At 37.9% G+C, this 72,089-nt stretch overlaps 1 protein-coding gene across 1 annotated transcript; it reads right to left on the reverse strand.

The window, feature by feature from the left end:
* Positions 1-3: 3 nt before the first annotated feature.
* MUC6 (mucin 6, oligomeric mucus/gel-forming) lies at positions 4-36,148 on the reverse strand (the record flags this gene model as incomplete). Its single annotated transcript, XM_026084272.1, has 30 exons — positions 36,097-36,148; positions 30,646-30,708; positions 27,097-27,337; positions 25,357-25,483; positions 24,108-24,195; positions 22,854-22,963; positions 21,811-22,018; positions 19,462-19,584; positions 18,382-18,502; positions 17,381-17,519; positions 17,125-17,229; positions 16,689-16,761; positions 16,286-16,423; positions 15,227-15,388; positions 14,150-14,244; positions 13,477-13,609; positions 12,214-12,463; positions 11,661-11,713; positions 11,449-11,558; positions 10,553-10,704; positions 9,659-9,800; positions 8,898-9,008; positions 7,427-7,612; positions 6,719-6,958; positions 5,599-5,755; positions 4,619-4,762; positions 4,039-4,101; positions 2,999-3,046; positions 1,379-2,251; positions 4-128 (listed from the first exon to the last, which is right to left on the reverse strand). Coding segments are annotated over exons 1-30 (4,632 nt in total), but the record flags the coding sequence as incomplete, so codon positions are not given.
* Positions 36,149-72,089: the final 35,941 nt, after the last annotated feature.

Raw genomic sequence — 72,089 nt, forward strand, 5'->3', positions numbered from 1 at the left:
CACTTTGGGGCTGGTGGTGGGGCTGGTCGCTCTGGACACGGAGGTCTTGGAGGTGGTGCTGGGGGACGTGGCCGGGGTGGTTCTCCGGGTGGTCACAGGCGGCACGGTTGGCTCTTTGGGGGTGACGGCTGCCAGGAGGAAAGTGCAGCATGACTGAYGGTGGTAGGGCAAGAGGCGGAAGGAGAGTGAGGTGGGTAGTTCCCAGGTAGAGGCACCGGGTGGGGGGCAGTCACAGGAAGGGCGGCATTGGGCCCCACTAAGTCTTTAGAGAAGAAAAAGAGGGGCTGGGGCCCTCAGTATCTCCCATCCCATTGCTTTTTTTGCCGAAAAATCCATTTGGTCTGAATTGTGCACCCCCAATAATTGAATTCCATCTTCATCTTTCTCGAGGCCCCAAGTGCAGCATACAAGCTTTCAATGTTGTGTGTGCCCAAGGGACATCAGATAATGCATTATCAGCCTGCTCCAGACTGTGCTGGAAAGGATCGATTGGAGAGTCGAGGCTATTGGACAGACAGGCATAGGCCTTGAAGGACTCTTAGCTCTCTCTGAACCAGAGCACTCACCTGTTACTACTTTACTAGTTGGAGTCTTAGCTCTGGTTGGCTCCCTTGCTACAAAGAAAGGGATGAGAGAAAAGAATGGTTGAGTCCTGGGAAAATGCCTAGGGAAAGCATGTTGTGGCACCTCCTCAAAGGAGGGTGTTCTTGTTGGCATCAAGAAGACCTGGATGTGGGGAGCCCGACTGGTCCGAGTGTGAGAGGTGTAGCTGGAGTGTGAATGTACATCTGCCTGCCCACCCTCCACTGCTGATTTTTCCATAGCCTTGGTCAGCATATGGCATCCTTAGCCAGGTGGCAGAGAGTTGGCTTTTTTTGGCCAGTGATTGTCAAGGGTGTGTCAGGACCTGGGCATCCCTTGGTCAAGAGCATGTCTTGGCCTCTTGTATTTCCCCAAACTGTCCTGAACTTCCCAGAACTGTGTTGAACTGGAAACAGGAGATGACTTTCCCCTCTCATTGCCTTCTCTTTGCTATTTTGAGTGTTCTAAGGACAGCACTGCAAGGGGAGGGGGTGGGTATTAGCTAGCATCTGGCTGCTGGGTGCAAGGGCAGGAGCTGACAGGGGTCTCTATCCCAAAGAAGGCCTGTGTCCCAGGGCAAACCCCTGAAGGGTCAAGGGCAGAGGACGCAGTCAGGGGCAACGTGCGGGCCAGATCCAGGACCCTTCCAAGTCCAAGGAGTCCCAGTGCCAAAGGCAAGGGGGAATGGAGCACAGCTACACTAACCAGAAGCCCCCACGGAACGTGCTGCTGGGGAGAGGAGGGCGCACGCTGGAAAGAGCAGGCAGAGCAGCAGGRGGGCAGGAGCAAGACTTACCGGGATGCGATGGGCTCGGCGGTGTTGAGGACACAGTTGAGGAGGGGGAAGAAGCAGACGACGGGAGGGGGCTCGTTTTGGCCGTGGAGGGTGYRGAGGACTCAGCTGGGAGAGTCTCTGTTGAAACACTGGTCGTTGCGGGAGAGGCTCTGGACGTTAGCGTTGTAGGCGTGGGCTTTGGCCTAGTCGTTGTGGGAGACTTGGTCGAGACTGTGGACGGGGYGGCAAATGGCACGTGGGTGCTGAGCGGCGTGCTGGAGGCCGAGGTGGTGGGAGGAGAGCYGGGGATCCGCGTCGTCCTTGTCAGCGGCACTTTGGGGCTGGTGGTGGGGCTGGTCGCTCTGGACACGGAGGTCTTGGAGGTGGTGCTGGGGGACGTGGCCGGGGTGGTTCTCCGGGTGGTCAGATGTGGCAGAACATGTGGCACAGTTGGCTTTTTGTGGGTGACGGCTGCCAGGAGGAAAGTGCAGCATGACTGACGGTGGTAGGGCAAGAGGCGGAAGGCAAGCGAGGCGAGCAGCTGACCYGGCACCAAGCTCCGCGTGGGGGGCAGTGACAAGAAAGGCAGGACTGGGCCCCTCCGAGTCTTGGGAGGCACAGACGGAGGAGTGGGGCAATGCCTGGGGCCGTGTCCCTCCCCATCCTCCTCCTCTCTTGGAACGCRGGGCAGGGACTGGGCCTGAGGGATGCCCACCAACAAGTGAGCTCCTCCTGCCTCTTCCTGGAGCTCCTGAGCAAGGAAGAAGAGCCTCCATGCACATGTGTGACTCCCTCCAAGCAGCTGGTAGAGAGTACGGTGTGCCTGCTCCAGGCTGGGTGAGGAATTACCATGAGATTGGCTAAGGTAGGCACTGACATAAGCCATGGGCAAGTCTTATCACCCACCCAACTGGAGCGCTAACCTATTTGGGGCTCATTGGTGTAGAGCGCGTCTTGGGCTCTTTGCAAAGAAGGCAAGGATGGGTAAGAATGGTTGAGACTTGGGAAGGTGCTTTGTCATAGTAGAAAGTGACACTTCCTCAAAGGATGCTGTCATTATTGGCACAAGAATACTTGTGTGCGGGCACCCCAACAGGACCGGGTGGGAGAGATGTGGACTGGGGGAGAGTGCGCACCTTCCCTCCCCTTGTAGCTGACTTCCCTGCATTGTGTACCAGCCTCTGGCATCACTTGCTAGCCCAAGCAAAACAGGTTGTGATACTGCTGCCACAGAGCTGTCCTTGCTGGCATATGGAGAACTTGACACTCTAAGGCGTAATTTCCTTTTTTTTTGGTACGAACTGTGCTGAAATTTTTGTGGGATTTTGTATGCCAGAGATAAAAGAAGTCCTTATCCATTAACAGAGATATTTGATTACTGATATCTGGAAGTGCCTAAATATACTCAAGAAACATTGTTCTCTCAATATTTTTCTTTGGCAATTTAGGATGTCTATCATATTTCTGGGAAAATTTTTGTGATAATTGTGATACTGAGTTATTTTTCATTATTGCACCTTATGCATATGAAACTGGTGAAGTCATTTTATCAAGCCAGAAAGGGTATTGCTTACCTCAGAAGCACGTATTAGGACATATATCAGTGCTTAAGTACTAGTTTAGTCACTGACTTAAACTAACCTGTTGAAGGCGAAGATGTCTCAGGTGTAGTAGTAGTGCTTTCCTCTCCTGCTGTGTAAAGGTAGAAGAGATTAAATGTGTGAATTAAAACATATTAAGAATATTCCAAATATAGCAAATTTCAGATCAGAAGATAAATAAACTGCATTCAAAGTATTGTGTTAATTAGTGAGATATTCCTGAAAATGCTTACTATAATATTTCAGTGTTAAACTTCACATCAAAAGAATTAAACAATGATAAGAAATCAATGCACTTCATAATAATCATGAACATGAGCATGTTTTTGATGCCTTTGTTATGATTTTCATGCTTAAGGGCAGCCTCATTTTTCAGGGATAATGGAAACATGTTTTCTGTATGTAAGTGAGGTCACTAACTGTCCTGGGACACAGGTTAGAATTGTGTAACATGAAAAAAAATTGGTCTTAAGTTTTTTTACGTCTGCATGAAACTCCAAACTGTGCAGCTGGAGTCTAGCCATAACATTATCTAATCAGCCAGGTTTTCATAGCAGTACACTGTATGATAATAAATCATGAGATAAAATAATAAAAAATATATCTTAAAAAGGGAATTGCTAAGTAGAGTTCATTAGCTAGATCCTCTTCCAGATGCTCCCTTTGTTTAAGAAAGATGTTGAATGCATCTGGGATATACATCTCTGCTGGGGTGGCCCCTCATGCAGATCAGAACACCAGCATACTTTCAGGAACACCCAAACTTTGAAAAGTACTGACATTTACACTGAAGGCAATTTTTAATCTTGCTAAATAAATCAGTCATGATGATCCAACTTCTGTATTTTAGCACTCCCTAGCCTAATCCCTTTTTTAAAATAAGTTATTTTCTGTCCATTGTTTATCAACCAAAGTTTTACATAATAGAAGTACAGCAATAAGGTTCTTTCAAAGGAGAATTATGCCTGGATTAATCAAGAGATATTAGGAAAAATATCTTCCTTGAGAATACACAGTGGTTTTAGTATTATTTTCTAGTTACTGTAGAGAAAAAGGGTGAATATATAGGTTTCTCCTCACCACATGGCATGCATTGTCCCTTCTCATGGTCAAAGTATTCATCATGAGAACAGTTGTAACAGCCTGAAGAAAGAGGAAGATAATTTTGTTTTACATTTCTCAGAGAACAGCATTTCATTTGTACCATTTATAATCTAACTTCTTACACTTCTGTTATCAAAAAATTGTATCAATCGTAACACCATATACTTAGGTAAGCACTTCCAACGTCATCCTCTGAAGAAGGGTCTGCATACATAATAACTTTTTTGTTTTCTTCAACTATATCCATTGTCTAATAAAAATACTATCTCTCCTTCCACATATTTTCTTACCTAAGAACAGCATATACTCTTGACTGGTACAAATTAGAGGATTCCTCTTCAAGATAGGCTGAGCTCAATACAAAGCTAGATGTAATACAGGTACTATATCAATTATGTATTAACATTGTAGTTGTAATGTAAAGATTAGTAAAAACTGCCTCAAAGATAACATTAATTAGAACATTACTATCTAACCGTGGCATGACTGATTAAAACAACAGCAGTGAAAATAATTATCTTATTGTTTCCTGGTTTACAACAGTATAGATTATTACCTTCAATGTTGACATATTTGTAGTTTTGATTTGGACAGTTACACGGTCTATAGTGCCAGGTGCAGTTGTCACTGCTGTAGTCATAAGAATAAGCATTCTCACTTCCTGATTTTTTATGAGAATTGTAATAGTCACAATAGACAGCTTAAAAAAAAAGGGGAGGCAAAACAGGAGAAAAGTTTAAATTTTTCAGTTATTGACATATGCTTTCTCAAAGGCTTAGGAACAGGGAGGACAAAATTCATCAATAGTGTTTGAGCTAAAAATTTTGTCATTGAAGTAATCGCTTATGATGCAAATTGAAATTTATGCTCTAGTGATGTGAGTCTATCCTTTTTGCAAGTGTACTGTCCACGCATTTCTATATATTTTTTTATGCATAATAAAGTGACATGTTGAAAAGAAAACATCAAAGATGACAACTCCCAGTACTGATTTACAACACTAATCCTTTTCTTTTCCCCATGTATAGTGTTCTGGAACACACTGCGATTTTTTCCTGTTTTAGAGTGTTCTGGCCAACACAGCTGTCTTTATTTCCTTGAAATACACAGAGAAAGTGATTTCATCATAGCTAAAACAAATACACACATATTTTTCACAGTTTCATATTCCCCCGATGACAAATTGACTTGTTCACTATACAACAGCAGCAGGAGAAATATATTGCCTTCTGTAACTGCATATTTTCTCTTATTGCTCCACGATAAAAAAGAACATCATAATTTGATTAATTTATTACTAATGAAAAGTGCAAAGTTCAAAACCCAGGTGACAAAAGTCAACTATTTGTCCATAGAGAAAATGCAACTTCGGAGGTACTTACACAAGCAATTCCGTATGTTGCTGTATTAATATACTCATAGTAATAATAGTCTCTTACACCTCCTTATGTTTCGACCAAGCAAAAACCATACTAAAAGCAAAAAGCTATCAATATACATCACATGAACCTGTTTAAAGACAGCTTAAAAACTTACGACAGAATTCAGGGGTCCTCCAGTCAATGCAGAGACCTTTATCTAAGCATGCCATGGCATACACTGCAATGGCATCACACATGCACTCACAATCCCCTCCAATGTCACAACCACAAGAGTCTCGGACACAGGCCTCATAATAGGGCATACGGTTCACCTGTGTTGGAAAATTAAGTAGTGAAAATTCTAGGATTCTTTTGTTCCTGTCTATTTGTTAAGAAAGTGTTTTTCCAGGGCTAAACAATACCTCTTAATCCTGGGGAAAGTGAAGTGCATCTGTTCCATTAAGTGAGAGTAGATAGTATTTCCTCTAAACACTAAAACAGTCAAAACAATAACACAGTCCCACTTCAGACAACCATTTTTAGTAAGAATGTAGGTCCCTGAAAACTAACAATAGAAGCTGATGATATTTTGCCAGATATGAACTTCTAAATCCATACTGATCTTGAACACATTATGTATAGTCATCTAAACAAACCCGCATTCACTCAGGCATGAATGTGCAAGTTCATCAGCAGTACACCCTCCATAGATATGTATAACCACTGCAGCTTTACTCATATTTCTCTCTTGTGTTCACTTCTGGAAAATGGAGATTTTCCTTCAGGAGGCCTGGTTCTGATGAATCTTGTGGTATTTTCATCGACAAAGTGGGTAACTTAAAACAAATAGAAGGGTTCATGATACTTGCTCTYGGACTGATCTCCTGCATCTTCTAAATAATGCTGTTGATTTACTAATGAGAACAAGGTTGGGGGGGGGGTGTTTTTTTTTCTAACAAAGCCTAAATGTTTTCAGAAAGAGTAAACTCTATTAATCAGTGTCAGGTATCATCAATGGACTCACTAATTTCTGATACTGAAGTCTTCTTTTTTTTTTTTCACTCTAATATTTTAATTATTCAGTTAATACCATACTTAGCTTCTGTACTAACAAAAGGGCAGGTGAAGTACAAATAAGGAAGGATTAAGATTAATGAGAGCCAGAATATATTTCATATATGTATCATTAAAACATTTCAGGGAAGAGAAAATCAAGTGCTGGAGTGTGAGCAAATACTGTTTGGCAGACTGTAGATTATGCCTATAAATAAAGAGAAAGCCAAAGCAATTCTTACCTTATTGTGACAGGCAGAAAAAACTTGGCTGTTGATGACGGAACATGTCTTTTCTGCCCAGGCTTTACGGTAAGGGTTCTTGCTACAGGGGTCCACTACAAAGTACACATCCCCACAGAGAGGATTCTCTTTCCAAGAATTGACAAACTCCAATTCATTTGATGCCACATACTTGCTTCGGGTTTCAAAATCATCTTTCATATTGCCATTGTAGTTCCCACACAAACCGCAGATAGTTTCCTAAATGGAACCAAGGCATTAATGTCAGTTGAGTGAGTTACAATAGCTTGCCTTCCCCTTTTATTATTGTCATTGTTTCCTGTATCTTAGTAGCAAATGTGATCTATAAATACTCTCATATGTTGGTAAAGTTTGTGCACGAAGTCTGGTTTATCAGTGGATGTATGTGTTTTTCCTCTCAAGCGTAATCTGCCGTAATTTAGAGATAAAATTCAACCAAAATATGCTGCTGTTGTATACAGCACAAGCTCTTAGCCCAAAGATTCCTCTTATGTAGTAGGGCAATTGTTTAGTAATCAGTCTCTACTGAAAATCTCTGCTGTTTTGGAGATAATGGTGAGTAGAAAATGAATCACTAGTGGCTTCTCTGAAAAACTTCGCCATCACAGAGAGTCGAGACAACTGTAATCAAATGTGCAGTTCAATCTGAATTGAAGGACAGTTTACTGAGGAAGTTATTTTCAGTACCTGTGTTTCTCTGGAGATCCTGATGAAGAAGTTCATGTGCTTGTTCCAGATAAGGGTCATGTTGTATTTTCCTGGGATAACAATATCGAACATCAGGTGAAGGGCATTTTTTTTCACTTTATATCGCACTAGAGGATTTTCCCCAGATACAGAGAAGGTTTCATCTCGCAGTATGAATGTCAAGTTCTGAAAGAAAATTTTTGCGGATATTGTAACTTATCAAGCTCTAGTATTTTCCATACTCTCCCTGTGATGTTACTAAAGATGTTGTACCACTACAGATTGTCTTGTCATTCACACTTATCTTATGGTAGCCAGATGCTGCAGAATAATGTATTGTCAGTGGTGACGCAGATCCTACAGGATAAGTGAGTTTCTTCAGGTTGCTATCCTATCTCAAAATATTTGGATTTTTTTCTTTGAAAATTTTTTTTAATGCATATGCAAGTTTTGATGAGAAACACACAAAAAATCTGTCATTGTAATACTCTCATTGTTAGATGCAGTAGCTTTCTGACTGCATTTGGTGGAAATAATATTGACATCTACATGTAACCAGAAGAGAAAAAGAGGTCTGTTTCCATGTGTTCTTAGGAATAAATGAAAAGTTACAGAGAGAAATTAGCTCTCTCACTTGAGTATTTTCATCATTTCCCAATCTCATTTGTACTTTTACATCTTTTCTCCTGTCATATTGCAGTGTTTCATCTGTCTAGATGGCCAAAAAGAAAGATTTGTCTGGATCATGCACTTACAAAACTGTATGCAAAAAACAACAAACTTTTCCAGCACAGCACTGACCAACTGACACTGCTGGTGCTACTCAGAAAAGTGGCAAATGTACATTACCTGCAGTGATCATTCCTTGGGATAAAAATCTCATCTGTCCATATTCTTCTTTCTGTCTGATAAAGAAGGACTCCGAGATGATCGGATACTGAGGGGCATAACTATCCCATAGAGCTGAGAAACTGATCTGATTTTGGAAGTTTTCAGACAACAGTGGAAATGAGGATAACTGCTCATTGCTGTAGTTTCACAAATGTATCTTGGGTAAGTTAATTGAGATCTGGAGATATTTTGAAAAAGCAGATATTATCTGGGCTTAGAGAAATTTGGAGAGGTTTTGCCCATCATCCATGATGAGAATGCCTTCGTTTTATATCATTGTTTTCCTGACTGAGTTTGGGGGAAAAAATCAGTATCTTTTGACTGAGCAATTCATCATTAAGTGGGTAAATTTAAAATTTTATGGCTTCTAGGTAGACCAGAAATCCAAGGACTGAAATACTGAGATGAGAATTAAAAAAAAAAAAGATGGTAGTTCGTACTAACACTGAAGCTCTAAGTTAAGCACATTAACTTCGCTTACAAGGCATCGCTTACAAGACACAGCTAAAGTTCCCAAAAGTGAAGCAAACTTGGGCTTAAATGGCTATTCAGCTGGATAACAGTAGAATGAGGATCTTACCCCAAGGTAAATGCTGATGGATCTGGAGCAGGTAACCCCCGATTTCCCACAGATGACATTCTCAGTAACAATTTTAAAGGAGGAAAGAGGTCTATTAACACTGCAGCCATCCTAAAAAAAAGAAACAGACTCTGTGCCAGAAGCATTTCAAGTTAAAACAGAGGAAAAGAAAGCTTAAGCATGCCATAACTGTGATTCTGCCTTTCAGCATAGTAGGCAATCTTTACTTTATATTCTCATGTGAGAGATGGCCTATCTGTGGCTGTCTCAAAATCCACTGCTGGTTGTTAATGCAGAGGTTCTAGGATATCTTACGGCTTTGGCAGCTGAAGAATTTTATTTATTTCAGAACTGTGTCTTTGTATGGAGAAAGGAAAGAGTCAATGGAGTATTATGCTTTAGTGGTATCATTTTTTTTGGAGATAACAGTGATGACCTCTGATTTGGTAGTCAAACTGACATCACTTTGCTGAAAGATATACTTGGCTGGTACATAATGGGTAGTCATCAGTGACTATTCAAACATGTTAGTAAATTTAAAATGTTTGCAATTTCATGAAAAACATACATCTTGAAAAGTATAGGCTTTCAATCTTAAGTTCTGAAATAAACAGAAAATATTAAAACATATAAGTGTATATAAAGACTCTGAGTGCTCTGTTGAATATAGATGCTTCCTAGGATATTTTCATCAGCCATTTAAATACAGCTATTTCTTGATGCTGAGATACTGCCAAAAGAAATAGTAAGATGGACGTTACCATAGCTAGTATGTATTCACAGTTGCCGTCAAACACAAAGCGCTGTCCATCGAAAGTGGTAATGTGACCTTCTCCATAGAGATTACATGTTGAGGAACACCTGGATTTCTGAACACATTTCCATTTGCCTCTTGTGCAAGTGCTGGGAGCAAGAAGAAAAAACATGCTCAGATTTCAAAGGCATGCCTCCTTAACACTTCCTTTTATATGCATGCATTTTTATAGGTAAGAAAGACATTCATTTAATTGACTTGTGTACACTCTAGCCAAGTTATAATTAATAAAGGAACCATTCTGAAAAGCTAGGGACTGCTGAGAAAACTAATGCATGATAAAGAAGAAATATTAAGTCACTTTTTGCTTTCTTTTTTCATTAAAGAAAGAACATGAAGCTCATTTCTTTCTGTTGTTGCTAAGAATAGATGTCACTGTCCTGTGTAGTTTGGGTGGTGGTATTTTTTTATACTAGATTAGAAACTGCAAAGGGAAGAGAGTTGTTGAGAATATTACTAAAAAACAGAAACAATATTTTTGGGAGGTGTTTTTTATCTAGAGAAGAGGAAGAAGATTGTGTCCTCATCTTTACTTAGGTGTAGTTTTTAATACTTGATCTTATATAGTTTACAGTTAAAGGCTCTCCTTGATGCCATCTTATTCCTGGATATGCAGATGGCAAAGATTATCCTTGAAGCCAGTACAGCTGACTAGTAGACCATGACCATTTCATCTATGCACATACATTGTCAAGTGTTATGTTTGTCTTTATCACTTCTATGCTTTGTTGCTATAGTTCAGCTGTTGCCATTTCCTATTCTCCTGTCAATTAAATGGTTTTATTGTCCATTTGTGCAGTTTAGTGAAACAGGACCAGCAAGGGAAAACTATGACTCTTACCACATCTCACATTCAGTTTGGATCTGCTCATCTCTTCCATAAGCAAGACCACCGTATTCACAGGGACACTCCTCAGCTGGTACACACCTGCCATCAAGATTCTCATATAGCCCATTAGTACAGACACAGCCTGATTCGCACCTAGTAGGTACCTGGTAAAGATCAACAAATTGAAAAATGAAAAGAAATATAAGGAGATCTGTTACGTCTTACATTGTATGCGACTAGTGTCAACAGTCAACATGTGCTAAGTTTTGATTTGAATTTTATGATTTTATTGGTGCTAATATACTAATTAATTGTACTAGTTTCACTAAAGTTGTAAAATATACCTGTTGTGTGAGATAGTAAACATACTCGAAGACTCTTTGAAAAAATTTATCTTTCAATGTTACCAACTTCTTGGATAAATATAGTGTAAGCTTCTTTATATGAAGGAAGTCTATTAGGTTATAATTCTCCCAGTCAGTCTGTTTCCTTAAAAGCGTAAGAAAAGCCATAACAGGACAGACCAAAAGTTCCTCTAGCCTGTATCTCCTGCATCCTGTAACTGTCACTAGCAGGTATTTGGGGAAGAACAGAACAGGAAGCATATACTTAATGTTCTATCAATTTCCAGTGACATGCAGCTTATGGAGTACCTGAACCAGAGGTGATAGTCATGGATTTTTATTCTATGAATTCATTTAATCCCTTTCCTTTCTGAAGGTGTATATACATTTTTAGTGTCTACAGTCTGTGCAAAGAAGTCTGGTGTTTAACTATGTCATGTTAGAAGAAATATCTCCTTTCATTTTACTAGAAGGAGCTGAATCCTGGACTTCTTGAGTTCCAGGTAACAACCAGAACATTCTTCCCCTCTCAGAGGATCTATATCACAGAGCTGTGAAACTCACACATTCAATTCCAGTGGCTAACATCTGACAGGTAGGGGCACATGTAGCTCCATACTTGTTTTCTAAACTGTCAGAACATGATACATATTTCTTAGGAGCTTTGCAGCTTTCTAGAAAAAAGGAAGAAAAAGAAACAGGAGATTGTGAAGTTGCGATTTTATAATATAGAGGAAAAGAATATGGTTCAAAGTAAGCTGTAGCCAGACCCATACCTGCAGGATTTTGAGGTTTGCCAGTGCAACTTAGCCTCCCATTAACACAGTAGCTAGGGGGGAAAAAAAAGCAAGGGGGAATTTCAGTGCAATTCTCTCCTAAGAAAGAAATTTTTAAGTTTTTGCACGATGACTTCAGGTTTTTCACCACTGGAAGTGTTTCATCTATATTACTAGCTCCCCCACATCCTCCAAAATGAAACGTGAATTTGTTTCTCTTTACTTTTTGCAGTATACAGCATCAGTTTTGAAAGCGAACAGTGGGCCATCATCTGGTTTGTAGGTAGTTGTACAGACATTGTTGGCAAAATCTCGTACTAGGATCTACCAGGAATAATCAGATTTTATCTAATATTCTCTAATTTTTTCCTTAGCATTTCCAAGCTTAAAGTCATGTTTTTTTCAAATCATTCCTTTAATAATGTTTGTATTTTAGGAAGGAGCAGAAAAGATGTCTCAAAAAATAATCTTTTTCTATTAAAAGCAAAGCAGACACATGAAAACACCTCTTCCCCATTTTCAGTTTGCTCATCTTTGAACTTGACAAACTTACCAGGTAATCCCACCAGTTATTGTTGACTGGTCAGGCAAAATGTATTTTCTATCTTCTAAATAGCAGGGACAATGAGATTTACGAACACATTCATTTTTGTGGTTCAAGTACGTTCCTTTAGGACAATGGCAGCCTTCAATAGGGATGTCAGTTGGATGACATTCCAGGGCTCGGTTGGAGAGTGACAAGCATGTCCTGTCACATGCCTGAGTGTTGTAGCTGAATGTTTGATTGCCAGTACAAGTAATGGCTGCAAAACAAGACGAAAGTGTCTGTTAAATTTCATTTCTTTCTCCTCTTCCCTGTGAAAGATGCTAGGTTCAGAGCAATGTGCTGCACACATTCTATCAATAGCTTCAATGCTTACTCTGTCGAGAGCTTCAATGCTCTTACTCCTCTCTCTGAGGATGTGGAGCTGTAGTGAAAGATATTGCAGAGAAGGGCTTAACGCCCACCCTGTAGCTGTTTGTAAGTTTTATAAAGGTTAAATAATATCATCTTATTGCTTCTTTGTGTATCTTGGAATGCAATCATGCAAAAAGAAGCTTTGTAGAAATACCAATATGTTTTATATGTTTTTTATATGTTTTTATATAACTTTGAAAACGGTGCTGCTGTCTAAATTGCATAATAGCAAAATCACATCTGCAGCCAGAGCCCTTCCTTGTTCTTTCTTATCCTGCGGCACATTATAGCTTCATTTATTTGTCAATTCCATTATTTAAATATCAAGTCCTGGAAGCATCCACATATTCTCCTTAAAGTCTATGAGCAGTCTTTTTGATATAATCTTAAATGATGATCCTTTTTTGAGCAGCCAAAATAGAGCATCAAAACATGATTTTTTCCAGTTTCAGGCACTGCAGTCTTGATCTCTAGAGAGTGTTTATGAATTGGATATCTGCTATTCCATTTCTGTTTTCCTCTTCTTTCTGCTGTCTATTTTTTCATTACTCTTAATGTGATTTGGACATTGTTTAGGATACTGCTTTACTGTTTAAGGTGTTCTGTTGAGTTTTGACACATCTGTGAGGCCAGCAGCTCTTGGGAACATGGCTTTTATGCCTGTTAGTTGGCCTATTGGAGCAGTAAGTAGTTATCTTCTAATGACTAATATGTAGTTTTAAAATACAGATTCTCGTTCAACTTTTTGTCAAAAGTGAATCAAGCATGGGAATTTTCTGAATGGAAATACATGTAGATAGACCTATATGCATGCATTCATATGACGGCATACTTTCAGGACTTGGTTCAATTACTTACTGCAATTGTCCATACTGTTTCTCCAGTTTTCAAGGATTAAACCCATTGAACTACATGCTCGTGCATATGATCCCAGAGCAGAACAAATATAGGGAAAGGTCTCTTCATAATTACAGGCTTGGTAGACGCATCTCTGAAACCCAACACATGGAGAATATTCTGTTACTGGGGAGCAGACATCTGAAAGTGTTAAAAATGCTGAACAGCAGAGGTAAGCCAGGCAAAACACACTTTTTTGCCTAACTAGAACACCGATCAAAATGATCAGATTAATTGCTTGGTTGACAGGAATAAAATATGCTAAGTAGCTAAAACAATGCCCTTGTTTATTCACTGCTTTTCATTTTTAATTTTCAAAATGTTTCATAGAGATGGGCAAATGTAATGAGCTCAATTATGCATATGGGAAAATCAATACTTTGCATGGTTAAAGTTGTTGACAAGGAAAACTGCAGTGTGAGCAAAAATATCTTCCGATTCCTAGGGTTCAGATTGGCAGCCTATGGTTAAGCCAGGCTTTTAGTGCAGTGGAAGCATAATTTTCAGAAACACCCTTGTTCCTTGTTCCTGACCTATTGCACATTGCTGATTAACATAAGTGGCGTACTGTACATGAGTACATTCTGGTCCATACTTAGACTCCCTCTGTGCACCATCTATCTTAAGTTCCTACCTTGTAGAAAGGAATAGGGTTCACCACAGCATGGCATTTCTCGAACACTGTACCCTTCTTAGTAAGAACGGAGCAATGAGTCTCAGCAGATATTTCTAAGTGAAAGAAAGTCGTGGACATTAAACACTAGAGAAAGTTAGGAAAAAGGGATGAAGAAGAGAGAGAGACTTGGAAAGGATCTCAAAAGCCTATCTAGTGTACTTTGGCCAAAAAAAGACCAGAAATGCTTGTGTTATTACTGACTAAAATTTGACTAACCTACTGTTAAAGACCTCCAGTAATACAGATTCCATAACATGCCAGGCAATCTGTTCAAATGCTTCATTGTGCTCATCATCAGAAAATTAATCTACTAGAAAAACTGAGTATGTTGCAGATTATTTCTTATCCTTCCTAGCAGTGATATGGAGGGCAATATATTATTTTCATTTTAATGGATTTGAAAACAACTATTGCATTCCTGCTCATTTTTCTCCTTGTTAAGTTATATTCTTCCCTTTTGTTTAATCTTTCATCTTAGGCCATGTTTTCTAAACCACTGATTATCCTTTCTGATCTTCTCTGGATTCCCTCCAGCTGGTCACTGCTTTTCTCAAACTGTAGTTTTATTTTCTAGCAGCAAAACTGGACACTCCACTCCAGCTGAACTGTTAGCAACAATGGACAGACCAAAAGGACAACTTCATATGTCTTGCAGACTATACCCTTGTTCAAGCACCTCAGCATGGCACTTTTTTTTTCTTTATGTACAATAGCAATAGAGTCCTGAGAAGGCAAAGCCTGGATTTCAGTCACAGTGCTGGTGAGCAACAGTTTAAGGCTTCCATGGTTATCACAATTTCACTGTCAAATATCAGCACAAACCTCTGATTCATCTTTTCAATCCCAGATCTCTAGAATGGGATCTGATAAGTTCTTTCAGTAAAGGTATATTCTCAGAAACTTCTTGTTGGTGAAGGAATCTGTGACATTCAGTCCTCTCATTTTCTCAAGTCTTTTCATTCCCTTGCTTCGGGCTTATGAAGGGGCTGACAAAGCTAGCTAGAGAGATCAGTTAGAACAGGATCAGCTACTTACTGTTCAGTTGACTCATAGCACAAGGGTCAGTATCTCTCTCTAAAGCAGGCTGGCAATTTCCTGCCCTCCAGGAATCTACAAACAAGGAAGCTGTCCCTTCAGTGATATCCATGCTAGTCATGAAGTCATCTGTAGTGTCTCCATTGTAATTGCCACACAGACCTAATAACATGAGAAATGCAAGAGATGACTGAAAATCAAAGAATATGTACAGAATGGTCTATGTTTCATTCCTGTACAAAGTGAGAAAAATGTGGTGGAGTGTTAATGAATACTATAGGTAAAGTAGCCACCGAACCTTGGGTACGTATCTTCTGCATTCAGTCACTCTGAGCCTCTCACTTCTCAGGTTAAAATTATCCAGCTTTATTCACTGACATGAATTCATACAGAAATTTTTGTCTGCCTTGTTTTTGGAAAAAAGACCCTTTCAGCAGTCTTAAATTATGTAAAAGAGAAAGGCCATGAAATACTTCTACAGTTGCACGTGTGTTTTCTGAAGTATACAAAATCTGTAATGGCATAGACTATACATTTAACCTTTTTTAACATCTAAAGCCTCTCTGTAAATCCACATAGATAATTAGAATATAAGATATGCCTTTGTGGCTAATGTTGTTTCATAGTAAACACAGACATCTCCATCTGGTTCTTATCAGCTGAGGAGCCTCTGGATTCTTTAATGGTTCATCGTGTTCACAATGATGGTTCATTGTGCTCAAAGCTCAGCGTGCTCCAAGATGTAGAGACCAGCCAGGCTAACTCATTGCTCCTTCATTATGTTGAGAAGACATATTGAAAAAGGCATGTATAAAATAGATGCAAAAATCAGTATTATATTACACATCAAAAACGTCACCCATCAAATTCCATTGCTTATTTTTAAAGTTACTAGGAAAAAACAAATTCTTAACTATGCATAGCAGTTTTCCGATGCAGGTATTTTTGTTGGGGTTTTTTGAATCCAGAGAAGAAAGTTTATTCTTAAAGGATGACTACTAAGCTTTCAAAATTACACTCCTTACATTCTCTCTTTCACATGGGGACTAGATTTCTTACCTAGGGTTTTGCCTTTGAATTGTGGTCCAACTTTCACATAGGCCTGGAACACAGGTGATGTCTGAACTACAAGTTCCAGCCCAAAGGTTGTATACATTTGAATGTAGACTGAGGACTGTTTGAAAATAGTGATGTCGCCTAAAAGAATAAGAATATTTTAAAATAGAGAATTTGGTGCATAGGAATATTTTAAAGTAATGATTTTAATGCATAAATAAATGTTCTAGCATTCTGTCTACGTATGCCTTCTCCTTCCATATACAACACTCCATAGAGGAATAGATGCACTGGGAAAGATTTTTGACCTTCCTCTAAAACCTCTGCTATTTGCAATTGTTAGAAAAAGATATAAAATAGAGATTTAATATAATACGTATTTAACATATATTCCCTTTTTCTTTACCTGATCTGTAAGGTAGCCGCTTAAGTTCATCATCGTCAGTAAGGAGTTCATTTTGAGAAATCACAATTTTGTCCTGTATGAATGAGGACATGGAATGAGAAGTAAATATCTATGCTGATGGTATTTATGTTTTCTTTATTTGAAGCACTCTATTGCCAATGACCTATATAATAAGAAAATATGGATGCAAGCTTTTTCTCATATATTATTCCATACTGTTTTCAGTTTTCACTTTGAAAATCCTGTAGTTCTCTGCACAGAAACTCTACCTTCCTGAACTGATGTGGCATCACAGATCTTTGCTGCATATGCATGCATTGGAACATATATCTATCCCCCATAATTTTCCAGTTCAGGCTACTAGCAAAGCCTTTAAATATTTACTTTGCTGGTCTGGTTACTGAAATGCTGGCTAGACTGTGGAATGATTGCTTACCTTTGTAGACAGGTAAATTACAGCACTAAGTGACGTCTCAGAATGAGAGTAACCAGACTTCCCATATACAGCCATTAGGGTTCCATTGTGTGGCAGGCTGGAACTCTGAAAGAAAATAATGAAAAGGTGTGTTTGCGTAAAAGTATTTGTAGGATAAAAGCACATCACAGGAAGACCTCAGTTTGCATACCGAAAGGAAATCAAAGACTGACTAAAAGCATACACGTTTGTGTGTTTCTAGATTTCAGGAAATTACCTTCATAAGAACATAAGTGCAAACTCCGTGGAACCTGTAGGACCTAGAATCAAATGTGGTAACAAAGGAGCCTCCTTCCAGGGAACACCTTCCAGGGCAAGGCAAGTCTATGCAGTTCCACTGACCCATTGTACATTTACTGAGGAAAACAAGAAATTCTATGTAAGATTATTCCCACACTAAGTCACTATTTATCAGCAAAGATGATTTGATCCTTCTGTCTGGAGGTTTTGCTGTAGCAGATCAGCCGGCCAAATCAGCTAGTAAACACAGTGTAACATATGTATACATTATGAACTTTCATTTCCATTGCCTATGAAATGTCTCTACTTTCACTTTAGAAACTCAGTAACTTACTAGTGAGGGAAGATGCCATTTGTATCACTTTTCACCCTTGTATTTTCTATGCTTTGATTTTCTTTTTCTATGTACATCAGATGGAGCTGTTCATCTTAATTTAAAGTTTCTGAACTCTTATACGGATTGTCAGTAAAATTTCCTGCATAGATGATTCATGAAAAGTGTGTTCTTTGTTACAGTCCTGAGGACTGAATTCCATTATTTAGCCTTTATTTTATTTATCAGAATGATGATAGCAAAGGCAATGAAACAAAAAAATCTACTCCACAGCTTTATTTTTTCCCCAAATTTAAACAACATTGACTTAAATAATTATTTTCTGTTATAAAAGGGAAAATTAGTTTCCAGGACTCATTTGCTGATTAAAACTGCTGAGACTGCCAGAAAGAAGTCCTAAGTACTGGATATTTATTTTTTATTAATTTTACCTGCCCTTTCACACGGGAGCTAAAAATGATACTGCTTTGTATGGTATGAAGAAACATTTATATTTGTACAGATGAACTGTGCCTTTCAAATAAGGTGAGCTCAGAGATGATATGATACACTTGTAGCTGCCATCAGAAAAGTTAGGCTAAATTTTCCAACCATTTGGTGAGGATATTTTCCACCCTCTCTTGAAAGAACCTGTTTCTACTTACCAGCTTCTACATGCTGCTTTCATTGTCTCACCAGGAGCATATTTTTTCCCGTTTAGTGAACATGGACACTGCTTAATGTGAACACATGTTTGATTCTGTGAGATGTCATCAAGAACAGTTCCTGCCAAGGGGGATTAACAAAATAAATACTTTTCCATATCTTTACTGAGCGCTAAAGTTATCATAACTTGTATCCTGCTTAGTGCTACTTCCAAAATCAGCTTGAGAATGGTATTCTTGCACAGTCACTGCACATAGAAATATTAGAAATATTATGTGCAGGACATTTTCCCTTAATTAAAATAAAACTGACTTTCTACAACTGGTAACAGGGTTTGGCTACTTTGTTATATGAAAGTGTAAATAATTGTCTTCATTTCAAAGTTGAACTTAATTTGAAATAATGGTAAGCTTGAATGTTATTTTTTCCCATTGCCTCTATATGACACTGTAATTAGGCTGGGAAGCTTGAAAGATGGACACAACCTAGTGTCTAGAGTCCTAAGTCTAGTTTTGAATGTGTAGCTTACAACATACTATTTTTGACTACTGTAAAATGGTGATGATATAAATATCTACATCACAGGAACCTGAGAGAATATTTCAGTTCTGAAATATCAAGAAAAGATCCAAATAATAGTCATAATTACAGTTTTTGTAGGCAATTTCATCTTGAACTATTTTAAAAGGAATTTATAAGATGTCTATAATATTTCAGAACTTCTCTGAGGTATACTACCTTTTGCTGGTGCCCTGAAAGGATAGACACGTTTGGGAGAAGAAATAAATTATATCTAACTCAATTTATATTATAAAACAGAACTTCAAGCAGGCAGCATATAAGRAGGAAGATGCTTTCACAGGTCTCTTCCTGTGAATAGTAACCAAGGATCTTTCATGACTGAGACTCTTCAAGACTCCGGTTATCTCATGTTATCTGAGAAACTGCAGTTCTAGCAGCATAAGGGCCTGAAATGCACTGCTGAATTTTTGTTTAATAAGATTATTTCAGTTGACTGGATATATGCCAAAAAACATTTGTATGGGTCATACTGGATAAGATGAATACAAAACTGATACCTTCTGGACAAAAGCAACCATAGGTACAGTGACTGGAACAGCTGTACTCTGGGTTGGAACAGGTTTTAATACATGGAGAACCACATTCCTCATAGATTTGGTTAGTAGAACATTTTCCCACAGCTGTAACAAACAACCATGCAAAGTATTAAGATACTTTAAATAGCAAACAGAAGATTCTCTCATCTACCACAAAGGACAGAGAAGACCTTGTGAAGTCTGACACTAACCTTCTCTTACCCTGTCTAGATACTCAGTCCATCATCTGAGTATTCATCATCATCATATTCGCTCTAGTCTTTATTCACTTTTCAAGCCAGATTTATTAGAAACTCCTTTCAAAAGTTTGAAGGATGGCAAGCAGGTTATATTGCAGCCTAGCAAACTACCATAAATCAGATTTTCTGTAGTACTTAAAGTACTGGAAGAATACAACTCCTCAATCTTCTGCATTTGTGCTTCTCAGACATTATCTGTTTTTCAGACTGCAACTACCTAGCAATACTAATGTATGGAACTGAAAACACATGTTTTATTATGTGATAACAAGCAGAATTTTCTCTCCATCTGAAAGAGGAAAGTAAGTGAAGTAGGAAAACGGGGAAAGTTAGCAATAAACTTGACAAAGAAACAATAAAGACTAAATAGTTCATTACCTTTGTATGCTTGGCATTTATTTGCAAGTTCAAAGTTTCTCACCTGTGTTTTGGGGGAAACAAGGGCTCCCATTCACTAACTTGCAAATCCTTTTTTTTTTTTCTTTACTTTTTTAGTTTTGCATTTTATCACTTTACTACAAGTTCTAGTAATGGTCTACTGGCAGCATGAAAACTGCCATGACAGAGAGAAGACTGGGTTTTATTTTACTGTGATAAGTAAGAATTATTGTACAGTTCTGTGAATGTACATGGTACCTTACCAATATTTATCAAAGTCTATAAAATGCCCTGAGGAGTTACAATTTTGAAGGACTAAAACCAGTCCAGAACAACCAAAAAATAAAATGGGTTACCAATTTACATAAGATAACATTGGAGAAGTGGTGGGGAAGAATGATTTCGGGAAGAAGAGTGCAATTTAGAAGAGTTTAGGATAACAATGGAACTTAGTAGGGAAAGTTTTCAGTAAGTATGAGGAAAGAATCAAAGAAAACTCATGGCTAAATTCAAAGCAAAAAATGAAGAGCAGCACCAGTACATGAAGATCAAGAAGAGAATAGAAGAATATGACACGAGAAACACAGATACGTCAAAATGATGCAAGGCCTGGAAAGTAACAATGATGAGATGATAGACTATGGCAAGTCAAGTAATGATGTCAGGAATATAATTCAATTAGAACTTCACTATTCTCATGAGAAAATCTAAATGGTAGCCAATCTCAAAGACTTCTGTAAGTGGATAAGAAGCAAGGGGTAAGGAAAAATATGTTCCTGTTAAAGCAATTTATTTTAAGAATTTGCTACCCACGGCCACGTATGTATATAAAGGTTAAACAGAAATACGATTAAACAGTATGTTTCTGAAGGACAGCATGACATTATGCAAGGTCATTTTGAAAGTTCCTCTTTCTTGGTATGAGCTGCATCTCTGGTAATTTAATGTGTGAGTTGGTTTAGAAATAACATCAGTTTAGGTTACTTTTGACTTTCTTATGGTCAGCAAGACCTCTTATAAAACAATGAATCCCTGTTACATAATACCGATTACAGGTTAAAGTTTCTGGCAGATCCATTTCAAAAAATGAATCAAAACTTTGATAACAAGCAGGCACTTGAAAAAATGCGTGTCTAATCATGTACAGCTTGGAGAGTAGCTGAAGATTTGTTCCCTGTTTGCTTTGTATTGGTAGTTACAATTAAAAAGATTGAGCATGTGGAAATGGGCTGCTGAAAATCTGTGAATAAGAGGGTCTATGCTAATGGGTAGAAAAAAAGGATGAGAGACTGCAGGGACAATTTACAAGTTGTATCTCTTTGCTGGCTAATTTACTGAGTAGAATAATGAACAAAATATGCTAAGTAGAGAGAAGAGACTCCTGCTGGAAGTCTGAGAAATTCACCAGTATTCACGTGGTGGGTGCTTCTCTTCTTTAAATTGAACAGTGTCTGATCTAGATTTAGGAGCTACCTTCCACGCTTCCTCCTTCTTGGAGGCTTCCATGCCTTCCCTCTTAACGCTCTACCCAAGACCACCGCTGTTTCTTTAAGAAAATCATTTCTGCTTGATTCATGACAGTAGAGACTTCTATAATCAGTTGTTTTAAATTCCAGTAAAGAATCATTCTCTCTCTATAAAATATACAGCAAGCTTGTGTAAAATCTTGTGCCTATAAAACATTTGAACTTACAGCAGAAGTTTTCACTCCTCCAGTTGAACACCATTTGATGGGACATAGCACATTGCCTTGAATACTCTGACAGGGTAGAGCAAGTACAATTGTTTTGTCCTGGCTCACTGCAGTCCTGCATATCAAGCTGACAACGAATAATAAACCCTTCCTTTGGCACACTGCAGGTTGGTGACACCAGGTTGAGTAGCTGGGAGCAGATCATGGCCTAAATAAAAAGAAAAGGAAAACTGTTCCTGGTAGCATTCTTCTCATGTGAAAACCACAATAGAACATCACTGCTAATTATGATTTTCTTGTTGTTTTTTCTGCTTTTATTCTACAAGTAATGTTTAGCTGATTTAAAATGCATGAGAAGTTCTGCAAATGGAAGGGAATATAAATTCAGTGTATAATGGAAGGATCTTGATATGTTGAATTAGTTCCACTTCTCATTAAACTGAAAATGAGTCATTGTTCTGGTATCATCAATCTCCCTAAGAACTGGTGAGAATATTACAGACAGGGAGTCTCTTGTCTTACGGAGACTCAGTCAGAAGAGGAAAGTGTTCAGGGCAAACACCATGTGGAGATAACAACATACATTCCTCTCTGAGCATGCCTTTGATGTGCTGGTATTGCCCATAATGTTGCCTACTGAAGTATCACATCTCAAAGAGAAACAATATTAAAAGTTTCAACTTCTGAGTCAAAGCAAGTTCTCCAGGGTATCAAAGCAATTTTTCAATATGAATACAAGTAATATTTACAACTCTTCTTCCTCACAGAAAAGCATCTTCCTCACAGCACCTTCAGATACTCCTGTTCTTCAGTCCTGCTCTTAAGCCATACAAATCCAGCCTCAATAATACCTCTGGGCCCTTTTCAAAATGTATTTTGATGCAAAGAAGTCCTTTTCTTTCTCATATCATGCTGTATACATCTTTTGGCTTTATCTATTCTCATTTAGACTTATGAAATCACTGCCTCTCTGCTGGTGGTTTCTAATCTGTTTTTCCTTCTCTGTTAAAATTATGCTGCAAAAAAGCCAAGATCTTTCTTACGTATTTTTTGTGACGAATGGCAGAAATTGATATCTCCTCAGATAGGCAGATCTCTGATGGATCATCCATTTTTTGTAATGCAGCAAATTTGTATGTATCTAGCAATTTACCTGTAAATTGAAGGGTTATAATTTGTCAGGAAAAAAAACATGTAGATTTCTTTAATTGTTGCTGTGATGTAGTAAAAAACAGATTCTATTCTCTCACTGTGAAAGGTCCTATTAAGTCCAATTTCCTGTGATGATAACTACCTGTTTTGTCCTCTACCTGGAGTCTATTCAGCAAAGAGTACTTCTAACACCTTGATCATTTCTCTGCACTATTTTCTAGCCTATCATATCTACAACCTCACAAGATATCAGTTGCTACTGCTTTTCTATCAGTGGTGTTATCTTTTCCATCTGCCAATTCATGCCTTCTCTCCCCATCCCACACTCTTGTGTTTTCCCCTACATGTGGCATTAAACTCATCACAATCTAAAAATAAATTATATGCATTTTAGAACTCTTCTCTGTGATGTGTACCGAAAACTGCAGTGTTGATCTGAGATTGCAGCTTACTGTGCAGCTTAGTGTCTCCACACTAGCATCGTAGTTCATATCAGCAGTGTGCTTCTGAAACAAATCTTCCAGGCATCCTGACTTATAGCAGTTTGGTTTGCATTGTGGTGTGGTCTTGGTGTACTGAATTCTTTCTGATGAAACCAAACCAGAAGATGTACTCTAAGAGGATGTCTAATGTGCTCCAACTGCTAATGGGCACGAGTCCATCAGACCAGACTAGAGGAAGTCTGAAGTGAACCCCCTGAACTGCATATGGGGGGGATGTCAAGTCCTCAGCACCAGCTGACTTTGTTGTAAAGATACACCCCTACTGGGACACGCTACTTGTTAATGTTCTTGTCCACTATGTTCTTCTTACCATAGCCTCATTCTTGCTTTCAGCTAATGCAATCATTTCACCCACTTATTGTGCCTTGCTATGGACCTACGTTGTTCTGAAAGTTAGGCGAGACAGACACAGTGTGATCCTCACCAAGTGTTTCAAAATATAGTCGTAGCAAATAACAGTGGCAAAAAAGCAGTGCTTGGCATAATCATATGACTGATAAGTTTGCTGGTGAGCTATGGGAGCGTTTTACTCAGTTCTAAAATTGTTTGAACAGTCAGAGATAAGTGAGTACAGCATTACATTTTTACTTTGACTCAGTTTAATTAGATCTCCTTCCATTTGGCCTGTCCTTTAGATCTTACCTTCATTCACAAAGTCATTCAGTTCTTGGCCATCATAATTTCCACACATTCCACAGGTTTTCCCCATATATTTTTTCTCAGTCAGAACCTGAAATAAAATAAAACAAAACATTTAAAAGGATCACTCTAATTAAAATTATCTACACAGCATTACCTTTCTTGTACAAATTCAGTTCAAGAATCCGATTAGAGGTGACCCTTATGATTAATTTCAGTGATCTGACTGGGGCAAGAGGTTTGAAAGCAGTAACTTCTTTTCTGAATCAGCAAGTAGTGATTGTTATGTTTCTTTGATTCAATAAAAGAATAAGATTCGGAGACATTTCCAGGGAAATGATGGAGGATAATAGTCTAAGGAGTTGGAAAAAAATAGAAAAGGAAATGATGCTGTTTCATTGCTCATATTACTTTTGAAAAAGCACAAATTTCAGGTTTGTTCTCTTAAGGAATTGAAGGTTACAGGAAGAAAGTCTGTTTTCAGAGGAATGTTATTCAGTTATCTATTGCTGTAGATGGTGAAATGGTAAAATTGCTGCTGGCTACAATCAACGAATAATCACAAAAACCTTAGATCAGGGAAAAGAGTCTGGCTGTTCATAGAACATAGCACGTACCCATCATAGACATGTTTTCTGTTACATAGGTGATAGCAGCACTGGTAAATCTCCCAGACAATTTACTAGGTTACAATCTCTCTGTTTTAGCAGACTTACCAATTCAGAATTCAGTGTCCTATGTGGCATTAATATCACAGGTCAGCCTGAGAAAAGGTTTTCTGTTCTCTAAACTACATCAGGATTTGGGGGGAAAAATATGAAAAGCTGTAGGAAAAAGAGCTCTGAGGAGCACCATCTGTTAGAAATCAAAAGATGGCCAGATGAAGCACACCAGAAATGACAGAGCTATGGCATACACTACTAAATTCTGCATAACTGTAAACGACTGCAACATCCCTTTGGCAAAATATTTAAGCTGCTGGAATAGCCTGAGGAAAGGTTAAAATCCAGGGGAAATGCCCACAAATCACAATATTGGTGGCTTTAGTTAACTACCAATGCTGGAAGTGAAAGGAAATGCAAGTATAAAAAGCACATTTGTTTATTTCAAGGGGAATGGATGAAGCAGGAAAAGAATAAATATTCAAATAGTAAACACATGCAAAAAGCACCCATTAGGTCTAAAGAGATCCTAACATTCCAACAAGTCAGTGAGAATTTTCTCTTCTGCTTTATGGGTACGTTTTACTAACCATGAGATAGTCATCATTGTTCCACATGACGACTAGCTCCATCTCCATCATCTTGGCCACCAGGCGGATGTTGCGTCCGTAAGGTGCTATCTGAATTCCATTGCTGGTATAAGGCAACTTAATGACACTGTAAGGAGAAAGAAGAGAAAATTAACCCTCTTATACAAGTGTTATGCAGGTGTTGGTAATCACTTTTAGAAGTAATACGCATAGTAACCTGAGTACTTGTAGCAACACAATATAGAAATTTTCTCCTTCATATCTGTAACGTTTCAAGATACTGACAGATTTCTACTGACTACAAGTCAATATCAGCTGTTTCAAAGAAGGATCACCAAGCTATGGTTGCACACTGAGCATACAAAATAAGAGGGAGTATGTTTGCACAGAACTTGGGATCTCCACTTGGTTTGTTTTTATTAGGGCCTAGCTATGCGTTTCAAGAACTTGTGCCTATACATTTTTTGTGGTAGAACTATTGATAATTACCCCAAAGAGCTTCTGTGGACCACAGTCTGTTAATACAGAAATTATTGTTAACACTGACAACTGGCAAGGTTAGAGAAAAACATAATGGGAATGGTGTAGAAGAATTAGGTCTTCATCCTTGTGACTGAATTCTAATGCTACAAACCAACAATATTGAAGAAGAAATATATTTTGTTACAGTGTGTTTGTCTTAGAATCAAAGAAACGTTGACTGGGAGGGACCCCTGGAGGTTACCGAGAACAACCTTCCACTTGAAGTAGGGCTATCAATAATGTTAGACCATATCAGTCATGGCATTTCATTCTTGTGAATGCAGGACAACAAATTTAAAATGTAGATCATTGAGTTAGGCCCATATATTTGTATAGTTCTCCTGGAAAACAAACTAATAAAGGAAATTGTTCTAGAGTACAGTTTGTTAAATTAAGGTACAGCTGCAAGTCACCTTTTTGTGATGACGGTTATTGTACAAACCCAAATAAGTGTAACAAAATACAGACAATCCATAGCAATCTGTTTATTGAAACTGCATTTACCTACAGGCAAATATTCAATGCTGTCTATCTGACAAAAAATGCTGAAAACTTTCCTGGAGGGATTTCCTTGTGTGGGAGCAATTTGTCTAGAAGAATGAATGAGGTAGAACCCAAAGTTTCCTATCAATGTAATTCCTAGTAAAACATCTGTTTTCTGGGGACGGTAATCCCTGGAATAACGTAAACAGTCAGTGGTCTTGTACACAAGAACTTCTCTGTAGGCCCTTCCAGTATTTCTCTATTAGTTGAATAGTTCAAAGTTTGTCTTGTATGCTAAAGACATATTACCTTTAAAACAGAGAGCTCAGTGTTACTTAAGTCTCAAATCAAATGAGCTGTAAGCAAAACTCAGAAATTTCAAGTAATATCTACTAAAGAGTATAAATTGTTTCAGCTGTGCTTGAAATAGAGATCAAACAGACTGGTAGTATTTAGGAGACCATAATTTCAATTGGAGAACTGTTTTAGTCTGTGAAGGTTAGTTTAACTCTTTGCCTATACAAATATACTATAAACTTTATTCAAATAACTGCCAGTGGAATACTCATCCAGAGAGAGAGCTTGGTAGGAATAAATGGGAGCAGAGTCTAGTTACTTGTCTTCTTTAATTTGTTAATTCATTTTTGGTACAAAGTAATCTTCTTTGGTATAACTGCTGTACAGTTGCTTGCCTTTTTTCAAACACTTTTTTTCCCATTCATCCCAGAATCTTACCCAACACTTCTGACAGAAATGCTGCCTTTCTCAACAATGATGACAGAAGGTCCCAGCTCAATAATGATCCTTGCAATTTTTTTGTTCAGCCCACGGCGGAACTGAATGTTGAAGTCTGGGCTGGTTTCATCGCATATGGTAGCAAAGATATAGTTGCAGGTCCCAGTGAAGTCATACTGGTATTTATCAAAGGTTGAGAAATGCCCTCCACCCCAGGTAGAACAGGAATCCTTGCCCAAAACTATAGAAGTGAAAGAGAAAAATGGATTTAGCTCTCCTTACAGCATATCTGCTCATTTTGATTCCCATTTCAGACATAAATAGCTGGAACAGCCAGTCAATTTCTACTCAAATTAATTACTATTGCCTCATAAGAAAACCTTTTTTTATTCCCTCAATGTAGGACTTATTCTGTTGCCAAGTTGTCTATGACCTTCTCCTTCTTTCCACTTTTTTGTCTTTAGATAGCATCTTCATTGAATAGCCTAATTTATTCCAGCAGTCCCATAGATCCCCAGTTCTCATAAGCGTTAATATGATGTGAACAACATACTAGCAATTTTTTTGTAACCCCAAATACTACCTCAACTCAGGAAATGAAACAACAGTTGGAGTGACAGAAACTCTTACATTTACTGTAAGCAGAGGAGAGCTCCCTAGATTCCTTTGTCTTGGGAAACATCATCCTATCTCATTCATTGGTGATATAAAGGTTTACCTTCTCATTTCAGTCTGTCCAATCTGTTTGCAAAGGCCACAGCTTGCTATGGAGAGACCGCTTAACATCTCAGACATAACATTTATGGGGCTATGTATGGGATTACTATATAATAACTCATTACACAGTCCGATCATTAGATTTCCAAAGACAATCTTAAAAGCTCAGCTTGCAAATCCGCACTTTTTGGGCTCTGTGTGCATGTGTAACAAAATTCAAGCCAACTTCGTTAATATATCGAATGTTTTAATCAGTTTTCACTGTTAACAAGTAATTACTTTTGGTCTGAAGGGACAGATTTTAGGAAGCTGAAATGAATCATAAGAAGAGATACAACTCCAGCGCTTGATGCTACAGATGTTTCTATACCTACTTAAAGCATTTGAACAGTCTCTCTGAAGTTGACAGAACTACTGAAGTAAGTAAAACTATGTACTTTGTTAAGTAATTGTAAACTTAGATTATTAGTTTTCATTTTAAAATAATTTTTGCTTAATTTTGAATTTTCTGAAACTCCAAGTTTCAGAAAACTGAAATATATATCTTATATATCATATATCTTAGAAGCACTACCTATCAGGTAAGTTTTGCAAAGTCTACTTCCAATTTATATATAGTGTTTTAAAGCTAAAACACTTTTTTAACTCCTAAAGAGTGATGAAATGACTACCAAACACTACTGTTTTTATCCAGGTGATTTTGGCAGAAAGTACTCCTCTTCCATACTTCTGTGCTGTCCAGAACGTCTGACTGGAAAATAGGAGTTGGCTAACTGTTATYGTTGATGCCTTACCCTTCATGCCAAATCCTAGCTAGTTTAATACTGTGTTTAACTCACACTGACCAGCAAACCCCAGGTTGTTCAGAGTGTGCCAAGGAATAATTACACGGGATTATACAATGGTCAGAGTGCAATAGGTGCCCTTTTCTAYAAATAAAGGAGTGCCTTCAGAATGAAATGTAAAGGGTTTTATTTAAATCTTATTGCAGAAAAATAACAAATGGGAATGTCAGTAACTCAAGAAAGCTTAAAAATAGATTATATATCTTTTAATATCTATATGTCTTTTGAGTTCAGTTTTTAGTAAGTGATGTCTACTGATTTTCTTTTAGTTTGCGTATATTCATGCTCTACTCCTCAAGCTGTAAGAGCAGACAGAGATGAGTGGCAGAATTCTTTTTGGCTGATCAAAAGTGCTCGTTTCTTCCTTCATGATAAACTTCATGTCGCTTTTCCATGCTTATGCTGAATGAGAATTTACCTAATTCAAACAACTCTTTGCTTCTTCTGCCTAAAGAAATGTCTCTCATAATCATAAATTTGCATTTTATATCATTCATTTTTGTTCTCCACCTCTACATTTTCCAAAACTAGATTAAAGAATTTCATTGTCAACCACTAAAATGCAGGAACTTTTGAACAGTATGCAAGAGGAAGGCACAGTATTTTACAGCAAGACATGAAGAAAATAGGTTACTAGGAAGAATGTCAGTAAACAAAATATAGTAGATAATTTATTCAGAATACTAGGACTGATATTCATATTTATTTTAAAAAAGATCTAATGTTCTTTTTTAATGATCCTATGTTTTCAGAAGGGTTGCTTCACAACTATCATTGTCTTTATTTGGAACAGAAAATACTGCAGTCACCACTATCAGAAGGTGCCATTTTAATTATAAATTAACATTTTAATTATATCCACTGTTCTTACTGTACTTCTGATAGCTAACATTTATAGTACTTTAAACCTATACTATGCTAACTATTTTCTATGCTTGCATGGCACATATTTTGAAATGAGTAAGATCATTTCTTACCATCTTTTGTATGTCTTAGATTCAGGAAGACTAGCACAAATTTGCAGTAAGTAGGTGGCTGGAGTTAATTTTGCTTACAGGGTATTAGGGTGCATGCACACAAGCCATTCTTAGGAGCTAGGGGAAAACTTCCAGGAAATTACCAGGAACTGTGGCAATAACAGCTTCAGCTGGCACAGCTGGATGTTGAAGTCAGGCCACAGCTGGCTATAAAGGTAAGGAACAAGTATTCCCTGTTCTGCCAGAAGCTATCTGGGAAAGTTCTTCTATAACCTATAGGTATAGCTCTGGTTATGGACAGAGACCATGCTACTGCAGTCCTGTGGGCCTAATAATGTAAGTATATCATGTTGCATACCTCTTTAAAAGTAGCTGTCTAATGATCTGCTGAATATTATGGATAATACGTGCTTTAAAATAAGCTGATATTCACTTTGGTATTTTCAGCCCCAGTGTCTTTAAGTAGACCAGTACATTACATTGATCCTTCACTTGTGCATAAATCTAGTTTGACCTGCAACCTTTAAAATAACTTAGCCTACATAGAAAATCATATTTCCTTCATTTCCTGGATTTTGCAGGATCAGAAGAATCAATGTTCTAAATTCTTAGATAATATTAGGCAATGATCTTCAGGAAAGAAAATCAAACAGAYTGCAAGAACAACTTCAACAGCAAATTTCCAAATGTGGATTCCATCAGCTGAAAGCTACTGTAACTGCTCATAGTTTCTATCCTTAAGCATCAAAATCTCAGCATGGCAGACCAAATTATTTTCCAATCACTGTAAAACTTACCATAGACAGGCAACAAGTTGTACCACCTCTTCATATGCAAGCCCTTCAGTCAGAATTTCTAAAACTAAGGCTTTTAATTATAAGCTCCTTGAAGCAAGGACTTATATTGAGCGTGCGTTTTGTACAGGGTCTTCTGCAATATAGAACTGATGCTGACTAGAGCTGTTAGTCACAGCTGCAACATGAACATTAAATACCAGGTCAAGCACTTACTTCTTTGCAGAGATTCTTTCTGTCTTTGGAGAAAGAAGTGGGGCCAATAATTTCCTTCAAAAGCTGTAAAAGCAAAAGGACAACATTGGTAAGTTATCCTCTAAGCACAAGGAAGGTGAATATTTGTACACTTATTTCTTTAAAAACATGGTACAAGCAGAGTCAGCATTTATGAATTGTGTCCTGTCACACAATACTAAACAGAAATTATGGTGGAAAACCAAATAGTTCTGTTTGTAATAAAATATTCTTCTGCAACTGGTGTTACCAAAGGCTGCCAGAAACCCAATGAAATATGGGATTTCCAGTACTTCAGTCTCAAATCCTGTGTTCCTTGTTAAAAACATATGGGATATATCTTTCCGCATGTTTTTTAATTCTTAGTCCATCATCCGGGCAGAAGTAATGGAGGGAACAACCAAAACTGGGAAAACACAGGTAATTTTCCATCTGTTCTTCACAAGAATCATGGGATCTGTGGCTGAAAAGTGGGAAATCCCCAGGCCTGGTTGCTGCTTTTACTGTTATTGCTCAGGCAATAGCAGTAGAAGCAGCTGAAAAGCTGCTACCTGCTCCTTTCCACGCACTCTGTTCTGGTTATGTGAAGGCAAGGACAGTTCAGCAGACGTGGAGTATAGCACAACCCCTCTTCTGTCACACACCCAGACCTACTGCATGTGTACAACTGCAGCGTGTCATCATACCTGCCCCAAAATTCTTTCTAGTAGCAGCTTGCTTTTTGCCCAAAGCGAGAAGAGCGTAAGAAAGATGCTGACAAGGAAAGGGCTGTCACAGCCACCGTATGTGCACTGAGCCCTGTGTACAGACATAGGTGGTGCATATATGGAGCCAGCTATCATAGAGTCAATAGCTGGATGGTAACAGCCAAAGAAAGGACTACTATTAAGAAATGCACTACTCATTTTTAGTTTGTCAGGTCCAGTATTTCTTGGATGATAAGTGCAAAGAATATCCTGCAGAAACCTTTTAATTCTCTATTACATGTTTAGCATCTTTCACAACAGAAAAAATATGAAGGAATGTTACAGTGCACAGTTTCTTTAATAGCATAAAACAGATTAGATTTACACATACGTATATACACTACAGCTCCACAGGGCCTCATATACTGAAGATAATGAAAGCCTCTAGGGAGCTCGCCAACTGTAATAGACACTCTAGCCAATTCCACACTGCTCTGTTGAAGGCGAAGTAAGATTTACCATGTGGTGTTTCAAGGAGTGTAGAAGAATAGGTGAAGTTCTTGTCTTGTATGTGAGGCTAGATTTAGACTCCTCTGTATTTAAAATATTTTTACCTTCAGGCTTCCTTCTTTGTTTCTAATAAGCTAAATTTGATAAAAGAGATATCACTCAGTAAAAATCAATATTGCTCACTCCAAGGATTGGAGATGAACATTTTGATCCTCAAGACAGGAAGAAACAACTATGTGTCTTCACAGAACTTTTGAAGGGGCTGAATTTTCATGTGGAATTTCTTACATTAGTCATATAAGGTGTTGTTTATTTTGACAGGTACCAGAGAGAGTTCTTGAGACTTCCATCAAACAAATCATAGAAGAATTGCATCACTCAAGCCTGTTGGATACACAGAAATTGCTATTAAAGTGTCTCTCACAGTCAAGGTTGGTATATCATTTTAATAGGTAGTAGAATAAAGAGGACTGCTATGATCTATCTCTGTTTGAACTTCATCAAATCCCAGTGAATTTAGGGACCCTCTCAGGCAAACTGAATATAAGGATATTTAAAATGAATGTCCACATTTTTGAAAAGTACAAGCTTGCTTGCCTTCTGGGAAAGACACAAGGGAGCAATTCAGGGAACAAGAGTTCAGCGCTTGCCTTGCCTCAGACCAGATTTCTCCAACTTCCCAATCCCATCTATGCTTCAGTTTTTCTCAGGAACAATACTTAGAGTGAAAAAGGTGTTACCTGGACAAATTTATCTAAGCTTTTGAGAGCTAAAATAGTACACTGATGGAACAACATACAATAAATACCTAGACAGAAGGGAAATCAATGACTAAAGTTCAGTGACAGAAGTGCTCCCACCCCAATGTTGCTCTAATAACTTTAATGACATTCAGTTGACTGAATATTGATGTAATTAATATCTGCATCTACATCTCTGCCAGTTATATAGACTCTTTTTACAGCCTGTGAAGAGAAATGCACATTTTCTGGGTACAATTTAATTTGTAAAATATGTGTCAAACACGGATCAAATGGATTACACTCAAAGATTCTATTTCTTTCCATTGGCTATAAAGAAATCTTGGGTGACTATCTGAGGCGTAAATGTCAAGACAGAAGTTCAGTGAGTATCCCCTTTTCCTTTCTCCCTAGGCATTGTAACCATTTCAATGGCATAGTACTCCACAAACAAAAAACGAAACTCGGGAGTACAATGTAACAGAATTTCTATAAAGACGAATAAGTTAGGCTAACAGTGCAATAACTTCTTGATGACTTCAACAAGAACATTCCCAAAGAAAGAAACAGCATACAGTGATCTCAGCTGTTGAGCTGCAAGCTGCTACACTCAGCTGCAAGGCCAGCATTACAAGTTCTGCAGAAAAACATTTGAAATCCTACTCACACAGCCTTGTGCTCTGTAATTTGTCAGCACTGGCCAGTAATTGTTTGAAATTGTGCCAGTGTTTTAGTGCAACCTTTATGGTCCGCCTGCAACTCAGCAGGCATCTCCAGAATACAATGTGCTTCTTCCTCGGGCCTTGCACGGCCCCACACCACGGTGAGTACCCCCCAAAGAGCAGCAGAATCAGTCTGTGTGGCTACAGAGCATTCACTAGACCTCATGTAGTTGCTCATTTTTTTAAGTCCCTGATTTTGATATCTCCATTTGTTCAATAATCTATTATTGTTGGACTCAAAGTTTTGCAATTACTATGGTTTAATCCCAAGCTACAAAAACTATATTCACGGGATTTAAGAGTGGGTACAGCTGTCTTCAGAGGATACTTGACTGGCAGGAATTGAAGATATGCCTAAAACATCATTTCGAGTAAGACTTATCCAGAGAGCCTGATGTAAAACAAAAAGTCTAGTACTTTATGGACAAACATTTTAGATCAGAACAGATAGTGTACTGGTTCACAAAGCTTATTTGTAAGCTTTTCTAATTTACAAATTCTTAGGTCTAAGCATGCTAAACAGTTACAAAATGTTACAAATACTCCTGGTTAGAGTAAAAAAAAATTAAATGTAATAATCATCATGGACTACATGGAGCTATGCAAGAATTATATTAAAAGTAACCAAAGATATAAAATCCATTTTAAAATTTTGCTCAACGGATGGCTAGTATAACAAATATAGAGCCATGCTGACTATCTGCCAATTAGTCTGTATCCTGTCAGACCAAACTATTAAAATAATTATAGTACAGTAATTATTCTCAGCATTTATGTCCTTTTTCTCATACTTAGCTCTAAAGAGATTAGTAAAAGCATCCTGGCAATTTTATTAACCATTTACAACCACATGAAATGGCAGGTTGTGTAGATGTAGCAAGGGCTATGGCCCAGTGCAGAAGTTGTATCTAGGAACTAACTATTCAGGAATTTGTCAGTGAAAAGGCTTTCCAAGCGCTAAATGAAAGTTCCAGAATGCTGAAATCTTCTGACCTTTTTATGTTGCTGGAAATATTTTGTTTTCCTTTAAGAAGTGGGATGATTTTGAGTTGACATGAAATATGTCATTTTGAATTAGCCCAACAACTTCAAACAGTTCTTCACTTTCCTTGGAATTGAAATTAAAACTTCCTATATCTTACTGTTTCCTAATTGGTCAGACTTCCTCAACAACTATATCTGGCAAGTGAAGTTTCTGTGTGGTTGGTCTGTCTAGTTTATAATTGGAATGCAATCCAGAAAGGGAACCTGACTCGCTGTGAAGAAATATGTAATTTGTTCCTCTACTACAGTTACTGTGAGACATCACTATGGGAAAATGCAATGCAATGTTGTAATGACTTCAAACTATTTCAGGTCAGTTAAATAAATGAAAACAAAACATTTGCTTTTGATGAGAGATGTTAAAATGAAACCTTTTTTATATTTCCAAAAGGTAATTTCCCAGTTGATTGTTAAGATTAACCTTTATCAGTAATGAATCTAGTCATCCAATACATAGTGCCATGTTGATGAATAACTTGTAGACACCTGCATTTGGGGTTAGGACCCAGGGTTCAGGTGCTTGAGTTGATCTTGGTTACAATGGTGCTAATACAGTGAATGGAATTGAAGTTGATTTATAACAATATAACTGAGATTAGAAATTGGTCCTGAGAATTTACAAAAGGGTTGAGTTGCTTATATTTTATTTTCTATAGTGCTACAGTTTAAGTCAGTGATTTAAGAGTAATATGTGCCATCGTGCAATTGGAACTATATGGTTCATTAAACGTAGTAAACACAATACAAAAGAAATAAATTTAGCTTTGTTCAAACTAAAGTAAGTGAAGTGTGCCTTTCAGCAGCATGTTCTTGAAATCAGAACTGTAACAACTGATGATTATAGAGAACATACAGAATAGATAAAAAGAAACCATGATCTTAAGCAATACTAAACTATGGCAAAAAAGGCTCTCAAAGAATCCACTGAAAACACTACAGGAAGAGGAATGAATAAGAAAGTAGAGTAGCTACAGCACCAATGTTATCAAGTCTTAAAAAAAAAAAAAAAAAAAAGGCACAATCATCTGATATTTATGTGGGCTGGATCAAAACATAAGACAGAACTCTTTAAAAGATTAAAGAATTATATGGGGGGATATTTTGAGAGTCATGGAAAATCTGACAGACTGGAATATTTTGCCTATTATCTAGGTCAAGAGTCTTTCTACCAGAACATTCTTTAAAAAAGTAATGCCATCTCATAGCTCATACTTAATACTTTCTGCAGTTTGTTTAAAAAAGGAAAAAGTTTTTGATCATAATTCTGCACAGGAGAGATGTTCAGCTTCCCCAGTAACTTCACTAGAGCACTGCATGAGAAACATCTGTAAGATTAAGGCACTCTGCAGTTTGCCAACACAACTTAAGTCCATTAAAAAAAAAGATGCCAAATATTTAGGGAATGTATTGTAATATCTGTATTTTGTATCAGTTCTAGGGAATGATCCACCAATGATATCAGTAACCATAATTCAAAAGAAAAGTTAAGAAGGAAAAAAAACAAAAAATAGTTCTATCTTGGTCAAATATTTATTAAATATGTAGTTGCATTTTAACATCTAGTGAGGGAGAAGAAAACATGTACGTATATTTCTGCTGGTAGTGGGAAAGGAAAGCAAGACCTGAAGCACATGAGTTGTAGTATTATAATGGAGTATGCCACTTGGTTTCAACACATGCATATTTTCCTCCAAATGGTACACAGAGAGGGATAAAGGTATCTAGACTTACCTGTACATTGCAGAAAACTGCAGAAGATAGGCAGCAATACTGTCAGAAACATGATGCATGCCCTAACTGGAAATTTTTTTCTGGACTCTCCTCCACTATTTGCTCCAAATGGGCAGTGCTGCTGCTGCCACCTTCCAGGCTTACCCCTTGAAGCTTGGATGCTTTATATATAGAATTGCAATGCCCTCCCTCATTCCCATGTCTTTCAGAAATTGCAACAGCAGAGTACCCGCCAAACAGGATCTCCTCTTTATCAAGTTCAACACACCTAAATGCCATTTAAAAAGAAAAGAAAAAAGAAAACACAAACCTCCTCCAGTTCATTATCATTTTACAGTTTTTTTAACGGCTACTATTTGTCACAGCTCAAACACATCTAACTTCATTTACTGAACAAATTTGGTATTATATCCAAAAGCAATACAGATCAATAATACGCAAATTATGATCACTATCTGATAAGGAGAGGAATAATATTGGACCAGTACACAAAGTGGAAGAATGAAGTGCAAGAAATTTGGAATTGCTGAGAATGATGTGTAGATAAAAGATGGCAAAGCATGAATGAACAGAGATTCAGTTCTCAGATTTTTGTATTAACTCTTCTTTCATCAACTTTTATTCACTCTCCCTAAAAACTGTGTTCATCCCTCCATTGTTTGACTTTTCAAGTAAAATGATAAACCTTGATTCAGTAAAAAGGGCAGTCTGTGGTACAAGCACAGGAAGCATACAGCTTCTTCCCTGAGTTAGCAGAGGAGCTAAGAAAGCTCTTGTTTACCATCTTAGCACTGCCACGGGCAGAGTGCAGTCTATGATACAGAACTGGGAAGGCCACTGCACTGTGGTACTTTGGCAACTCCAACAAATTCATCATCTCTACCTTCCCACCAATATCCTCAACAGATCAGTTCCAGTTCTATTACAACACCTGGATCTCCCCACAATAGAGTTGAAACATGTCGAACACACCAGAGATGCTCACAGCATCATCGCCACTACTGAACTGATTCAATACAAACAGAACTTCACTTGTCTGATCCTGTCATTTTTCTCTACCACTATAATTACTTTAGGAAAGAACAGTGGAATTAAAAGACATCTTCCCCATAAAAATATAAAAGGTATGGATTACTTCTCTGTATTAGCCTTTCCTGTTTCACCTATGCAATAATTACTTATTCAATTCATTACATTCTTGGGTTCCTATTGTTCTGTCCTTCTGTTACAATTACTTTGTGAAAAAGTGGTTCCTCACCATGTTCCTGGAGCRATCCCTTCTGAGTGATAGGAAGAAGTGCAGTGCAGACAGTGAAGATTCTTTAACCTAATATCAGACCTGGCTGGACCTGGTGGAAATTAAAATAAAAGGATTAAATTTTAATTGACATAAAGGTCTGCTTTCAGTTTTTTGGGGTGTTTTTTGGCAATTGGAGGCTAAAATACATGGACGTTGATAACAGAATTGTGATCCCAAATTGCAAAATTTCAGTTGAAAATTTTCTGGATCTTTCTTATGACAAAACAAAACAAATTAACAAAATTGAGAAAAGTGTATTTTCAGTGGGAAAAAATCTGTTTATTTGAAATCCAGACACTTAAGAAATAATTTGACACTACATATTTGACCAGATATGTATACTGATCATCAACATACCCTATGGTTTCAACTGGATTTTGAACATTTGATATTATAATCATCCACCTGTCAGATATCACCTTTGACTCTGTTTCACTTGATTTTTTTATTTACAGATCCTTTTCAGAGATTTCACCTCAATATAGTAAAAATAGCTAACTTTTTAAAATTAAATGTAGCAATGAGAGGATTTCCATTTGACTCCAATATGCAAATCTTACATGTGACTTTGAGAAAACTCCCTTCTGGGATGCTGGAGCTTCTATACTTAAAAAAGGACATGATGACTACTCAGCACTTCCTGAGTAAACATGACCTTTTCCTTAAAGGTGTCATCATAAATACACCTTATCACTAGTCACTTGATCAAACAGCAAAAATACTGAGTCTTCAAAACAGCTTGATCTAAAAAGAGTTAATAATTAGGTCAATACTATAATAAATCTATGCCTATTAATATTTCACCACTGTAGATATTACACTAAGTTCTGGCAAATCAGCTGTATGTTCTTATTAATGAAACCCAAAAAAGAATTTCATTTCTTCACTTTTAGGAAATAACAGCTCTATACAGATCAGAAACTAACAACTCCGTAACAACTCATAAACCTGATCACTGATAGCATTATACAAAAAGTTACCTTCCTCTGGCTGCACAGATGAAAAACCTTCATCATTTCTGTCAAATAGGTATTTATTTTCATTTATTATATAATCTTTCTGTCAAACAATACTACTTAAAAACAACTGATATCAATGAGCATTCCATGAGCTGCTCATTTCCAGAGCCGCACATTTAAGAGCAAATTTTGTGCTGTCAAACATATCAGACTGACACCCTGTGGACCTAAGATCACTGGTAATGAGTGAGAAGGCATCAAAGCCACTACACACCACCTAACAGCTTATTTTCCTCTTCTAACACCACGTCTTTAAGCTTTTCTCTACAGTCTTTATCTTTACCAAAATCTTTTATGTCTTTCTTTAATGAGCCTTGAGAAGGACTCAGGAAGTTCAGATACTGGTAAAAGTTACTACAAATACTTCTTACAAAGTATTGTTATTTTCAGTTCCCAGGATTTGTAGCAATGTTCTTAGCTGCCATTCATTCTATCAGAGAGATCAGGATAAAAATTTTCCCCTCAGCTATCCAGGAAGGAATTTCACTGAATCAGTCTAAATGCTTACGATTCAGTAAGCAAGTTAGTATTTTTTGAGAATATTCAATGATGATGTAAATAAAATGAACTAAAAGGAGCATCTAGAACTACATTTAATCAGATAAGTTAGGACTATGGACTAACAATAAAGCATCTGCTGGAAGACAGTGAGAAGTGTGAATAGGCCCTTAGTAAAAGGATAGTTACTTTATGTGAAAGAGCTTTGTGGAAAACCGTGTCTAGCTGTAGACATAAAAAATGCCATTCTACAGGCATTTATTCAGTTTTGTCTGGTTTTGTGACAGAATGACATCTTTTCCATGTCACCATTATAAATGATTTGCTGACACTGTAACTGTCAAAAATTAGCACTATACAGGTGAGCAAAGATTATTACGGCTATATATACTGTTAAGTAAAAATTGCTCAGTATTTAGCTGTATTTCACTTTCTAGCATCATGCATACTTCTGCAAGATTTTGAAATGACAAAGGAATTTATGTAAAGCTAGAAATTATGCATATTGAGAGAGTTATAACAGTTTAACTAAGTAACAGGCCATTTTGCACAGTACAATTTATGTGGGAGATTCTAGGTATGTCTACTTTAAGGCTATTCTGATGCCTTTAAAAATGCCCTATGAAAACATTCCACTTCAGTAATATATTGCTTCTTTGTGTATTATTTAGCAGACCTGAACATGTTTGAATAAACAGCTACATATCTTTCCACAGAGTCAAACCAATATACAGCATTTGATTAACTCTAGGCCTTGTGGATGTTCCAGTCATTTCCAACTTTTGTAGCTTGTGCTTGTATCTTAAGATGGTTTCCAGATTCGGTAAGATTCCTTTGCCTTTTCTTGTAGGTATAAATATCAGCTACAGCTTGGTAGCAATCTATTTGACACAGTAACTGATCTGATTTTTTTTTTTTGAAGTGCAATATTTGATTTTCCACATTATCTAAATTTTGAATCATGGTAAAATATATTATTTTAACATGAGACAATTTATATATACTTTAACTTCTAGATTATTTTAGATTACTGGTCTTCAAGCAAATGTTTTAGAATATTTATGATAGTAATATTTATGCTCACTGAATATAACCTTTAATCTCAGAAATGTTACATCAGAATAAGGTAAAATGAAATTTTGATGAGATAGGCTCTTGAATACCACTGGGGTTATCGTTATTCTTCATGACCGAGACATCCGCTGTGAGTGACAATTCCAGATTCTATCTGCAATCAAATGGACTGTGAAACTTCAGTAGGAGGGTCTGTCATTCCAGGGAAAAATTCAGTATCTGGAGTGCTTTGTAGCAACTATTATGCTATGGAGAGTAACAAGCCATTTCTATGTCACTGCATATAGATTTAATGGAAATTGTCATCTTGGTTTTTTCGGTATAGACTGTTTCAAGGTAACACTATTTATTTTCTGTTAATACACCTTAACTTTTATGCATATTTGAACACATCTGGTGTGGACAGAGATTTGGAAAGAAGTCTGAAATATCTGGAAAATGAAATTGGAAAACAGGATTGCCACATGAAATGGATTTCAGGTTCCCTCACATCCAATATCCTGTCCAAAATAGCCCCCAAAGTCAGAATGTTAGAATTTCACAACAGGTATATATGATAGAATCTTTCCTTCAATATCTAACCCATCTTTAAATCTTAATAAGCTCATGTTGTGGCAAATTAAACTCTGTGCAATTGTCACAAATGGGGAAGCTCCTCAGAAATATCTAACTTTCCTTAAAGAGTTTTGCATATGACAAGAACAGAAACACATCCATATCTCTCAAGATTATAACTATTACTAGCATCTCTGCTTTATAAAGCAGAAACACAAAATCCCTATAGAGACAACTGAATATATGCTGACTCCATCTCCCATGCACAAGTTTGTGAATTATTAATATAAGCAGAATTATTTAAGTCCAGACTGAAAAAAGCTTTAAACAATGAATGAAAGAGTATTTTGTCCTGTACAGGGACAACTGAAAAAAGAACAGATAATCTTTTTCTGTGTGTTATTGCAGAAAAGGGGAATACTTTTGACTTTTCTGCTACAACAAAAAAGAGTTAAAAGGAAATAGTCTGTAATGCATACTGAATATTTTATGTCCAATTAGATATTCTCCTGGTCTTCTCACAGAAACAGTTTAAGTGAAAAAATTAAAGAAAAAGGTAAGTAGTCAGTAAATATTAAGTACTTCAGATAAAATTCTCTGAATAAAGACCAGAATGTCCAGTACAGTGAACATATAAGAGGAAGGAAAAGAGAGATGCAATGACTAGACCAGTCTGCCAAGTCAGAATTAAATGGAGTACTACGTGTTTTACCTTACACAAGGTAATTTCATTGGCATTCCATCACCTCAAAGTAAACCAAAAAGATCAACATATCTGGCACCGCTATGCTAAACATGAGAAAAACAGCTCTCATTTTGTCTGCCTGTTTCTCATTTTTATCTTTCATGTAATTTAGCCAGGGAGCAAAGGTTCACATATACTGTTACTGCTGTAGGCTAAGCTTATTGCACACATTGGAGGCTCCTGCTTAGCTGTCTGAGTAGCTGGCAGGCAACCAGGCAAGCAGACAGGATAGCCAGATGGTTCCCCTGGCTGCCAACTTGCTTTCCAAAGAAACTGACATTAAAATAGATATATACTCATAGAACGTTCCGATTTTGACAAAGAAGAAATTTTGGACTGAGAAAAATTTACAAAAAATTGTAACCAACTGTGCCATTATCCTTTTTCCTCAGCCTACGTCCTGCCTTCAGAAACTCCTAATATCTGCTTTATGTTCCAGTCTCATTATGTTCCTTTATTCCCGTGTGCCTTTCTTCTCGCATCTCTTCATGGTCTTTGTATGCTTTGTACAATTAAACTCTATCTCCCAAGCAGTACCTAGAAGATGCCCAGTGTGATTGTGCTATCAGAGACTAATAATCCATCTTCTAATTTTAGTAGAAATCCACACTTTCTGATTTCCTCATAGCCACCAAAATCAAGACAGTTCTCCTCCTCAATATCTAGAAAATGTACCATAATTCTGGAATTTATCAGATGCAATCTTCAAAAGTTACGCGATACGAGACACGTAACCAGAAAAATGCCATTGAGTGGACTGTTAGGGCTCCAGTTCACTTGGAGCCAGTTCTGCTGTCCTCAAATATTTGACTACAGATATTTAAATGCAAATATCATATAACAATGTAAATTATACTTTCTTGCAGTGTACATAGAAACAGTGGTTACAGGTGTTGTGAAAGATTTCATTTCTTCTATTACAGTGTGTATAGACTAAAATTGAATACAAAATAGGAAGTATGCAGTGTATATATAAAACTAACAGAGCATTCTTTCACTGTTGCCAGCAGTACTTCCATGGCTTAAATGACTATAAAGTCAAGTCTTTCTCATATACTTAAGAAAAAAACCTAGAAAATCATTTTAAAAATATACGCCTTTAAAGTGGTAAGGACTTCATCAATTTGTAATTTCTCGGGACAATGGCCTGAGACCTCCCTGTGTTGGCTTTGTGCCTCTGGCATTCACCATGACGAATATCTCAGATACCATGGCTGTGGGGACCTTGGTTGCTGTCATTCACTCTTTGTACCCTGCCAGCATGAGAGGCTGAGAAAACCTGCCACTCCCACAGTGCTCTGAAGCATATCTGCTGGCCTGAAGACAGGAACTTAGACAAAACATTTAAAGTCTTTTTGGAGTAAAATGTGTGAAGTAAAAAAAAAATAATAATAAAAAAAAAATTAAGGCCTGCCACTATGATAGGCAGCTCTTAAACAACATGTTATCCTTTCTGCGAACAGGAACAACGGGAAGGCAAACTCCCCTCTCATCTCCCACAGTCTGTTCCCCTTCTGAATTCTGTGGTGTTGATTCTGGGCTCAACTGCTTTGGATTCTGATCTCTGAAGCAGTCTGGGTTGCAGAGTTTGTTCTGTAACACTGAATTCCAGTCAATTTAGTTACAGTGCTGACAGAAAAGCACAGAATGACCAATATAGTTGTGAAAAGAGAAACCATGGAGAGAAGTTCTCCTTTATTCATACCCTTCTCTTTTATCTCTTGCCACTTGTATATGATTTTTTTTCCTCTCTCAAACATTATCATCATGAACAATATCTGTACAGTACCTCTTAAAGCCAAATTTATCATCTACTGATTAGCTAATCTGTGGAGGAAGACACTGGTTCTATCATTTCATTTGCTTCCAGTAGTGAGAATAAATGTACTCCTTCTCGCTATTTCTTCACTATTCATGATGATCTCATATCAAAATCTAAAGACTTTATGCTGAACAAAATTGAAAACAGGTGTGCTCCTTTCACCCAAATAGAAAAAATGTTGATACTAATTATCTTTGTAATTCCTGATATGTCATTTTTTCTTCTGGGCTGTATTAGTGTGGAGAACATATATCCTAAGAGCAAAATTTGGGAAAGTGCAAGTAAAAGTTTTTTCAGCTTTTAGGCTTTAACAATTAATTTGTATTCCTTTTTAAGGGAAACTCATGAATTACCCTGAATCAGCAATTCTATTGAGCAGCACACATTTTGACCCCATACAGCAAATAGAGCAAAGGAATGGAAAGAAATATATCAAGGTCTCATTGGTGAGTTTTAACATACATAAAAGCAGATGTGGTTGAAATGTTTCTAGCTTAGTTAGAAATCAGTTAATTAAGCCACAGAACAACAGGCAGCCTAAGTTCTTATAACTGCTAGCCTCACAATTGCCATGCAGCTGAGATAAAACTCTAGTTTTTAAATTAATGTTCAAGCTGGATTTAGAAAAAAAGAAACAATTATTTGCCACTTGTTACATCACAATTCTATTAATTTGTTAATCAGATTTTATTACCAGATAATGGAATGTAAAGCAAATATATTGTGTGAACCAGGAATCCATTAAGTACAAGCTTTGACCTCTACTGCTAAGGAARGAAAATAAAACCTGTATTTACACAAATATTAAGAGCTGGCACCAGGAAGTCAGTGGCAATCACATGTTTACATTGCCCTTTAATGTGTGTGCATTTTATAACAGATAGTTTCCTATTGATGCTAATATAACATACATGCTAATACTTTCAAGAGTACGCTTTTATTTACCCTTTACTTGCTACACATTGATCCTTCTTTTTTATGCTTTTTGGTTGACTTGGAATAAAAAAAAGGGATATTCACTTTGCCAAAGCACTTTGACTTCTGAATTGTTTTAGAACAGATTTGAAAAATAGGACTTATATCTTGTTCTGAAGTTTGGAAACCTCTTTCCAATTCTAAAAAAAAAAAAAAGATGTTATGGAGCAAATGAAACCAAGTCAAAGCTGTAAAAAGTGTGAAGGGTTTAATGATGGTAGTTTCCATGCATACAGTTTAGAGAACAAAGTATGCAAATGCAATTTTTCCTTGGCCAGGCAAGCATTGTGTATGGAAAATTGTAGGGGAATACATTCAGCTCTTGCAGCAAGAATGAATGACTTGTATCACTTTCGCATATCTCCATCTCTGACTAATATAAATACATGCTAGAACTGCAGAATATCTGCAACTTGTATCCTGATTATTTACAGCTGCTTTACCCCTTTGTTTAGATAGCTATGTCTCTATCACATCTCTTTCTGTGAACTGATCATTTAAATGTGGTAAGACTTCATTGCCCAGAGAGATTGGCAGCCATTTTGTGCTTGTTTTCATACAGCATATCATAACGATGTCAGCACTATGTTTTCTCATAGAGATTTGATATTTTTGTTGTCATTTTTCACCTTAATACATGCTACAGATTCAGACTTGAAAGCTCTTTGCCTCTGTGCATGATGAAATATTGTCTATCCATGTGCAATTATCAGCCACACAGCTACAGTTATTGTAAGAATATTTTTTTCATGGGGAAATAAGAACATAGTTGAAAGTCTTGCATAATCAAGTGCATGTGCACCTTTAATATTCTGAGGTTCCTAAAGGAGATTAGACATAATAAAATATGAGGAATCAGTTGGAAAGTTAAGACTAAAGATCAAATTGGCTTGATTTTGGCATTTTTCTTCAATTTTTTTTAATGAGCACAATATAGTACTGAATCGCTGCATTGCGCCATGTAGTTACATCTTTAATTCTCAAAACTGGATTTACTCCCATTGGGTCAGAACATGGGTGTCTCATATGGAAAGGTAAAGGGCAGATACAAAGAACTCTATTTCACAGAACTTAATTGAAGATTCAGACATAATTATAGTCCTTACATTTGTGAGTAGGACTACTCTCTTGTGCCCTGTGTTAAAGTAATTGCTGCAAGAGTAGTAGGTACTCTCAACGAGTTGCTCTCCACCTTTTTTATTCTAGATTTTCCTTTCAGGTCCATGTTCTACTACTTGAATTACTTATTTGAAATGTCTAGTTTCTCACTGTTTTCAGTGTAAGAACAAGTAGAGAGGGAGCAATAACAGAAACATGCCTGTATGTTAGGTACCTACAACTCCAATACAAATAAAATCCTTGCCAAATGAATTTACTATCAGAAGTGTAATATACTGATACCTTTCTAAGAAGTCAGGTCATTCAGTGCTAAACACATCTAATATCTTATCTGCCCAAGATACTCTTTTCAAATGAGCTAGATCAGTTAAACTTATAACAAGACTTAATTTTCCACCTCTGAAAACTTCCTGTATATATCTCTCTTGCTATATGTACATACGCACATAAACATACTGTTCTTCTGTACTGCCATCGGGTGTGTTGACAACTCTGTACAGAACAGAAAACCTTTGACCAAAGTGCTTAAGGTAGTCCAAGGCAAGTGAAAAAATTCAGGGACAGGCTTTGTTTCACTGATGTAATTCTGGTATGATGTCTATAATTCTATCTGAGTTAACATCACAGTTGTTCCAGAGCCTGTGACTGCCAAACTGTATACAATATACTTATCATACTTTCTCAATAGAGTATCAGCAGAGTGCTTGTGATTTTGTGATTCTGTGCTTGCTTGTTCAGAAGCTGAGGCATATGATAACTTGAAATTGCCTCTAGGAAATCTGGCAAGGTGAACTGCTCCTGTGTTTACATATTTTTAATTACACACAGTTAAAACTCTCATTTACTTCAAAGGGATTATTCTACAAGTCTGAAATGCAGTTGAAAATTCACATCTGAAAAGTACCAGAATGTAAAGACAATTAAAAAAAATGTAAGTGGAACCTGAGCTTTTGATACCTTTATCATTATCCATCTTCTACACATTTCCAGGAAAAACTGGGTTTATTTGTTCTTCATTGACCTTACCTGAAAAGCTAGAGCCCATATTGTATATATGCATAGACTGCCACTGATTACTACAACCTCTCATTGAGAGGTTTGGTGGAGTGGTACCTATGCAAATGTGCAGATTCAAGGAAATTTCATGTATTTTCTGCCTTTCTTAGGAAACTTACGCTTCTAGGTGCTCTGAGGATTGGCAGCATCTGAACTTTCATTAAGAAGCAGACATTGTAACATTAGTAACATTAGATGCTTACAAAGAGTCAAAAAACACATGCAGTGACCTTCTTTGTGTTATCCCTTCTTTTCCTGTAAGGACCACAGCTACAGATGCAAGGAGTTTCATTTCTGGAGCACCCTTATTGACTTCTGTCAGGCTTTGTATGGGGAGCTGGGCTTGGAAAGCACCTTTATTTTCAAGACTGAGTCAAATTCATTTCCAAACAGCATTTTTTATTCTTGTTAATTACTAGTGCTATATCCTGTCATATACTACATCACATTCATGATTTTATTTGAGTATCTTCCAGTAACAAACCATATAGCATCCACCAGGAGTAGATCAGATAAACTCAATTCATCATGCCCTGATGTCAAAACCCAAACACGAAGTTTGAGCATTTTGGGGATTGCTCAGTTTTCCACCACAAATCACAAAAAATTGCTAAACTTTTCCACTGCCTTTTTGACACTGGAGTTCTGTGGATATCAATGCAAAAATAGGCAGAAGCATTCAAAGTAGCAAGAAGTTACTCTGATTCTATCCATTTCACTATCACAAACCAAGGCCTTTAGTGATTATCTGCGTGATTTTGACATGCGATATTGGAGTTGTTCTCAGGCTTGCCTAGCTAAATGGGTCCGAAGCACTGAATGCTTACTATCCAAGAACACGGATGCTAACTGAACAAAAATAAGCAGAAGCTGCCGGAAAAGCATTCACTGGTGGAATAAACAAATACTGTAATTATGCCTCTGGTAGTTAAAGAGTTTCTCTCTCCAAAGACTAGTGAGTACTTCCAGTTGTGTCCCCATGCTACAGTTATACTAAATACCAATCATCATATACTTACTAATAATCCAAGAAAGTGAATGAGTGTGCTGTGCTGACTGCTGCTGCATATTCGAATGGACTCACCTTAAAAATTACTCCACTGACGCAGTCTTGTGCAGGTGTGAAGGGGATGCCTGATGAAGACGACTGCCTGGGGAATTCAAACTGTTTTAACCTACAAACAAATAAATAAATCCCTTTACTGCAGTTTGTCCTGGAAGAAGTTACCCAACCACATTAGCTATGTTACAAGCAGCACATCCAAATTAGTGCAATTTAATAGCATTAGCCAAAAGTGATGCCTGGCAACTCAGAACTATTTTAAATACACAGGAAGTGATAAACAACAGTATTATTTCCCAAAATGTGTGATATGAGGCACAGGATTTTTCAATAGTTCTCTGAAAAATGATCCAAACTCCATGATTTAAGATCTCCATTGATTCTAGACTATTCATAGGCCCCTTTTAGGGGGAAAAAAAAACACCCTGATAGTGCTGGAGTCTTACCTGAGATGGCTTAAGGGAGATTTTAGTGTCATCACAAACATCTGCTGTAACATTCTCCATCCTGCAGCAACAGTTTGTAACTCATATGGTGTATTTGGTAAAAGGAGTGCTTTCACCCCTTGGGTGCCAGGATTTAACCAAAACTAGCCATGTTTGAGCTGTCAGCGTTGCACTGCACTGAGCAAGGTCAGACTGCGGCACCGCCTGATAACGCCCTCCCCATTAAAACCGAGTTTTACTGAAAAACAGACTAGAACAATTATCATTTTAAGCAGAAAGGCTCTGAATGATTCTGATTGGGGGGGGGAAAAAAGGAAAGAATAAGAGGGAAAGGAGCTGTAAACACATCTCCTTGCACACTATGTCACCACAAAATGGCGTCTGCTCCCCCCCCCCCCCTTGCTGCCTTCTGGAATCTTCTCAGTCACTCTCGAGGAAAAGCCCCTCCCCTGCTCCAGGCGCTGCTTAACTGCCGTGAGGAGGAGGAGCAGCTGCCTTCCTTTCTCCCACCTGGCCACCTTCTTTTAGGTAACATGCTCTAAAATATGTCCTAAACTGCAAACAAACAGGTAAAGCATATACTGCCCTGTGYGCTTTGGAGAGGAAAAAAAAAAAAGCTTTAAGTGGGGAGACAGGCTGATGCAGCTCATCAGGCACCTTGTTTTGCGACATGTCGGCTCCTGCATGGATGGAGCCTGGATGGTGCGTTTCGTGAGGAAATGTGTCAAGATATTTTAAAATCTGTTTCCTATTCCTGTGTGCTAGGAGGCTTTGCATTTATCAGAAGGTGGGGAGCTGCCTGAACATCGAGTTTCCTTCAGCAGGTGCTGGGGGAATGTCCTGGCTGCRGAAGGGCAAGTTGGGCTCTGTCCCACCGGCCGGCTGAGGACCGCGTGCCCCGAAACCTCCCTTCGGCTGCTGCCCTGGGGCACGTCTCTCAGGTGCCTCCTCTCCCACAGCTGGCTGGCCGGCTGGTCTTGCCCGCAGCGAAACGGGAGCAGCCCGTAAGCATCGCGCGGTACCCTGGTTTTGTCCGAGCCGAGTGTCTGYGTGCGGTGCTGCCTCAGCGGGATGAAGTGCGCGTCGCCCCTGCTTTTCTGGTTTCTCTCTTTGTGTCGCATGTGTTGCCGCTATCTGCTGTGCTGACGTTTCTTCTGTCCATGAAGGTGACAACCCCGTTGATTTTAACATCTAGTTTCGCTATTGTGGTTTTAAAATCTTATCATGAGTAATGGGAATATTGAGATGTCTCAAAAATAACAAACCCACAGAAGTCATTTACATGGAGACAGTGTATCAGCCTGAATTCAGTCACAGGACTGATCTAGTCTGTCTTGATTTTTTTCAATCTTTACTCTTAATTTTTTTTAATTCTTTGCTATAGATTTGTTCAAAGACTATGTGCTTTGCTTTAAATACACTTAACAGTGAGATGCCAAAAAGCAGCATCTTTCTGATATAAATTAAATCTAGCATGCAAAGAAGTTACGTTCCATTGAGCTTTTGGGGCAGAAAATTAAATAATATAAAAACCAGATGTACAATGTATAACATTTTTCATTCTGTAGGCCAGTCAGATTTTTTTAATTGATGTTGGCTATAAATATTGTTGTTTTAAATTGTAGAGGGTCAACAGTCACTTGTGCTATCTCTGGAATCCAGGATTCTGAGTATATTATTAATCTCCAGCATCACCTTTATATCAAGGAATCCAGTATAATTTAAAATGTTTACTCTTAGCTGAGTTTCCAGGACGTTAACTTCCTAATCAATAGATACCATATGTTTACATACAGCTAGCACGCAGTGAGTCACTATTTAGTATTTACAGTCAGCGTTGGTGTTAATAATACTAGATTGTGCGATCAGTGTCTGCTATTTCCATATAGTTTTTTTTTTTACGCTGTTGATCTGACAGCCAAGTTCATCTCATTTTGTATCCATAGTCTCTCTAAAAACATTTTTTTGGACACTTCTGTAGATTTTGTTAGAAGGAGCAAACTAAATCTTCTGGAGCAGAACAGATGCATGGAGAAAATGGCTGCATGGCGTCTTTTGGCAGTATTACTTTGGAGCAGATACTGAACTTTCAAATTAAAGTGCTGCCTATCTGAGATAAAAACTAATTTATGAAAATAAGTTTGATTTAACTTATTTTCATAAGTGATATGATAAAATCATATCCCTTTTAATAGGTCTTGTCAGTTAATTTGGGCTCTTTGGATCCAAGCAAGTTCTCCACTTCCATTAAAAAAGGATATTATCTCCAACATTAGTAATTATCAGGCATTATTTAGGCAACTAAATATTTAATTTGTGTATTAGAGGTTCTATGGTTGGAAGTAACTAATATGAGGCTTATGAATATGGAAACACGGAAACCTTATTTTCTCCTACAGCACAGCAGTAAGTTTATATTGAGGGGGCACTGACATCAGTGGGCTGAAGAAAGGTCACTGAAAAATGGCTTTTTGCTGTAAGAATGACCTTACAATATTTTCCTCATAAAGTGATATCTATATAGATTCTACTTCATCATGTCTCTTCTTGCTTCCTGCAATCTTATTTTTCATATTTTCATATTTTTCTCTTTATTTCCTTCCTGTTGCAAAGGAATTATTAAACATGATAAACATTATTAAAACAATGTTAGAAGGTGAAAAAAGAACATCCAAGAAACATCAAGTAACTCGCCTTATATATGAAATATTGCAGTTATTTTTGAACAGTTACTCTCAGACAAGCTTTGCTAACCTCTAGTTTGCTACTGGAAAAGCCTAACACCCCCCCCCCCCCAAAGCTCTTTCTATGGCTTACTGGAGTAATTAGATTTCGATTCCTTGAGTATTGTTTAAAATAGGAGCATCTCCAACATTTAGAACATTTCAGTAATTATTTTAAATTATTCTAATCTCTTTGCTTATCTCCAGTCTATTGTCTCTGTATTCTTTGGTAAGTATAACAAATGTGGTTCCTTAAAGAGTATCATTTGTAGTAACTGTTAGTTGTTCAAATAGTTAAAACTAATTGCTGTTTATTCTAGTGATCTTTCCTTCCTACTGTCTCGGGACATGACTTTTGGCCGAGATCCCAGCAATCCTTCCTCAGCTCTCATCCCTTTTCTATGCCAAGGCGTCCCTTGCTTCTGAACCATACAAGCAAATTAGACACTCTGCTACCTCCTACTGCCCAAGTGCTCTGCCCAAATGCCAGCCAGAAGAAAAGGCTGCAGTCTTTGGGAGGCTAGGGGTCGGGGGGAAAAAAGTCATTGCCTGTAGTCTAAGGCAGAGAAGCTTTCAAGGCAGTCAGAGATGGTTGGGACATTGTGCAGAATGTCCAGACCTAGAGGTCTCCTACAGAGATCCGTCGGGATTTTTAGCTCTAAAATCATGGAATGTGGAAGATATTTTCATTTTAATGTGAGCTTTTCCTGCAAGTGCCAAAACGCTGTGATTTGAGATGAATTTGCCAGACTTGGTTTCTCTGTCTTCCCCCAGAGTGCACAGCAAGGTGACTTCTACTTTAGGGTAAGAGTAAGGAGCTCAATCTCTTCTATTTTCCACCTTCATTTTTAACTCCCGCTACCACCTGTGCTGTTCTCTTACACTTCCAAAGCAGCATTTGATTAACACTATTCAGCCAGGCAGGAAAAACAATTCTGCCACTCCAAAGATGATGGTACTAGGAAAGGAGAAGATAGCACTGGAACTGGATGTGGTTTTACTGCTCATTGCGCTGACGGTAGTTTATAACAGGCCCTGCTTCTGTGAGGGTGCCCATAACAGCTCCTCCTGCAACACAAACTGCCCACTTCCTCTGCAGCAGTCTGTAGTGTAGAAAAATAGGAATGGGCCTGTGGTTGTTCTGTTGCTTTGGAAAATCTGTTACCCTGAGTCACTGGCTGCTTTATCAATGCCAAGAGTAAAGGCTGACTCTGGCAGCCATCTTCCAGCGCCCCCCTTCCATGCCTTCACATGCTCCGTGTAGCTTTTGCATTGTCTCTGCTGCTCCCAGCAATCCCTAGATTTGAATAATGTGTAGCTCTTTGAACCACAGAGCTGCACCCATTTTTCCTGAGCAAAACTTTGTGCTGTGAGAAAACAGATGCCATGCATTCACATGTTGAAACAACTTTGAGGAAATGTTGAGCATATTGAAATTTAGCCCCTTTAAAGATAAAGGGAATGGCAGTGATTTTGAATAACATTTGTGAAATGGCAGCCTTTTATCATCATTTTCTGGTCAGTTCAAAACTAAAGTTTGAAATCACTAGAGTACAAAACAATTTATAAATCTGTGCAACATGTGAAGGCTAGGATGGAAAGAAACTAATTTGGTATGCACTGGCTCCTCTAAACAGCATTGCCTCTGAAGAGTATGTAATACTACTTCCCCTCTGTGAAAGCAAAAACCCTGACATGGCAGACAAGGAGGTAATTTGGGGGGAAAAAACTTCTTTGAGCACAACCAGTACATGCAATGTACAGTGGCAGGACACATTTTTACTATTCTGGTCTATTGTGTCCAATATAAATAGATAATTAGAATGGCATATAGCAATCCCCTCAGAGTCACATTAGCTCATCTGTTTGGGGGTCTTCATTTCTGCTTGAAAGGTTTGGACAGGATGTTACCTTAGCAAGCAGTCTGGGAAAGTAGTGTCATTCTGTGTTACGGTAATGCACGTGAAAATGTGATCTTAAGAAATTTGGAATGGAAGTATGTAGGTGACCTACCGCATACCTAAGCATGTATGCCTGTGATCAGAGGTCAAAATGATGTGATAAATGGTTTCTTGCAGCCAGTATAATAGCAAAATTTTCTCTTGTCTGACTATAGGCAAAAGTTTCCCAGTTTCCCTCAGTGTGGGACCGGAAATCCGTTTTATTGTACAGAGAATCCGTGTGCCTTGGCAGGTCTACAGTTCAAACTTGATTGCCCACCCAGAACTCCCTATTGTAATCCTTAGGGAGACTTGGCTGCTTCTGCATGCACTCTGCTGTCCCTTAATTGATTAATATTGCTTCATTTATACAGTTCTGTAGGCAGAGGTGACATTTGTATGGTTGCATTTGGAGGGTGTTTGAAATATTGCTGAGTACAGAATGGCTGTCACATTTGACAGCACAGTTACAGCACTACCCATATTTTATATGCGATTGTGCAAAGTGATTTGGGCATTTCTGAGTTTGAAAGGCAAAAAAATTCTTCTTTGATCTATCTACAGATTAATTATTTTAAAAAAGAGATTTGCAAGTTTTCACTTTGCAAATAACAAGCAAAAATTGGACCTTAACTATAATACTGACATATATTAGACAAGCTCTACTGCTTCATGGGAGTCACTCTCTGGGTTTACACAGGTGTAGTACAACAACATTTATCTACTTGCAAATATATATTTATTCATATGGATATATTATATTTGCTCATGTAACGACTGCACAAACATGACTGGTACATTCCTGATTTAATAGTGAGCAATAGGTTAGTGTGTACATTATTGGCAGTTGAGGAACTGGTGTGACCAGTGATAGTCTAGAAGGTGCTTGGATTGAATTCCTGGTTATACTTGAGCAAGGAAGCTATCTGTAGAAATCTCATCACTAAGTCATTGAATTTGCCTGCAATCAAGTTACCTTATTTAATTTTAAATTATCCATTGTTAATCAGGTCATAAAAGGAAACATAGGTGGAAAAAAGTGGTTTTTTGGCTTTAATAATTTTAAAGAAAAGCAAATACACAATGTTAGTGAAAGCTATTTTAAATCTTTTTAAGATTTTAGATCTCTAGTGTGATCTAATATTATAACTGTGACAAATGTCGCCTTAATATTCCCCTATTTCTTTATGTAGTATTTTTAAAAGCAAAGTTAAGAGCAATTAAACAAGGCCTGCTTTCATCTAAATTCAGGCTTTAATCTCCACTTCTTACAGACTTTCGCTGGAATCGCTGATATGCATCCCTGGAAGAAACACATTAGCTTTCCCCTGAAAACAGCACCATAAAGCCTTTCCACAAAGACTGAGTGCAATCTAGACCATCCACTGTTTTTTTTCCGGCGGAAGACTGCTTTCAAAGAAACCTGGTTTTGCTAGACAGATTGATTTTGTAAAGTGAAGGCAAAATCTAGCTTTTCATGCACATATTTTGCTGTTGTAAACCCAACAACTTAACTTATCATCCAGTGTGATTTCCCATTGCTGAAAAAAGAAAACTAAGGTTATAGTGAAAGATGAGACAAGTGGTGGTGATAAAGACAGAAGTGGAGTATTTAGGCATTAAAGGTGCAGAATTTGTCAAAAGTATCATTAGAGTAAATGACCTTACTTAACAAACATTTTTTTTCTCTACTCCCATTCAACTATTTTTATTTTTAAAATGTTTAATGATATTCTTTAAAAAACTTCAGTGAAAAGTAAAACAATTTGAAGCTTGAAAAATCTTCCCACCCTGCAGAAAACAAAATACTCAATAACCAAAATGAAATGCCACCACAACTAAAAGATGCTGGGACTAGAAGGCAAGTAAGAAAATGGGAAGGGACATAAATACTCCATACTATGAGGGTAAAATTCTGTACTTTGATATCTAGAAATGTTAAAGACAAAAATGGTAGTGGGATGCTTACTTCACTACTAACATCTGGATGGATTTAAAAGAAACATTAATATATTATTATTAACACTAATAGTATTTTAATTGAGTGATATCAACTGAGGAACTGCTTTGCAAGTGCTCTGAAAGGATCATCATCAGTTGCTGATTTGATATTTTCTTTGATATCATTTGTGGGGAGGCACTAGCCTTTCTTTATCAAAGTGTATATCTAATTTAAAATACTATTACAAAAACAAAACCATAGTTATCATCATAAGACCTTAAACAAATCTTTCTTAGAAATATGGTATGCTTAAGTACCTGCACACAAAAGTTGAAGTCACAATATACTTTTTGGAAACCAGTAATAGGAATATAAATCCTTTTCTTCATGTTCGTGGGGAAAAAACAAGTGCTGGAAAAATATGTAGTCAGTTGTCAACTGACAAAGCATGCTGGTATTCGGTGTTCTCTAGAATGGCCAGTCAGCCCAAAGGAAAGGAAGGCAACTTTCCCGTTCAATTATTTTCTATCTACTAGTGAGTCAGAATGGCATGTTTTTTGGGGGGTGACTGTTAATCTCATTCTGGATGGGATAGGAAATCACAGTCATCGAAGTACAGTGGCAGCTGTATTCTGGAAATTCCTATGCAGTTTCTGTTTCTGAGGAAGCATCATTTGTGGGAAGGATGTTTCTGAGTAGTTGTAGAATTCGGATGTCATTCATTTAATATGGGGTCAGAGAGTGCCCTCTTAGTTAAGAAGCTAATATATACTTCTAATAGACCACCTCCATTAGTCAGAAGAAATACCATTTGAATTGCAGACAGAATGATGTTACTTAAGCAAGTCATTCATGAACTAAGTTTCGTGCCTGTTTTTTCAGTGCCTGAAAAGTTTCTGTTACAGAGCACCAAGACGATTTTTACAAGAACTCAACTAATACCTACTTTTAAGCCACAGTAATACTTGTTGAAGCCAATGTGCACTTAAAACACCCAAATGAATATATCTTTACCTTCTCAACTTCTTCCCCAGCTGGGCTGTAGAGCTGTCATAGTTTTAGATTCTTGGTTAAAACTCAAAGAGTAAAAGTAGTGTAATGTTATTTATGTTGAATAAAGTATGTTCCAGAGAATAGGATAGTACTGAGTAATAGAGCTGTGTGTCTATAACTTGTTGGTACACACACCAACATGCAGGAAATGCATAATTTCTGCGTTATCATGGACTGAGCAGGTTTTCATGATACCTAACTAGATTCCAAACACCTCCTCTTAAGTTTTTAATATCTGTTCTTTTGTGGTTTTGTAACTGTTTGCAATATTAAGGCTTTTGTTGCAAGACTGTAAGCTGCATTAAGAATGTCAGCTGGAAACATGGCTTGGGTTTTACAAAAGAATATGCCAGTAGTCTCTTGTGTGAGTCATTTCTTTTTGTCATTTCAAGAGCTAAAAAACAACTAGGTATCTGGAGCTGATACTCAAGACAGTTTTAACCCTTAACCCATGTGTTTATTTCCATTGCTTTAACAGACAAAAAAATGTTCTGTAATCTTTCGAGTCCAGTGTGATAAGTTTCTTTACTTTTTCCCTGAACAGCATGGCTGTCTAGCCTGCAAAGTGTGGCTTAAAGTAGAGAAAAAATAAGAAATAAATGCAGAACTATACTTGTTTTTCATAGTGTCTAAAGTTTTGTGGATAAACTCTTGGGGTGTGTGTAGAGTCTGAGTAAGCATGCTTTATGTGGCAGGCTTCTGTGGAAACTGGGAGTGGGCTGTCCCCTGTCATGCTGTACAGTAGATTAACAAATACCCTGCTCATTCATCAGAGCTGGAAATGCCAGGGAAGGAGTTTATGATGAAAAACTCTCAAACATTGGCAAATGAGCAGTCCTGCTGCACCTAGATTGCAGATTGCACTAACAGATTGCAAATGTGCATTAACACTTTCTTCAACATGTATCTTGTGCATTGACTAAATGGGGGAAGCTTTATCTGAATCAAACAGGGTGCTCAGCATCTTAGTTTAGGATTTAAAAAAAAAAAAAAGCAGTGTACAGTGCCTGAAAAATGTAGAATATGGATTTCTGTCAGCTAGTAATAACTGTCCCAAAATCTAGTATCTTGAAACTGTTGTGATACTAAATTCATCACAGCTGAACAGGATTTTAATTGTAAAAAATATTTCTAAATAATAAAAATAACAGTATTCCGCTATTCTTAGCGGTCTATTGTCTTATAGGATCAGTGATCCACATCAGTATTTTATTTTCTATGTGATGGCAATTTGGGAATAATTAAAAGAAGGCAGGAAAATACAGAACAGATCATTTTATCTGATTCCTGTAATTACTCCCAGTAGATTAGCAGAATTACTGTTCATAATGTCAGGCAGTGCCAGGCAATCTGTTTTGGCCCATGGAATAACTTTTTGTTATTTTTACTAATGGGTAACATTTGGCATTTGCAGTTGCCAGATTATATATACATATATTGGAGTTAGATAAAGTCTCATTGTGCTTCTTGAATATTTTCTGCCTGCTACATGATTTGTGGCTGAAAGTAAATCTGAGGAACTCCTGTTGTCTTTACTTGTCAGTGGTAGAAGCTGAAAGTAAAGTTACATAGTGTGGCTCAGACTCGGATACGGGCTAGATCCATATCTTCACAGGCTTCATAGAGTATCTTAGACTTAAATATCTAACATAGAATTTAGGGGGCAGTTTCAGGTGCCTAAATCTAAAGCAGCCATCCAAACACTGATGTTCTGGAGTTTCTTGACTGTGGAGCTGTATCACGCAGTGGTACTCCATTTTGACTAGGATGTTTCCAAGATATTTCCTGCATGTATACCATGCTTGAAAGATACYAAAGTGGCCCATTCACAACATGCACTCTGATTTTCATGTATTTGTATGTTTTTTAAACATAACCAGTGGTGGCAGTGCAATGTGTGCCTTTTATTGAAGAGTCAGGTGGCTAGTGCAGTTCATCAAAGGGTTCTCTTCCCTCCCCACTTTGTGGGAATACAGATCTGCATCTCTTATCTTCTGCAAGAGTGCCATAATAATCGCTAGGCTGCCTCCTTGTCTGTGTGGTAACACTCCCCTCTCCTTTTCTGTTGATGCTCTGACACTGTGCAGCAAGATTCATGGGACCAGAAATAAAGCAAGTGAAAAGAAGCATGATCCTGTAGCTTCCTGGACCCTCATCTGGGAGGGGAAAAGATCTATATGTTGGGCCCTGCTCATATTTCAGTTCAGTAATTTTATGTTACACTTTCATTTAAAACCGGGAACAATTCTAGAATCTGTACCTATGTTACAGTGTTACAACATTGTTACAATTTCACACAGCTGAAGACAGTATAAAAAGGATTAAATTATATGCCCCAGTTGACTTCATGTAACACAAGGCTAAGGAAGGTTCACCAGCAAAAGCATGGCTACCTTCCCTCTATTCCTTGCAGTCCTGTGCACGAATTTGCGAACAAGAAGTACTAAACATATACAGATCTGAATCCTTTAAATCTGAATCCAAAACCTTGAAAGATGAGCTTTCACTCAACTGTTTCATCACTTACACCATCTCTTAGAAAGTCATATCTTGCAGGAGGAGAAGGGGAGAAGACCCTACAGGACTCTGCAATCCTTTAAAATACATAATTCACCTGTCTTGAAGGAGTAGCACCAGTTAAGCAACACATCTTTAGTTCTGCTGCCAGATAAGCAGGAACATAAGATACTATCCTGAATCATTACAACTCATAGGAAGCATTGTGGTGACTGATTCTGAACGGAGGCAGTGTACCTCCATGTGCATGTCTGTTTTCTACCAATCCTGACCTCAGGAAATTGGAGCTTGATATTTCTGAGGGTTATATTATAAGAAATGCCTTGTGTAATTAAACTGGTACACTCATCTTGGTGGTTCTTCTGTTGTGTCAGATTTTCCTGACTGACAAAAGAAAGTGAAATCTACTCCTGGTGGTTACCTCTATTATTATTACTTTGTTCTGTCTTTCTTAAATAGCCCCAGCCTTTTATCTGTGACTTTCACCTGCAACGTGCCGGGACAAGCAGCATATGCAAAATTGTGGTAGGAAGTCGTCTTCGTGTCATCTCCTTCTTTCCATCCTTGTTAAAGATCAGCTGTAGTGCTGCCTTCTACAGCTCGCTCCCTGAGCTAGGTCTGCATACTCAAATTACTTTTAATTTGCTCTTGCTTTTTAATTACAATTTCATTAGGTGGCAGTAGAGCTCACGCCCTTTCAGAATTGCTATTGTGTTGCTGCTCCAGGCATGTTACAATTCCAGAAAGTAAAACTCATGCTTGCTTCCCTCTGTTAGTAGCAGTTCTTGCATATTTTGAGAAGACAGTCTCCCCTTTAACAAATACAGTTGCACTGCAGTGGATTTTCACAGCCAACATTATTTGATTTTACAATATGATGGCTTTTTTTTTTTTTTTTTTCCTGAAGCATGCTCTCGTCTGCTGGGAAACAATTATATTTCTGCCTAATAATTTCAGGTAGAAGAAGAAATTTAAAACCTTAGAATCATCATTATTCTTCCATGCATCTGGGGCAAAAATGCACTAGAGTAATTTAAATGAAATACTATAATTCTCAAGAATTACTCCAAATTAGATGACTAATTCTCAGTGAACATTACTTAGTTGTTTCATTGCACTGAATCCGGAAGGTAAGTAATTGTGTGGGTAAGGGTCTGCAAAGTTTAATTCTGGATATTTGAAAGGCATCCTGTTACTTTTACTTTGAAGAAATCTGTATTCCCTAAACCAGCTTTGCCTGGTAGCATCCCAGAGTAGCTTTCTGAGACAGGCTATTTGCTGGTGATTGCGACAGGCTCCCAGCAGTTCTGTGGCTGTAGAACTGTGAACAATGCCAGGAGAAAAAGTTCATTAATGAGTTACAGTGCCCTCAGGTTAGTTTATTGTGAGTGACCTGGATCATGGTGCACACTTTACAGTGCAGTAGTTCACGGTGTCTTATTTTCAGTGCCCACTTTGAAGTATGTTGGGATATATGCAGTGAAAAGCCAATGGGAAACCAGCAGCTCATGTACATTATTGCAGAAAAGTAAATAGCAAACTTTCAGAGGTCACAGACTGTTTTATTCCTTTTTTTTTTCTTTTTTTCCCCCCAAGATTCTGGAATTTGGGCAGCCTAATTGGCTGACAGAGAAGCCGGTTAGAGGTCACAGAGGGCATGTAACTGGCAACTGTCACCCTCCTAAGGGAACAAGCTTGGGTTTGTATTCTTTTAGCTTGCCCAAGAGCACAGGGAGCAAACATGATGATGAAGAGAGACTGATGTTACTGTTCACAGACTTCCTGCCCTTTCCTTGGTCAGTGAATTCCTACCAGGGGAAGGTCCTTTGTATTATTTTCCATTTCCCGTGCAATCTATTTTCTCAGCCCTACCACATGTTGGCAGTGAATTTTGACAGCATACTGCTGCTTAATGTTTATTCAAACAATTTCATCTTTGGAATACTGCATAAAGGCTGTCTGCTGCTTATATTTTCCCACAGGGTTAGGGACGCAAACATTGTTATTTTCAATTTATAGGTGATGAAACAGGGAAATGACTCATCCAAGATTGCGAAGCATGTTGGCATACAGCTAGAGGGAGAGCTCTTTGCACAAAACTGTCTCAGAAAATGTTACCTGTATTAAAGTAGTTAACCTTTCTGTATGAAAGCCGTATCTTTATGATCAGTCACTTGGAATATACCTTTGAAGCCCTTCCTCCCCCCACTAATCAACTCCATCCCCAAATGGCTAACACAGGCTGATCCTCTGCTGAAGCTCGGGCTCCAGGTATGCTTTTGGTGTTTGTCTTCTTCCAGAGTCGACCTCTTTATCCATCTTCACTTCTCCCATGTGCTCATCTGCTTTATATCTATTGAAGTGAGACACTTGTACCATAGAGCGGGTAGCTGCTAGGCATGAGGGTGGGAGGGCGTCAYGTGAGAGAGCTGCTTGACCTGGGTTCTGGGAGGTTGGGTGCYAAGCTGGGAAGGACATCCTTATTTTTAATCATAGGCCTTAGAAATAAGGACTTAATTTTAGAGGCTTTGTGTATTTCCCCTTGTCGGCTGATCTGTGACAGTCATGCTCCTAGTCTGTGGTAGTGCAAGGTAAAACAGGCTAGCTTAAGCTTAAATATAAATTACTTCATTTTACTGGGCCTTTTCATCAGTCAGTTACTGTGGTTCCACTGTTGCAGTTTATCCTGTCTCCTGGGGTCTGTTCTTTGTTTGCTGGTGTCAGGTTGGGGGAGGGATGGAAGAGCAGAATGGAGAAGTGATGCCAGTAAAGCTGCCTGTTGAGTAAACACTGTCACAGTGAGAAGATGGAGGCGCTGCTGCAGCAAGCACAGAAGTGCTGCAGTGAATCACTGAACACAGCTAATCACAGTGAACCACTGTGTTTACGGACTAGACACAAGGTTGCTTTCACTCAGCCGCAGTGGTTGAGGGGCTGCTTATTTTAATTCAGCAGAACTGGAAGCCCCAGCTTTTGCCTCCACCTGCCCAGTGGGTGCAGTGAATTTGCAGAGAGAAGCCAGGGCGCTTGCAAGGAGAGCTGAGTTTGTGAGTCAGTAGATTGTGTGAATGTGAGAACTGTTCCTTTAAGTTGCTCAGCTCTGGAGCCAGGAAGTCTGGGGAGGAGCTGCAGATACTCCCGTTCTGGTTTGCGGAGACAGATGGAGCTGATTGCTCAAGCACCTTTGGCCTGGAGTGATCCTTAAGCATTTAAAATAACGTGTTTTCTCTAGAACTGAGTAGGGAATTGGTGCCTCAGTGTGGTGAAAAATAGGCCTGATAGAGTCCTCTCTTCTGGTTCATTATATTCTTCTGTCAGACCAATTCTGGAAAATACACATTTTCATGTTTTCGCCTGAACTGTTTTGTATTATTGCTCCTCAGGATTAAATAGCTTGTCCATTTCCTACCACAGCTAACTATATTTCAGTGGTAGGGAAATAGTCATTTCAGAATACAGGAATTATTCCTAGCATGAAGTGTGCTTTTTTTTTTTTTTAATGTTTTCTTTCTTCCTTCTTGAAGATAGTTATCTTAATATTTCTAAGCATAAGAAAGGGCTGCCTGTATATTTATGGAGGAATTCTAGATATCTGGATGAAAAATGGTATTTAAATGGATGTTATTAAAAATCTCTGCAGAAATGTATGTGTATATATATGAATATACACATATTTACACAGCACAAAATAGTTTAGGAACTAATCAAAAACTGACTTACGGTTTCTCTTGTATTAGCTTAATTCATTGGCCCCACCCAATCTTGACCCATAATAAGCAAAAGAGTCATTTCAGCTGTGTGCATCTAGGTTTGGAAGCATGTTTCTTCAGCTTCATGCATGTGTGCATGCAGATTGTTTTTGTTCTGTACAGCTAAGAAGTCATTTTAGTGTTGAAAAACAGAAAACTGGTCGTTTGCATCATGTCAGATTGCATGTAAGCATTAATATACAATGTTTTTGCACAGTGCATGTTAAAAGAACAGTTCTGCCACTTCCTTGTTGTGCAGGCTGGCTTGTTAATATGCTTGTATGCTATCTTCCAGGAAATTTGGCAGCCTCAAGTGTTCACGCCCCTTAGCTGAGTATTTGAACAGATTCAGAACGGTACAGTAATTGTCCAACTGTCATTTTATGATGGCTTTGTCTATTTTCACAGGCTCAGTTCCAGCAATTTCTTTGATCCACCTATGATATAGAAAGCTCCAACTTCATTAAGTATAAGGTAGTGGAAGGTGTACTGGTCTTCCCTGGAGTCTGTTCTTGGAGATGAAAGGTACTCAAAAGCAGCAAAGTACACTTGGTATTTATGCAATGCTATGGAACTGCTCCTGAATATTGCAGGAATGCTGTGAGGCTACATCCCTGGCAAAACATCAGGTATTTTCAGTGTTCAGGTTGGTCATGCTCTGTCATCATTACTGAGGCACAGAATAAAACATCTGAATTCTAAGTACCTCAGGAAAGAATGCCTGCTTACAGTCTGTGAAAGTGATAGTTGTTGATATTAAATATGGTGGTTGAGACACTGGATTATAAAATCAGGATGCAAAATTCCTGGGYGTGTGCACGCAGAAAATGGAGTCCTTCTTTCTTTAAGAGGTGCTATCTCGCAGATAGGTTGTCTCTAATCATTGGTTACAAACATAATTTAGGTGATAGGTGTCACCCTTCCCAAATTAATAGGTTTCTTCCTCTTTCACTGTTTATCATGGAGTGAATTTAGAAGTTATTCCACAAAGTATCTACAAAGTTTGCTTGATTTGTGTGTTGTGAAGAAAACAAGAAATACCAGACAAATGGTTCTTCAATGCTGCAGAAAATATGCCTTTCCAAACTGTACATCAACCTAAAAACAGTATATCATTACATTATATATATTACACAATGCAGAGGGCAAGGCCTAGAACATATTAAATGTTATCTAGCCTGTACAAATAAAACCTTGAGTTTCAGAGTGAGTGGTAAATATACTATGTCTTCTTTAAAGTAGCAGAGAACAATTTTTTAAATCAAAAAAATTCCAAAACAATGAGACATTGAAGTGCATTGTGCACTGTGACCATATTTTTTACCCAGCCGATTTTGAGGCCCTATTTTTATTTCCTTGATACATATGTATGAACTATTGAAGTGTCATTTCTGTTTCCAAAAATAGTGTGCATGTCTTTATAAAATGTTGTTTTATACAGAGCAGAACCTAGGTATTTCTAATTAAAATTAATCCATATGTCAGGATTGTTGCAACCCTCTTTAGCTGTAGTTGTTTAATAGTATTATTCATTAATTATTGTGTAGATTATCACCTGTTTTTAGAAATAGAATAGTTGTTCAAAAATATTGTGATTCAGGGCCTGAGTCAAATGCACAGGATTGAGAAGGATGTGCAGGATAGTTTTGATATGTGAAGATTTCATAACTGATAATTCTGTATCTAGAAATCTGACTAGGTTTTGAAGCAGATGCTGTGGTTTCTGTATAAATTCCCTCTATGCATCTTATTACCATTCACATCCACAAGATGCAAGATTTCTGATCTACCGTTACATTGACATTCAGTATTTTTCATTGCTTTATCCCAGTCTCCTGGTGTGGTCAGACTGATCAGTATGATCTTTCTTTTCTGTTCCTGTCCATTGGAATACAAAAATAGCATCTGAGGCAAGGATTCTATTTTATGCAAAGAAAAAAGGACAGAAATTTGTACGTAGTGGCAACAGCTCTTGCTGATTATGTGTGTGGGGTTTTTTTTGTTTTTTCCCTTGGATCACATTTGCTAAAGAGAAGTAACAGTGCCATCTACCGGCAGAGGAGAAAACCTCTTCTGGAATGAGGTACTTTCCTAATACAGCTTGTCTGTTTTGCCGTTACAGAATCACAGAATCGCTGAGGTTGGAAGGGACCTCTGGAGATCATCTAGTCCAACCCCCCTGCTCAAGCAGGGTCACCTAGAGCACATTGCACAGGATTGCATCCAGGCGTGTTTTGAATATCTCCAGAGAAGGAGACTCCACCACCTCTCGGGGCAACCTGTTCCAGTGCTCTGTCACCCTCACAGTGAAAAAGTTTTTCCTCATGTTAAGATGGAAGTGTCTGTGTTTCAGTTTGTGCCCATTGCCTCGCGTCCTGTCGCTCRGCACCACTGAAAAGAGTCTGGTCCCATCCTCTCGACACCCTCCCTTCAGATACTTGTACACGTTGATAAGATCTCCTCTCAGCCTTCTCTTCTCCAAGCTAAACAGGCCAAGCTCTCTCAGCCTTTCCTCATAAGAGAGATGCTCCAGTCCCCTAATCATCTTTGTAGCACTTCGCTGGACTTGCTCCAGTAGTGCCACATCCCTCTTGTACTGGGACGCAGTACTCCAGATGTGGCCTCAGCAGGGCTGAGTAGAGGGGGAGAATCACCTCCCTCSACCTGCTGGCAACACTCTTCCTGATGCAGCCCAGGATCCCATTGGCCTTCTTGGCCACAAGGGCACATTGCTGCCTCATGCTTAACTTGGTGTTGAGTTACAATTTTWTTTTTTCATGTTTAATTCATTGATCTTGGTCACAATTGCCACAGGGAGGCAATTATTTCTGCGTGCAATCCATGAGTCGTGAAGAATTGTATCAGTAAAGCATGTTCACAGACACTTTTTGAGCCACATAGCCTCTGGCCTGTTATAATAAAGGAGTTTAACAAGATGTTAATAATAAGTATGGCCCTGATTATGATTTAATTAATCAAGGAAGCCAGTATTAGTACAATTTTCCCTACTGAAAGTGCACTAATAGAATAAATTTTCATCTTTGCTACTCCTGTGCTTCAACCAGGAGGTCTTTTTCATTCCCACTTGAATGGCAAACTGAATTTCCTCAATTTCTTAACCTCCATTCTGAGATCTCAGCAGTGGAGCTATTGTTGTTTCAATAGACATAGAATTGTTGTGTCCAAAGACAACAGCTCCTTCAGACCCTGCTGCTCTTTCATTTACTGCTTGGTTTATTAATGAATGTTGTAACATACTCTCCAGAAGGGTGCAAGTACGCTGCTGCTTTGCAAGGAAGGGGAGGGCAGAACGAGATACCAGTTCAGTGGCAGATGTCTTGTTCTTTTTTGCTTTTGAAATACATGCTGTTTAGATATGCCTGAACAGTGGCATGGTCTTGAAAGATACAAAAAAACCCTTCGCTGTTTCTCTTACACTTCAGTAGTTTAATTCTGTATCTGGCAGGTTGATCCCCAGGGCTTTTCTTAATTTAGTCTGGAAGAGCAGTTCTCATCCCTCTTCCCAATTTGAGGGAAATTTCTCTTGAGTTTGACTATGAGTTCACGGTGACTGTCAGATTGTGAATCCTGTCTCTGAAGTCATTGGACCGCTGCAAAATGACTCTGGCTTTGACTCATTTCTTCATCTTATGCTTGGATCCATTTTATAATCCAGTTTTTCTTGTTTATCCAATTATTAACCATTATCTTAATAAAACTCCTAGAACTGCAGAAAAAGTGAACAACCTGTGAATGCGCTAGACCACTGGATCATCTTAAGACATCTGAAATTCTGATAATAGTGGTAAGTTGCAGATGACGAGCTGAAATTGGAAAATGCTGAAAGGAAAATATGTATAAGAACTAAATTAAAAAGAAGATGAATCACTAGATTTGGCTTCCTAAATTGCCTTTTCTCCTTTTGTAAAACATATTTATATTTTATTTTTAAAGCCCATTTAGCTTCTGTGCTTGCGGTCTTCTGAATGCAAAGTAAATGATATTTTACTTCCTCTTTTCAGAAAACTGCTGATTCTGTAGAGACAGATGGAGAATGTTTCCTGTTTTGACTTTGCTGAGTTTTACAGGTTCTATGTAGGTCACAGAACAACTGTGCTTGTAAGCCCAGGCCTTTGAAGGCTGTGGAGGTGCTTTTCCATAAGTAACCACACAGGGACACTTAAGAATTCACAGCCTTACAGCATTCTCCCTGAAAAGGAATAATATTTCTGATGCTGTTGTTCATCTTCATCAACTGCTAGATGAAGGATGTTGCCTTGGTTGGATGTGGACTGTTACAGATTTCTCCTCTGGGTAAACAAATGCTATATTTCATTCTAAGATTATTAAGAATTGTTTTTTGTTGTTGGACATTGGATGCTGAAGACCAGATGAAGCAGTCCTTTTTCATAAGAAGGAAATAACTATATTTGTATGATAGGGTTGTCTTACAGGATGGTGAGACTAGAACATATACCTAGAGAGAAAAGATTCTGACTTCTTGGGGTTTCGGCAACTAAAATAAGTTATTGTAAGCTCTGCTGAAGTTCAAGGAAGGAGGAGGAAGGGAATGAGATAACAGATTGTAAAGAACCCTCTCCATCCAGTGTGATTCTCCCCCCCCCCCCCCCCCCCCCCCCCCNCCCCCCCCCCGCTTAATTCTTAATAAGGAGGCTTAGGCCTGTGCTGGTTCTAGTATGGCAAAGACACAAGAGGACTTGGCTCTTATGCAGTTTTGAGGCCTTGTTTGGATTGAAAGCTTTCCTCCTTCCCTCTCTGCAGAGAGAGGCAACCAATTAGAGTTGTTGCAGAGAAAAGAGAAAAGGCAGAGGTGTATCACATGTCCTTCTTAGGAGCAGAGAAGTGTTTGGATGAGCATGTGGTGGAGAGAAAGYGTTTGTCACATTTCCTACAGAAGAAAAGAGAGGATTAGGAGGAATGTGGGAACTGAAAGCTAATCTGTTCCCCCTCACACACCTTGAAAATGGATCAGACTTCCCTCTCCTCCTCCTCCTTTCTATTTTGTAACAACAGGAGGGGAAAGGGTGAGAGGAGATTCCCTGGAGGTAGTTGAGGGAGAAAGCAGTCTCTTCACAATTGATACCTGGGCCCAGGAGCAAGGCGGTTAGTCTTTGAGGTTGGAGGAGGATCATAGGAGCAAGCAGCAGAGTTCAAGTAGGAAGCAAAAGCATGTATGATTAATTTGGGGTGTGAAGATGAGGTGAACACAAAAGGAATGAATTAGAATTTGGGAGACAGAGAATGGGGACTCGCAAGAAGCTGGATGCCCTGAATTCTAGGGCAGACTTTTCTGTCACTTTCTGGAAGCTAATTTTATATCAAGAGCTCTTGCATTTAAAGCCCAAATCACCTTTCTCTCAATATTTCGGAAAGTCAGTTGTTCTGCATCCACATCAAGGCTGTGTACCGGGGACTTGGGGGAAGAAAGACAGACCAAACAAATGATTAAACCCCCCTCATGATCTTTCTGTGCTTTGGCTTACTGTGTTTTGAATAGTTTAGTCTGACAATGTAATGTACCTCTGTGAAGTGATATCGCAATCTTAAATCCTTACATAGCAAATACTCTTATTTTTTGATGATTTTTCTCACCTTCTGAGCTGGAGACACAGCCATTTTGGATTAGTGCCTTTCACTTTTTGAGACTTGTTCAGGTTCTTTTCCCATTTAAGCATGGTTGAACTTTGAGGGACAAAGACTATGTATTTATTGAAGGTTTGTGACCTCAACGTCAAGTCTAATGGGGATTACTTTTCTGCCTGTATAGACAGGATCTTTCCGATATTTATCAGTGTTAATGTCTATTACAGAAGCAATAAGATCAACAAAAGGAGAATGACAGGCTCTTTGGGCAAATCCTCCTTATTTAGTTTTTGATGAGGACATAACTCCTTGGGGAATACAAAAAATACCTGCCCATAACTGAATGACAGTTGAATCATGTTACATATTTTTCTGCATTTTATCTTATGTCTCATGGCAGTGTTAGCAAAGCTAGGTTCCACACCTCAAATTTTGCTTGGATTTTATTTCTGTTTTGTCTTTGAAGAACAAAAAATCTTGGATCATGCTGATAATTATGCTCATGTTTTTTAAACAGGTTTACTATGAGTTAGCCAGTCCAACTCCTTTATCCAGAACTTGAGGTACTATTCCTTGCACCTTTGAGAAATGAGTCCATAATTGGTATCAGCGGAACATTTTGTATGTTGACTCTTCACCTACATTTAGAAGACACTGTACTCCAGTAGAGGCATCCTCAGTATCATCACCTTTACTAAAACAGTGTGGGAACTCATTATCACTTAGGTACAACATTTGAAACTGTTCTTTTCTGGCAGGCTGGCAATAGGCTTATTCTGTTCATTGGAAGTATTGAAGTTGTTGAAATAGAGCACTTAGCGAGCTTATGAGGTGAACCGCAGCACCCAATGATACTCTATACCATGGTTTGTTGTGATGTTATAAAATGGTGTCAGAAGCCTAAGGATGAGCTCTAAAACAGCACAGAGGCCTGTAATGAGATCAGTCCAAAAATTCCTGCCTGAAATGCTATATTGTGCCTGATGTTTCCAGCAGAAACTTCCTAAGTGCCTAAAGATGTCTTACTTTACATGACTCATAATCAATGACTTCGTTTAACTTAAGTGTCTAGGTGCCCTTTCTCCCTCCTTAGTATTATAAATCCAGGAATAAGGGAGTTTGTACTTAAACTCCCCAAAGAGACTGGTGTGTTCAGCATGCTCTGAACCCACCTAATTCCTTCTGACTGCATGGAGTCGGGCTTAAGACAGCAATGACTCTGAAAGTGTTGGACTGACATGGTAGGTCTGTTGCAGTCTGAGAAGGTTTAAACATTTTGAGAGAGTCTCTTCACCACCAATATCGTGGATATTTGGTGATGTACATCCTTCCACTCCTGCTGAGGCTGGATGACTGTGTGGAAGTCAGCTAGTAGATCGGAGGGAGAATAGGAAAGAGGGAGCCCAGTCAGCTGGGAAGAGGAGAGATCCTGAGCAATGATGTTTACATTGTTTTTTTGGATTGAGCCCCTCCTCGTGATCATAATGTGATGTGCAGTACCTAAAGTGCCTAAGTGCCTCTGTGAACCTGTCAACATTATGACTTGTAAATAATAATCTTTAGCAACTTTGTCAGTTTCTGTACCAACTTGAATGCATTTTATAATCACAATAAATCTCTGTGTGTTTGCCATTATACTTCTCAGAAGGTTAAAAGCAGTTGTGTCCCACTGAACTACTGAATGTAGTTCAGTAGAAGCATAGTTGTGGAGCAGTAAGATCTACTTTCTTCCTGCCTTTTTTGGAGGATATTTAATTATGTTGCATGTGAACACTCAGAACTTTAATTCTCAATTATATTATCTGAAGCCAAAGTTTATATAAGAGTGTTTTGAAATTGGCACTAAAAACTTCTAAGAAAAAGTGGTAAAATGAAGTGATAGAATTAGTGTATGGCTTGTCTAGAGAACTTTTTGTTGACAAAATTTTAGCTTCTCCAAATGATGCACTTTTTCATATTGGATATGAGAAGTTCCAAAATATGCTATGTTTTTGATAGGGAGATTTCTACTGTGGTTTCTTATATGGCATTAAAATCCCAGTTTTCTTCCCTTGCTGTTTTCATCCTGAGTCTTATATGAAGCTTCTCAGCTTTCAGTTTTAGCCACAGCCACTAAACTGGAGATCTAATGGCAAATTCATTGCATCGTAACAGTTACTGAATGAAATATCTTTGCCATTACAGAGCAAAGTAATGGGTGAAGAACATCATTGCCATAGATACACATAACCAAAATACGGCCCTCGTTCCTGCTTGAACAACATAGTTTTTATCTAAAAGGGTTAGATTTTTGCAGGATTATTTGGAATGTACCAAAGTCCCCTTTTACCAGGTGATGATAGCTGTTTAAGATTAGTGAGTTCCCATTTATAATGAAAATGTTACCTCTGTGTGAGTGCCCTTATCTTTAACATTAGATTAAAAGATCTTTGAGATGAAGAATATAATTTAATGAGAGCTTATTTTGGTACTTAGCACAACAGGTCTGTGACAGGGTGGACAGGTCTATTCCACTTCTAAAAAATAGAAGGGCTGTATACTTAAAAGTGCTTTGTCTTGACTCATCTGCCTCCAACAGATGCAATGGGAAAGCGCTCATTAAAAAATAATGGCAAACCTGCCATAAACTTCAGAAGATTAGTGAGTTTAAGCTAATAGCAAGAAGGTACATATATTAAAATCTTAGAGAATAAAATATAATTAAGCACTTAAGTATATTAAGCAAAATATATTTAAATGCACAATATATTGTATTATCAAGCCTAAATGTAGGAACATAAATTATACTGTTTTCTTCCACATTTTCAAGTTCTGTTTCTAGCCTTATTTCAAACTGGTATTTTAATTCCAGTTCAGTCAATATTTCCTTCAGTTTGATGATTGTAACAAAATATTCTGTGCTACAGTATATATGACATTTTAACCTGGAGTCATAATCAAAACTAAGTGGCCTGCTGTGTTTTGCATACAAACATGACATGATATCACTGCGTTACCATGTATGAAAACTGTCTATTTTATGTTATAGCAAGAGGTGAATTTCCTTAGGGAATAGTGAGTAGAATCCTATATTCATATAGTTGTAAAAAGGACACTGTTTGCAAACCGGAACTCCCTTTCCTTGCACCAGGAACTTGCTATAAACCAGTCACAAATGTGAGGATGAGTGCAAACTCCACGTGTAGGCAATCTCATAATCATTATTCTTATCAGTTTTTGTGGCAAGCAGCTGTTGTTAATTCCTTCACTCCTCCCAGAACATTTATTGTTTGTTTCCGTAAGAAACTAGGCAGAGACTAAATAATGACTTCCCTCACTGGGTATTTATCTTGGGCTAGACAGCTACTTCAGTGGAAGCATCGTTCTTCACCCTATTGTAAAAAGAGGCTTCATTTTCAGTATTTGAGTATTACTATAGCATTTCAAGAATTTAAACCTACTTCTTCATAACCATTTGGTGCTTTTCTGTGTTATTCCCCAAAGCCAGTCTGTTTTCTCTGCCAAAATGATCCAGTTTCAGAGTTTTTCTTCTTCAGAGAGACACCACTGACTATTAATTTGCCTGTACCATGAGCCTTGTCTTTTGATTGAGGGTCCAGTTAATGAAAAATTAGGGTGTATTGTCCAATAAATTGGAAGTGTTTGTGTGTTTGATAAATATCCTTCATGTTTTTGGCTGTATTTTAGTACAGCTTATTAAAGTACAATTCTGGAAGGCAGAAATTCTGTGGGGAAGATAGAGTTACGGTGCTTGATAAGATAGTTGTACAAGCAGCGATCTGTATTCCTGGGAGTGGAAGAACACTCTTTGTGCATAGAGTTTGTAATTTTTTTCTGATTTTTCCCACTGTTCCAAAAATGAGTGCACTGAAACATGGGCTAAAGTATCTATTTTTAAATTAAAAAATACTTCAGTGCTAAAGGAATATAATAAATTGGTGTAACTGGGGGCTTAAATCTCCTAAAATAACAACAAAAATTGATATAATATAGTCAATACCACTTTGTGCTTCTCCACCCTGTCTTATCGTAACTTTTCTGATGCAGAGTGACCACAGGCAGTAATGAAAAATATATTTAAGCCTCCATGCCCATTCACTCCTAGGTACTCTGCTGAAACATAAGAATAAAATGATAAGTTATTGCTGCATTTGATTATGATTTGAGTCAGACAAATGCCAGCCTACCGAGAGCTAGAAAGAAAACAACACAGTCATATGCAACTGCTAAACCATGAGCATTCAGTAATGCCTTATTCTCACTACCATTATCCAAGTTGGATCTGAATTTCTGACCTAGATATAAAAAGACTCTAAATCCCATTAACAATAATTAAGAAGACTAACGGTTTACATGCACATTGGCTGAAAACTGTGTTACTTGTTTCAGGCTTCATGCTTTTGCTTATGTGCAGTCTTACTAGTGATTCATCTTTTAACCTTTCTTCCAGTCATGCTTACTTTTTATATTTAATCACTAGGAAAGCTGCCGTACTTGCTAGGGGTTTTTTTTTAAGCTGGGCATGCGTACAATTTGAAGTGCAAGAGTGTTAATGTTCTTTTATTGTGTCTTTAAGACAGTATATAAAAAGAAAAGCCTAAGCTGAAATGTCATTCTATCTTTACTGCCCTTCAAACTCTGCTTACTGCTAAGTTGTTGCTTTAAAAAATGGTGATCAGTGTAACACGCTTGGTGTGTGGTACTCATGGTACCAAATTTGAAGGGACTGGTTGTTCTATGTCTCATATACACATATAAATGCAGATATTTGAAAAAACTTGCAATCATTATAA

The sequence above is a fragment of the Apteryx rowi genome, unplaced genomic scaffold, assembly GCF_003343035.1.
Source record: "Apteryx rowi isolate R43461 unplaced genomic scaffold, aptRow1 scaffold_1188, whole genome shotgun sequence".
In the NCBI taxonomy this organism is placed as follows: domain Eukaryota; kingdom Metazoa; phylum Chordata; class Aves; order Apterygiformes; family Apterygidae; genus Apteryx; species Apteryx rowi.